Below are 72,089 nucleotides of genomic sequence, written 5' to 3'. Positions count from 1 at the left end.
TCTTGGCATCAATTGCGCCTGACACCGCGGCTCCTGTCAGCCCCTACTGTTCGGAGCAGTCTCGCCCGACTGTCAGAGACGCACTCTGTCAAATATTCACGCACGACCCCGCTACCGAGAGGTCGAAGAGAGCCGCACGGCTCTAGCACCACACCTTTATAGGCCCAAAAAAACTCTCAGTATCAGCTTCTGTGGAAACAAATGTTTCCAGTGGGCTTTTCTGCTCTGTCTCGGGGTCATAATGATACAACCAGCATTCAACGGTTGGCACTACATTTGCAGCACTCCCGCTACTGCTTATTTAGCGGGCTACGTGTAACGGAACACAGCATGCGATTTCATCGAACGCAAAACGTCTATGCGGATATTGAAAATTGCTCTGTGACTCATTTTCACTTATTCCACTGCCTCTTCGATTGTCGTACGCCTGTCCTAGAGGCCAAGGACCTCCTCTTTCGATTTCCGGTTCTTCACAGAGAGGGTCTTCCATGTCGTTCTTCATTATTTGGATTTGTGTGACCACGCTGCACCCGCTAACCGCCTACGCATGTCGCTCGTACGTGATTTGTTGGAGCGCTTATTCTACTCGGCCACATAAACTTGTTTAGCGCACGATAGTCTTCTTAATCAATAGGTACCGCCGTTTCTACTCGTCTCTTCTAATCGTGTGTGTTACGCTGCTTTGGCGCATGGATTTCAGCATGTACTAGGATTGCAGACAAATGCCAGGAAAAACGTATGAGAACAATTTGTTTTCGACTTGATAATGATGACCTTATCTTTATCCCTCGTACACAATGTACTATACATGTGCCTAAGATGCCAAGTCTAAATAAATAATTCCAGATCGTAGTTCATTAAGAAAGTTCGTAGTAGTGGTAATAACAATTTGCCATATGCGGCATTTGTTGTCAGTGCACTTGGATAACATCCAAGTACTATATATACAAAGTACTATACCTAAAAATAATGAAAAAGTGTCCTTATATCTGTATAATGACGCACGCTGGAGTACGTTCACACTAGCGTCCGAGATAGCGTTTATCAGAGTGACATAGCGTAAACGAAGAGGTTACTGTAAAGGACCAATGAATGCGCACGGAGAGGGAGAATTTGTAGTTTGCGAATGGAGCAACTTGTTTGTAGAAACCGCAGCGCCATAATAGCGGGAGCTATAAGCTTCCTAGCCCGTGACAAACACAATCCACACGGCGAAACTTTACAGACGGCCGCACATAAAAAGAAACGCGTGTACGTTCGTGCTCGGACTCCGACGTTAACATATCTGTTTGTTGACCGCTGAGGCCATCTGCCCTGCCCAAGAGGGCAAGAGCGCAGAAAGGTTTCACTAATGGTCAAGTGTCTGAACTTCTGCTTCTTTCGTTGCTCGATTCCAACCGGAGATACAATACTCAATTAAAGCAATGGTCATGCGCTTGCCGACGCGTTGAACAACTCTGAAACTACGATAGCAGTTCCTCGATTGATTCGAAATTAGAATGCCGGAGCAGCTGTACGAATTAATCATTTACCGCATATACCTGCTCGTATTCTATAGAGAAAACAGACCTTCACTTGTGACACAGCTCACAAACCAGTTAGTCTACCAGGCGATCGCTAAGTTTCGAAAAATCACAATGCATAAAGAAAGCCCGTAAAAGAATAGTAATTTATAAGTTAATTATAGATTCAGTTTCATTAGTTGGAATAACAACAGCAGGTACTTCTATCTTTGATCAGCATGGTCAGTTAGGGCCACTAAAGCCTTTTCGACTGGTCATGAATCTAGCGTCGAGGGTGTACACAGTTTACACCCATGACGCAAGATAACTTGAAAATTACCATAGCGGCCGAAACCAGGAGTATGATCAAAGTAATAGTACATCTGGTGCTGTTATTCGATTCCAAGTAATTACCACAATTGTGGTCCGTACACCACTGTGTACAAAATTCTCGACCAGATTTTTATATCTTCCAACCATTATCTGCATTCTTTGTATCAAAATGATACAATATATTCTTTCTGAGAGTAATGTCAGTTAAGAAAAATCAGCATACGAATACATAGCTTTATCATGAAACGTCGATCAATAAAGATATATGTGCAGGTCATTATTGTCTTCAGGCAACGGCTTCATTCCTTTTCCGTTGTTTTCATGAAGTCCCGTTACAGCAAGGTAACTTGAATTGGGTTTTGCACTGATTTCACATAATTCGAATACCTCTCAAAATTCATGAAAACCTGACTGAGGATCTAACTAAAAGAATTAAAACCTCTCAGACCTACAGTTGCGACTTTGCTCCTGTGATGTGATGATAGTGTAGGGGCACCACTGTTTAGGAAAGGGAAAGTTAGTTTTGTGCAATATTCCGTTCACAAGTTACAGCCAGGAGCAGGCCGGATTGCAGTGAGTGACGCATACCAACAGTTGCGAAGTAGAATAGAGGACACAAGGCCGTCAAATTGCTGAAAGAGTTTTTGCAGCAGTTTTGCATGTCGCAAATCAATGGCAGAAGGGGCCTACTGGCCAACCTAGCGTGTTATGAGTACGTAACGCGAAGCAGCACATATGGCAAAACCGAGGCGCACAGCCGCGTCTAAATACATGCAGGTTTCTAACGAGATTCATTGAAGTGTGGCAGCTCCCCTGGATGGCGGGCCATGTCACACCACCAACTACACACAGCAGCAGATGGGACGCCAGCGTTCCAGTAAACAGCGGGTCGCTGTTTCGACCACCTGAGGCTGATGCGGGGTCCGTAGACCAGCATCGGTGGGCCACTCCACGACTCTCTACCATGGGCAGTTGTCCCGGCTTCAGACACATGCGGAGGCATCCCGAGGCGAGGCCCACAGATTCGGACTCTGGATCGCAAGCACTTGCTGTCGCCCCGACCTTAGCCACGCTGGCGAGAAGCACGCATCTGGCCGCCTGCAGTTCACACTGAGTGGCGCTGAGTCAGCAGGGACGCAGACCGCTCAGTCAACTGCCAACATCCTGATGATGTCGCAACTCCGCTGCTGTACAAGGTCGGCACACAGCAGTCTGTGCACGGGTCACTGATGCAGCCATTTTGCACCAAGCCAATTCGCAGACAGCAAAGTGGTGTCCTCAGCACTGTGGGACCCAGTGATATAGATCGAGAGGAACGGGGGCCACTGTAGTTGCAAACAATAAATCACTTGAAAACTTGGATGAGTCTTAATACAGTGCCTTCTACCTCTGCCCACTATATTTGGTGTCAGAATAGCGGCCGTTGTCTGTCCAGTACGATGTTTGAGCCCACTGACCGAATTACATTCACAAAATGTGGTGAGTTTTGAACAGTTTCTTTTGACTATTAGACATTTTCTTGCCCTTTTGTATTTTTGAGTATGGCTCATTTCAGGTCATTTTAGATGTTTTGCGTAGGCATTTTTTTTTTTGGCAGAATAACTGATAGTGTATTTGGGGCAGTAAGAATTTTTTTTCGTGGCTTTTAATTACCTTTGTATTGGATTCAGTATGATGTGGTCGAGTATGATGATACTGAGGTGTAGGGAGTCGGGTTATTTGGGAAACTGTATCTCATCAGGGGTTGTTGCCTAGGGTGCAGGAGATTGATCCAGCTGCCACGAGTTTGATTATTCCGTTTTCTGGCAAGGCACCTGAGGATTTGCGTTCGTTTGAGGATGACTTGTAGATTTCAGCGGTGATGAATGATTGGTCTAATGAGCAGTTGTTACATATAGCCTAGATTAGATTAACGGGTGAAACGAAAAAATATAAGGTGTTCTGAGGCACTAAGGAAGGCAGGACAGTTTAAGCAGTTAAAGGAAAATCTTTTACAAAGGTACAAAAAGTAGAATAGCGCTCGGTAGTTTAGAGAGAGGTTAAGTATAGTGGCAAAGAGACAGGGATAGACGATGGAGAAATTTGCAGACAGGATAAGGCAAATTAATGAGTATACTTACGAGTTGGGTGAGAGCGATGAAACGAATGGTGTTCTGGTGCAGGAGGCCGAGCAAAGGGCAGTTGATATATTTTTGAGAGGGTTACCGGCTTATATTCAACGGAAAGTGCTTGAAGAGACTTATATTCGGCCATTCAGCTGGCAATTCAATGTGAGGAACTAGACTTGGCAACAGGGATACGCGAGAGGCGAATAGTGTTTACAGCAGGTGTGGAATGTTTTAAGTGTGGTTGTATGGGACATGCGCAGAGGCCATGTACCCAGTCACCGAGGAATAAAGGAAGGAGCAGAGATCGGTAGCGGGGAGGATGGAAAAGTGGAGATAGGTAGACTAGCGTCAAACGGCAAGGGGCCCAAGACCCAGCTAACGGAGCTGCCCGTTTAATTTCATTGCTATGAATACATATGGAGAGGTGGAACGTTCAGTGGTAGGATCTATAGGAACTAAAAAGTTTAAGATTTTGTTGGACACAGCGGCGCAAGTGTCAGTGGCGACTAGGAATATAATGGGATGAAGGAAGCTAGACCCACCATGTTATAGGTTTGCGTGGAGCGGGGGATAAGGAGGTCCTGCTTTTGTGGTCGGTGACAGTTGACTTTCGAGTAGAGAAAGTCCGATTTAATGCATGCATGGAGGTAATACCATGGGTAAGCAAGGACTACGACATGATCCAAGGAGTAGATTTTTGTCATCAACATCGTGCCAAAATTGACCTTGGACAACGAACTGTAGAACTTGGTGGAATGTTATTTCAGCTAGGGGAAACTGTTGTCAATGCAGAGCTGTTGCGAGGGGCGTTCAACGTAATGAACAAACCAACTGAACCGCGTACTTTAGCTTTCAAGCTTAATTTTCCTGTGTGTGTGTGTAGTGGCACTGGGAAGTCGCTTTGGGTAAGTGTGAAGTCAGGGTACAGTATGTGTTAGGAGGACCATTGGTGGGTAATGAAGTTTTGGATCCATTGGGTTGTTTTGTGCCATTAGTTCAATATAGGGTTCCAACAGGGAATGAAGCACCTGTTTACCGTAAACCATACAGAATACCGAGGTATTTGCAGGAGATTGTGGAGGATTTTATTGATCAGCAGCTTGCGGGCGGTATTATAGAGCATAGTAATAGTTGCTGGGGAGTGGGCATTGTCGTTGTCCCTAAAAAATCTATGGATCGAACTAAGAAATACAGGTTCTGCTGTGACTACCGATACCTCAATAATAAGACAGTAACGGATGCATACCCCACTCCAAACATATCGGAGACTTTGGATCACTTACGACAGTGCCAGTACTTTTCCATGATGGATTTGACAAGTGGTTATCATCTCCTGAGGTTCGTCCAAAAACTACTTTCTCTACTCCTGGCGGCCATTACCAGTACATTAGTGTGCCATTCGGTTTGAAAAACGCCCCGGCAACCTTTCATAGGTTGGTAGACAGTGTCTTGAGGGGTTTGAAACCACAGCAGTGTCTGGTCTCTTTGGATGGCTTTATACTGTTCTCAAGTATTGTGGAGCAACAAAGTCAGCGGTTAAGGGATGTCTTTATGAGGTTAAGAGCAGCTCGTCTGACTTTGAGCCTGGAGAAGTGTAATTTTGCATTGGAAGAAGTAAAATATTTGGGTCATATTATCAGTAAGGACGGAGTGCGAACAAATCCGAGGTTGGTACAGGCTGTAAGGGACTTTCAGGAAACGAAAACAGTTAAGGAAGTGCAGTCATTCATCGGAATTTTGCAATTTCTATCGAAAATCCGTGAAGGCTTTTGCAGATTTAGCACAACTGATGACGCGATTGTTACGGAAGGGTGTGAAATTTCAGTGGACAGAAGAGTGCCAGAAAGCGTTTGACAAATTGAAAGAAGTGTTAACATCAAGTACAGTTCTTGTGTTTCCAGATTTTGAAAAGGTGTTTATACTAGCATGCGATACATTGAATTAACCATTAGGATGTGTTCATAGTCAGGAAATTGATGAGAAAGAACATCCTGTAGCCTATGCTTCTAGGCATGTGAATGCTGCAAAGAGGAATTACTCAAAATCTGAGAGAGAGATGCTTAGCGTAATCTATGGAAGCAGACATTTTAAATGTTATTTATATGAGAGAAGATTTCGGGTAGTGACAGATCATACTGCATTGAGGTGGTTGTTGTGGTTGAAGGATCTTTGTACTAGACTCGCTAGATTGGCTGTGAGTCTTAGTGAATGCGACTGTGAGGTGGTGCACAAGCCTGGGAAGAAGCGTGGCAATACAGATGCACTAAGTAGGAAGGTGGCAAAAGTAGAAGTCATAGGCTATGACCTAGCAGTATGTCAAAAATTACAGGACGTGGACAACGATTGTTAATTGTTTCAGACACATCCACGAATTAATATGTACGACAGTCTTCTGTGCAGGGAAACGAAGTTAGGGCGAAGGATAGTAGTACCTGCGAAGTTGAGGGATGAGGTTTTAAAGGAAGCACATGATCACCTGTTATCTGGTCATGGAGGGTGCAGAGTGACGAATAGGAGAGTGACGGAGAGGTACAGGTGTAGAGGTAGGAAAGTAGATATGGATCAGTATGTCAAGAATTGTATACTAATTGAGCAGATAGCAGATTTGAGCCGAAACAGATACAGCTACAACGATTGCCAGAAGTGACATGTCCATTATCTATTCTCGGGATCGATATCTTAGGACCTTTCAGGCGAACACTATCGGGGAACAGATTCGTTCTGACAATATTAGACCATTTTCGAGGTATGTGGAGATGGTGGCTATGACAAATCAACAGACAGCAATGGCGGCGCAAGCGCTAGTAAACAACCGGATTTTGAAGTTTGGTATACTGATGACAATAATTACTGACCAAGGACCAACTTCATGTCGGATTTAATGAAGAAACTGCGTAAACTGTTGAACGCAAAGAAGTTGAGGACGAGCGTGTTGCATCCACAGGCCAATGATAGGACAGAAGAGGTACACAGAACAATCAGGAAGATGCTGAGTTTTTATGTGGATTTTCATCACCATCAGTAGGACGAGTATTTGAAGCATATTGTATGTGCATACAATGCAAAAGTCCATATAAATACCGGTTTGTCTCCGTATGAGGTAGTGTACGGGTGAAAAATGCCATCACCACTTGATTTGGTGAGGCTACAGAAAGGAAGGACTGGTGAATCTGTACGTCAATTCTCAAGGACAATTTGGGATGTTTGGAAATGGGTGAAAAAGGCGAATAAAAAGGCTTTGGAAAGGCAAGAAAATGCAGGAAAGCGGAAACGAATTTTTTCGCAGTATAGAGTGGGGCAGTGGGTAATGCTGTCCAGTCCCAATATGCAAAAAGGGAAAATGAAGAAGTTCCTCACGAGGTATCAAGGGCCAAACCAAGTTGTTGAAACCTCATCCCCCATTAATGTTAAGCTTCAGTTGCCAACTAGAAAAATGATAGTACACATTGTGCAGTTACGGTCATTTAATGGTTGACCAGATGTGATTCCGGGCGTGTCACAGGAATGAAAGAGGAAGAAAGAGAGAGCGAAGAGAGGTGCTAGGCACAGAGAAAACTAGGAAGATAGAGTACAGCATGAAGTACCGTATGCTTTGCGATCCAGAAAGTAGTAGAGTTTTTGTAGTTTCTTGTTTTCATGTCATGTATCATAGGGTTTGCATAGAGTAATTAGGCGTAGTATTTTCATATATTATACATATTTTCAAATACAGCCTGCTGCAGACAGCAGTCCTTTTGTAGAGGGAGGAAAGGTGATGGTGATCCCTGTCCTCTGGTCACTGAAAGGTGGAGCATTGGAGATGATTCATCTCTTCATCATCGGGGTGGATGCCTTACAGGTGAAGCACCTAGATTGGGGTGTGCTGTACTCGAGGCAAGAAGATGTGTTGGTGTCACCAGTGTGCGTTAAGATTGGTATGGAACGTATGGGAAATGCGGAATGAATCGAGAAGGCTTGAGGACGTGTTCAAAGAGCTTAGGCAATGTGCAGAGGGCAAGGGAATGCTGAAGGAAGTTGCAGGGAAGTATAAGCAATTACATGAGGCTTATAAGACGTTACAGAAGCAGGTAGGACGGATGGAGGAAGCAGTGCCACGGGTAAGACGGGAACTAGGATAGCTGAACACAAGAGGAAAAATTTTAAAGACAGTTTTGGAACCGCAGACAGAAGTTATATAAAAGAACTGAACAACATGATGGAAGCGGTGAGGCAACTCGCAGAGGAAAGTAGGGCAACGGAAGCTTGGCTGGCAACTCAGATACGGACATTGGAAGTGGAAGTCCTGAATAGCACACGGTTGCTCCGCGCATTAGCAGTGCAGGTATTGGAACAAGCTAAGGTGTCGGGAGACGTAATCATAACCTGGAAACCCTACAGGGGCATCTAGGTGGCAGGGTGGTGTTAACCAGACTTTTGCAAGGAGTAGCTGACAGTGTGTGGGATGTGCAGGGAATAACAATGAATCTGCAAGAAGCACTGCATCACCCATTGCAAGGCTAGATAAGTACCGATTTGTTACCACCGGAACAATATTTACGCTGGTTGTACAAGGCGTAGAAGGAACTGCCGCCAGGGTTACATTTAATAGTGAAGCCCAGCGAGCTAAATTTGCCGTTTTTATACCACGTCGCTACAGTAAGGGTAACAATTGACTGCACACGAGTGTATATTACAGTCCAATTCCCGCTTATGGGGAAGAGTGCTAGGTTTTAGTGTTACACGGTCCAACTGTATCCAGTGAAGTGGGGAGCACTGAGGAAGTGAAAACTAAAGAGGTTTTTCTGATCTCGGCAACTAGAGACCGGTGCACTGAGATGGCAAGGGAGGAATTACAAAGCTGCCGTAGAGGGACTTTGACGTTATGTCCAGCCAGGGTGGTAAGTACAAATCCGGACACAGCATGGTGCAGTTATGTTTTGCCAGGAGGAAAGGGATAGACCGTCCAAGGGAGATAGTGGAGGCAAAATCGAGCTAGCAACGGGTCGGGGTGCATTGGATCTTCTCCACCTATGAGAATTTGATAGTAGTAGCGATTTGAGTGGGAAGTGTTTGTAGAAGCGTAATGTATAGACATCCAGGGCAGCGGAATTTTAATCAATGGAACTACGTGTGACATAATATGACCAACCTTCCACCTGTCAGTGTCAATTTCAAGAGTCACGCAATTGAATGTTACGCAGCCACAGCTATATTGGCCAGAAGCCACTTAAGAGATTTTGCCAAGGCAAAATCTTACCTTGTGGAATCAAACTCTGGAGCCAGATCTGTTGAGATCCATAAACCAGTTCATTTTAGAGCAAGAGGGGCCTATATCAGCCGAACAGCTTGTGCAACATGTCGCTCAGTATGCGGAAAGTCAACGGCGAATAACGATCATTTTGAGCACTTCTGCGCCAAGTGTCATCGCAGTCTTACCTTTGTTAGGTGTTGATTTCATTCTGATCAGGTGCAGAGATAATTCCAAGAGGGAACCAAGGGTAGTCCAAGTCTCAGTGGATTGGATACCAAGGGCACGAGACGAGTAGAAAAGGGGTTGATCGAGCGGTGGTCATCCAGTAAGGAATTTTCAAGTTTTGTTTCATTTCATGGTTTTAAGGGGCACTAGACCACATTTAAGTTTTCTAATAGTAAGGAAATATGCCATAGCTGCCGACCCAGAGAAGTTAAGAGGTAGTTAAGGGTCGACCTGGGGACCGGGTCTTTGCAGAGAGGGAAATAATACAGCAGCACCACCATTTAGGGTAGGGAATGTTAGTTTTGTGCAATATACTGAGCACAAGTTACAGCCAGGTACGGGCCAGATTGCAGTGAGTTACGCACACCAACAGTTGTGAAGTACAATATAGGCCACTAGGCCGTCATATTGTTGAAAGAGTATGCAGAGCGGTTTTGCATGCTGCAAATCATAGGCAGAAGGGGCCCACTGGCCAACCTAGCGTTTTATGAGTACATGACGCGAAGCGGCACATATGGCAAAACGGGGGTGCACAGCCACACACAAATAAGTGTGGATTTCTAACGAGCTTCATTGAAGTGTGGCAGCTCTCCTGGATAGCGGGGCGTGTCACACCACCAGCTACACCCAACAGCAGATAGAGCACCAATGTTCCAGTCCACAGTGGATTGCTCGTTCGACCCTCTGTAGCCAACACAGGGTCCGTAGCCAGCCAGCAGTGGGGCAATCCATGTCTCGCTACTGTGGGCAGTTTTCCTGGCTTCTTACACATACTGGAGGCATCCTGAGGCAAGGGCTGCAGAATTGGACTTCAGATCACGGGCAGTTGTTGTCGCCGCAACGTTAGCCACACTGGCCACCTGTGGCTCACACCGAACAGTGCTGACTCAGCAGGGATGCAGACTGCTGGGTCAACTGCTGGCATCCTGATGATGCCACAACGCTGCTGCTATACAGTGCCGACACAAAGCACTACTTGCACGGGTCGCTGAGTCAGCCATTCTGCGCCAAGCCGTTTCACAGACACTGAAGTGGTGTCCTCAGCACTGTGGGACAAAGTGACGCAGATTGAAAGGAACAGTGGCACTGTAGTAGTAAACAATAAATCACTTGGAAAGCTCAGAGGAGTCTTTATACGGTGCCTTATACCTCTTCCCACTACAACAGTAAAGACTTTACCTAAGAACTCACAAATATGCATAACAGCAAACACCGAAGAAGCTGTCACTATAGGTCAGACTGAATTGTCATTGGTACAAAAGACAATCTTCACAACAACAACTCCTAGGATTCTAGAAAACTAATTATTATGCCGTTTCATGGATACCATCATGCCAACTAGTAGCAGACGGCATGGAACTCCTGATGCACAAATACCTGCAGCCGTTGAAATGGTCCAGAATCTTCGTTCATCTGGTTTGCGCCGCATGAGAAGTGTTGCACAATTAAGTAACACTTCATACTAGCTCAGAAGGCGATATTTTCGATGGGCATCAAATATGTTGCTTCTGTGTTTCATTTATCATGCAAATCAGCATGAGAAGGAAAGAATGACTCTTCTTCATTGACTTGTGATAACCTTTCTCTTTATGGAACCCAAAAGACAATGCCCATCAGACATGTATGACAGGGAAAAATGAACGAAAGAAAATGAGATCTATTCTCCAGCAGCCCATCCCCAAATAAGACAAAAACATTTTGTTATACAGAGTAATTCCAGGATGATATCACAAGTTTTCATGAGTAATGGAGAAGAGTAAATGTATTAATCAGAGTTAAGAAACCTTGATCTGGAAACGACTGGATCGGAAGTTACAAGAGAAAGCCGTTCTGATACTCTCACAGTGGTATACATGTACCGGTACTGTTGTTGCTAAGACTGTACAATAGGCAACCCCGATGAGCAGATAGGGTACTGTATACTGACATGAGCAATCCTAGTGAACTATGTCTTTATTATAGAAGACTCCCAGTCTGTGTTTACAAGCCGGCTTGAGTGGCCTAGCTGTTCTAGGCGCTACAGTCTGGAACCGCGAGACCGCTACGGTCGCAGGTTCGAATCCTGCCTCGGGCATGGATGTGTGTGATGTCCTTAGGTTAGTTAGGTTTAAGTAATTCTAAGTTCTAGGGGACTGATGACCTCTGCAGTTAAGTCTCATGGTGCTCAGAGCCATTTGAACCATTTGTGTTTACAAATTGAAGTAGTAATGTTGATCACCTCTAACAAAATGGAATTGTACCTAGTGTCGGAATGCGAAGACAAGAAATAAATGAAAAGAGCATATGGAATCACTGGCCGGAAGATCCTATCCGGTAAAGTTCGGCCGCCAAGTGGCTTATTTCAGTCGACGCCACATTGGGCGACTTGCACGCCTGTGAGGAAGATGAAATTATGATGAAGAGAGCACAACACCCAGTCCCAGAGCGGAAAAAATCTCCAACCTCTCCGGGAATCGAAACCGGGCCTGCTTGCATGTGAGGTGAGCACGCTACCACCCAGCTAAGCAAGCGGACAGGTGAAGACATGATTTTCGCTTATGGGAAAGAAAATTAAAACAGCATAGAAGTGGAAATGTTGTACAGATCCAATACCAACGCTGAAGACTCCTGAATCGTACCATGTTCCCGAGAATGTTCGAACGATTAAGTGGAACAGGGGCAGTTGGTACCACAGTACAACGACCAATGAGGATGACGAACTACACACTCCCGACTTGTAAGATGCAATGCTTTTTCCATTGGATTAGGCACCGCTAATCAGCACTCGCTCAGTTCAACATGTTTCGCAGAGAACCGTGTGGTGTAATGCAGCTACACCCCTACCTTTCATAGAAAGTGCTTATTTTGATTCCTGCCGACTTCAGACTTCGTCATGCGGTTAACCAACGATTTTGGCAGTGCCTCCTCAATTGACAGCGTATGTACTTTCTATGGATGAAGTATGTTTAATCAAAACCAGAATTATAGGTAGTAGAATATTCATGTTTTAGCTGATGAGAATATCTACGCTACAGTTGTGAAAAGCCACCGACACAGATTATCAGTCAACGTGTGGAGAGGGAACATCAATGATTACGTACCAGGCCCGTTTCTTCTTCTTTCCCGATTAAATGCACCTATGTACACAGTGTTTAGCAGAGACGTACTAACCAGCTTTCTGGAACATATCCCACCAGTTATTCGTCATTGGATGTTCCAAAATGATGGAACCCCACGTAACTTTGGACTGTGGGGGGATTCGTGAACATCCAACACCAAAAGCAGACATTCATTGGAAACTAGATAGGTAGAGGAGGTCCTACTTCGAGGCCAGCACGTTGATCTGATCTCACACCACTTGATCTCTTCATGCGGTGCCATCTGGAAACTCTTGAGTAAGAGTCGCCTGCCGAGACTGAAGAGGATCTCTTGGCAAGAGTGCCCGCTGTCTGTGACACTGCTCAAACGACTCCTGAGATATTAGATCGGGTACGGCAGAACTTTATGCAACGATTCAATCCCTGCGTTGACGCTTGGGGACGCCGTTTTCAGCAACAACTGTAAATGTAGCTGTAACAGGGGAATTTATCTGTAGATACTCGGGAAATTCAGCGGAAGTTCCTTACATCGTGATCAAGGTTCAAAATCAAACTAAGGGGCATTCAATTTGAGCGCTGCTGAAGGCTGAGGCGGAACTTGGTGCATTTCCGCTTACATCTTCCCACATAGTCGTTACCTGAAATGATACGTTTACCATTCCCTCATCATCCCTGAAAGTTTGTAAAGTCGTCACGGAATCGCCCTGTATACGTAAAGCTTTCAACTTGGGTATTTTCTTTCTTTGCAGTAAGAGGTTTACTAAGAAATTCCATCTTATTTTTCATGAATGAATCTGTTCCTTCCGTGTGAATACGAAAGCCTTGCGAAACTGACGAGGGCTCTTCATACAATTTCCGTCTCATTTCATTAACTATTTTATCTCATATTTCTTTTTGTGCTAATCACTTTTTAAAAAATCTCACGAGGTACCTGCTATCCATGGTGTTTAGAAAAAAGTCCTCACATATTGTAACACGAGTTAGCGTTGGTCAAAAGTAGAAGAAAATTTGCTATAATTATATGGCGGTAAACCAAACGAATGTTGAGAAGTATTCGGTGGTAGAGACACTTCTACTGTTGCAGTATCTGCGCGATTAATTATCAGTGTTTTTGGCGAACGTTAGCTTTGTGCAAAGACCACCTCTGTGGTTCATGCACGACCCGTCACCCCATTTACAGGTTGTATGACAGTACATCACCGCAACATTTCATGGCGCTTTGGACTGGTCGAGGAAGTCCAGTATTACGGACGTCGATTTGTACTAGGATGCTGGAACATATGTTGTATTCGAACATTATCAATTACCTTGAAGAAAACGACCTATTGACACACGGTCAGCAGGAATGCAGAAACTGTGACTGTTGTGAAACGCAAGTAGTACTTTAGTTTCACCACAGAATTAGAGATATTGACAGGAGATCTCAAAATGATTCTACAGTTCTAGATTTCCAAAACACTTTTCATACAGTTCGTCACAAGCGGCTTTTCTCCGTACTGCGAACCTATAGAGTATCGTCACAATAGTACGACTGGATTCGAGATTCCCTGTCAGAAAGGCCTTAATTCTTAGTAACTGAAGAAAGTCATCGAGTAAAAGGGAAATGAGATCTAGCGATACCCAAGGAAATGTTACAGGGCCCTTTGCTGTTTCTTTGTAAACAGGATAGGAGACAATCCCAGCAGCAATCTTAGATGAAATGCAGATATGTAATTTTCCGCCTCTTAAATTCATCAAAGTCATTATAGTAAAGTGGCAATTATATCAAAACGTTAGAAACAGTCAAAATCTAAATGCAGCGGCCCATTACAAACAGTATTGTAAGATGCTTAAAAATGTTATTAGGAAGGCAAAAAGTATGTGATATGCAGATAGAATAGCTAAGTCTCTGGATAAAATTAAAACCATATGGTCAGTCGTAATGGAAGTTGCTGATCTGCAGAGACAGGTCGAGGATATAGAATCAGTGCGTAGTGGGAATGTCCGTGTTGCTGATAAGTCGCATATATGTACAGTATTTAATAATCACTTTCTGAATATAGCAGGTGAACTAAATAGAAACCTAGTCCCAACAGGGAATCATATAGCGCTCTTAGAAAAAAGTGTTCCGAGACTGTTACCTGAAATGCTACTCCATGATACTGACAAGAGGGAGACTGAGTTAATAATTAAATCACTAAAGACAAAGAACTCTCATGGATATGACGGGGTATCTAGCAGAATGCTGAAGTATTGTTCTATGTATGTTAGCCCAGTTCTCAGCCATATCTGTAACTTTTCCTTTAGGAGTGGTCGGATTCCTGACTGATTAAAGTACTCGTTAGTGAAGCCACTTTATAAAAAGGGAGACATTGATAATGTTGACAATTTTAGACCTATTTCTATGCCGTCGGTGTTTGCTAAAGTTATCGTGAAGGTTGTATATACAAGGTTACTGTAGCATTTAAATTCACATAATTTGCTGTCAAATGTTCAGTTTGGTTTTAGAAATGGTTTAACAACTGAAAATGCTATATTCTCTTTTCTCTGTGAGGTTTTGGACGGATTAAATAAAAGGTTGCGAACGCTAGGTGTTTTCTTTGATTTAACGAAGGCTTTTGACTGTGTTGACCACAAAATATTACTGCAGAAGTTGGACCATTATGGAGTAAGGGGAGTAGCTTACAATTGGTTCGCCTCTTACTTTAAGAACTGAAAGCAGAGGGTAATTCTCCGCAAAATTGAGAGTGGTAGTGATGTTCAGTCCCAATGGGGCACTGTTAAGTGGGGCGTTCCCCAAGGGTCGGTGCTGCGGTCTCTGCTGTTTCTTATTTATATAAATGATATGCCTTCTAGTATTGCAGGTGATTCAAATATATTTCTGTTTGCTGATGACACCAGCTTGATAGTGAAGGATCTTGTGTGTAATATTGAAACAGTAACAAATAATGTAGTTCATGAAATAAGTTCGTGGCTTGTGGGAAATAATTTGATGCTATCACAGTAAGACTCAGTTTTTACAGTTTCTAACTCACAATTCAACAAGAATCGATATTTTGATCAGACAGAATAGGCATATTATAAGCGAAACGGAACAGTTCAAGTTCCTAGGCGTTCGGATAGATAGTAAGCTGTTGTGGAAAACCCATGTCCAGGATCTTGTTCAGAAGCTAAATGCTGCTTTATTTACCATTAGAACAGTATCTGAAATAAGTGACACTTCAACACGAAAAGTAGTGTACTTCGCATATTTTCATACGCTTATGTCGTATGGTATTATTTTTTGGGGTAATTCTTCTGATTCAAAAATGGTATTTTTGGCTCAAAAACGGGCTGTTCGAGCTATATGAGGGTGTAAGTTCGAGAACCTCTTGTCGACCCCTATTCAAAAATCTGGGAATTCTGACATTACCCTCACAGTATATATTTTCTTTAATGTCGTTTGTTGTTAGCAATATTAGCCTATTCCCAAGAGTTAACAGCTTTCACTCAGTTAATACTAGGCAAAAATCCAATCTGCATGTAGAATGAACTTCCTTGACTCTTGTGCAGAAAGGAGTGCAGTATTCTGCTGCATCCATTTTCAATAAGCTACCACAAGAACTCAAAAGTCTTAACAGTAGCCCAAACACTTTTAAGTCTAAACTGAAGAGTTTCCTCATGGCTCACTCCTTCTATTCTGTCGAGGAGCTCCTGGAAGAGCTAAAAAATTAGGCAAATTCCAGTGTTACATTGTTGATTTTCTCCATTTAAACTTACGACTTGTCACCTGAATACGTTTATTTTATATTTCATTTTATCTGTTTCTAATATCGTGTTATAATTTCATGTATTGACTCGTGCCATGACCATGGAGACTTCTCCTTAATTTGGTCCCACGGAACAAAAAAAAAGCCAGTTGCAAAAAGATTTAAACAAAGAACTGTACGGCGCAATAAGTGGCGAATTACTCTAAATAACGAAAAGTGTGAGGTTATCCACATTAGTACTAACAAAAATCCGTTAAACTTAAAACAAATCATACAAAATCCAAGGGTTGTCGTTTCAATAAGTACCTAGGAATAACAATTCGAATAACTGAAACGGAATCAACCACTGAAACAATGTGGTGGGAGGGCGAAACAAAGACTTCGTTTAATTGGCGCAACACTTAGAAGATGAACAAATACATTAAACAGTCTGCCTACACTACCCTTGTCCGTCCTCTTGACAGGGTACTGATTTGCAGTATGGAATCCCCACCGGATAGGAGTGACGGTAGACAACGAAAAATTGCGAAGATGGGTAGTTCATATTCTTTTATCGCGCAATAGAGGAGAGAGTATCAAGGGTATGAGTTGGAGTTGTGGTAGCAATCTTTAAAAGAAGGGTGTTTTTCGTTTCGCCGGGATATTTCCACGTCTGCAACGGTCTCCTCCGCAAGTTGATCTATATAGGGAGAATGGTCATCGCAATAAAATAAGAGAAATCGCAGCTCGTATTAAAATATCTAAGCGTTCGTTTCTCCCATGCGCTATTTCAGATTGGAACTGTGCAGAATTAGAGTGAAAGGGTTCGGTGAACCCTCTGCCAGCCATGTAAGTGTGAACTGCAGAGTAGTCATGTAGTTGTAGATATCAGGGCCTCCCCGTTCACCGATTAAGAATTGCGTTGGGTTTCTGACTACGGGGATCTTTAAAGTTATTGCCGTATGCTGAAACACCTGACAGTGCGCAGACGTTAAAACCATATGTGATTAACGCAAGTGATGCAATTCGGAGAACTTTGTTTCAAAGAGTGCGTGATTCACAATGAATAGAGCGTGTAGAACGTGTAATGCTACTTACAAGGGAACCTCCCCATCGCACCCCTCTCACATTTAGTTATAAGTTGGCACAGTGGATAGGCCTTGAAAAACTAATCACAGATCAATCGAGAAAACAGGAAAAAGTTGTGTGGAACTATGAAAAACATAAGCAAAATAAACTTTTCACTCGAGGGAAGACTTGACCCAAGGACCTCTCGTTCCGCAGCTGCTCACGCTAACCACGGGACCACAGCGCTCCTGAGCTCACATTATCCTTGATGTTGCCTATCTTGCACATGGACTACTCAGTTTGTATATTTTGCTTATTTTTTCATAGTTTCACACAACTTCTTCCTGTTTTCTCGATTGATCTATGTTCAGTTTTTCAAGGCCTATCCTCTGTGCCAACTTATAACTAAATCTGAGGGGGTAGCGATGGGGAGGCTCCCTTGTTAGTAACCACATGCTGCACTATATGTACGTCATACACATGAGAATAAGAAGACGGTTGGGCCGTCTCTTTGGTGTGACGTCACGTGTGCTGCACTGCTGTTGAAATAGCTCGTTCATATTTTATAAATTTTACATTTCATTTACTTATTTTAAAGTTTATTTGTTTTAATATTTGCCGTAAAAGTAACTTATTTGTGGATTTTCATTAATCTCAGTTTTTCTTCCTGTGTTATTAACTCGAGTGGTCTACTATTTGTGAGTCTGCTTTCGTCGTTCGTTTACATTTTGCGGCGTGCACTGGAGTTGTAGCGGATATAAGCTAAGTACTGACAAACTTATTTGTGCTCTGTAATACAGTTATTAAATTTAATAGATTTCAGTGGTGTTGCGTGCCGTTTGTGGCGAAATAACGACTTAATAAACTTTTGTAATCGTTCGCTCGCTGTGTTTTATTGTTTTCAGTGTGTTGAAGTCGTTAGTAAATTTCGTGCTTTAGTTTTCAGCTGACGTTTATTATTCTGTCTAGTGAAATATTTCAGTAAAATTTTAATTTAGTGTTTAAACTTCGCTTAGTGTTAGAGTGGTCGTTTTAATTTTTTGGTTTTAGCTAATAATTTTGTGAGGTTTTGCTGGTATTGGTATCGGCTGTGTTGTCGTATTAATAAAAGTAGCTGCTTTCTTCGTAGGCAGAGGATTTCGAGACCATTATTGTTAGTTCTTAAATAGTTCTATTGGTGCAACTAGCTTTGGTAACGTAGACGTATAGTTTTTTTGAGTAACTATAAAATTTTTACCATGAGTGAAAAGTGTAGGCTCTGTCGTAGGTTTGTGAGTAGTGGATTACGGTGTGGGATTTGTTCAAAGTATTTTCATTGGGGGGAATGCAGTGGGGAAGCCAGTGGTAATTTTAGGGAGATCCTCTCCTGGGAATGTAGAGTCTGTAGTAGAAACAAGTTAATAGAGGAGCAGGAGCGCCAGATCTGTGCCCTTCAGGTGCAGTTACAATGCGCAAAAGAGGAACTAGATAGGTTGAGGAGGGTGAAGGCTGGTGAGGAATCGGAACTGGCGGTTGGCAAGGAGGTTGCTAGGAAGAGGAGGTATTCAGACAGTCTTACTTTGCATAAATGCAATAGATACGACCAGCTGTTAGAGTGGAGAGGAGCCTCGTGTAGCCGTAGATGAAGGTAACTTGCAGCAGTCCTCAGCAATTAGGAGGCCTAGGTTAGTTGCAAATTCTAGCAGAAAGAAGGTTCTGCTGCTAGGTAGTTCCCACGGTGGAGATGTGGGCCAGCAGTTGCAGGAAGTGTTGGGGAGTGAGTACCTGGTCACCAGCATTGTGAAGCCTAGTGCAGGATTGGCTCAGGTGACTGAAAGCATAGGGGAGTTATGTAAGAATTTTACGAAAGAGGATCAGGTAGTGATAGTGTGTGAAGCAGGGAACAGTCTCGATAGGGACGGAGATTATGATGTCAGTGGTGACTTGGTTAAGATAGCTACTCAAACTGGTGGCACTAACGTGCATTTCGTGCAACTGCTTCAGCGTCATGATCGGCCCCACCATAATGCGGCTGTTAGGCGCGTTAATGTGGGGCTGGGGAGGGCACTGATGGCGGAGGGCATGGATCACATCTCAGTGGTGCCAGTTTGGTCTATCAGTAGATGGGGTTTCACTAGGCATGGCCTGCACCTCAATAGGTATGGGAACGGGAGGCTGGCTATGCTTATAGGTGACAGTGTAGTGGGTGGTGGTGGTGGTGGTGGTGGTATCACTCATGGAAAAATTCCTGTAGTAGTTGGTGTTAGAGCTGCATCTTCTTTAGACTGAAGTCAGCTCATAGGTATACCCGCTTAAAGGAAGTGCCTCTGACTAAGGGCTCACCTCCAGAGGATGTAATGTTTACAAATAGAGAAGGAATTAGCATATTTCATCAAAATATAAGAGGTATTAGAGATTAAAATAGTGAACTGCTAATAGATGTCAACTCTGAAATTATTGCTATATCAGAGCACCACTTAAATAATTTGATAATTCAGAGGCTTCCTTTACCTGGCTACAGATTAGCTGGCTGTTTCTCAAGGAGTTCCTTGCGGGGTGGGGGAGTGGCTCTGTACGTAAAAAACAGTATTTTATTTGAGTACGTAGACGTATCACCACACCACACTGAAGTGATATTTGAAAGTTGTGCAGCATTAGTTGAATATAGTGAAACTAAACTTCTAATTGCTGTTGTTTATAGGTCTCCTAACTCCGACTTCAGAGCATTTTTGCTTAAGCTAGAGAGGGTTCTTGTTTCACTTTGTAGGAAGTACCAGAAAGTAGTTATATGTGGTGACATCAATATTAATTTTGTACGTGATTGTGCAAGGAAAAGGATGTTGGTAGATCTCCTAAATTCATATGATCTGATGCAAATTGTGTTTTTTCCCCTGCACCCTTGCAGGGGAATAGTGGCACAGTCATAGACAATATTTTTATCCATTCTTCATTACTAGATGGGCATTCTGTTAGTAAAAGGGTCAATGGCCTTTCAGACCATGATGCACAAATTTTAACATTAATAGGTTTTTGTACTCAAACTAACGTCGTATTTAATTACAAACTACGTAGGAAAGTTAATCCAAGAGCAATAGAGAGTTTTTCAAAACTTGTCAAGGAACCAGAGTGGCAAGATGTTTATAGTGCCGATAATATAGATGATAAATACAGTGCTTTCCATAGCACATTTCTCATGCTCTTTGAGATTTGCTTTCCATTAGAACATTCTAAACGGGGTACTAGCAGTAATGGACAGCCCGGTTGGCTGACTAGTGGGATAAGGATATCATGTAGAACAAAGCGGAAATTATATCAAAATGCTAGAAGTAGTCACAATCAAGCTACGGTGGCCCATTACAAACAGTATTGTAAGGTGCTTAAAAATGTTATTAGCAAGGCAAAAAGTATGTGGTATGCAAATAGAATAGCCAATTCACAGGATAAAATTAAAGCCATATGGTCAGTTGTGAAGGAAGTGTCTGGTCAGCAGCACAAGGTTGATGATATAGTCAGTTCGCAGTAATAATATTTCTGTTACTGATAAATCAGATATATGTACAGTATTTAACAACCATTTTCTGAGCATTGCTGGTGAATTAAATAAAAATTTAGTTTCTACAGGAAGTTATATAAATTTCTTAGCAAATGTCTTTCCAACATTGATGTCAGAAATACTCCTCTGTGATACAGACAAGAAGGAGATTGAGTCAATAATTAAATCACTGAAGACTAAGGACTCTCATGGTTATGATGGAGTGTCTAGTAGAATATTAAAGTACTGGGCTGCACATGTTATCCCTGTATTTAGCCATATTTGTAATTTTTCCTTTAGGAATGGTAAGTTTCCTAAGCGATTAAAGTACTCAGTAGTAAGGCCGGTTTATAAAAAGGGAGAAAGGGATAATGTAGATAATTTTAGACCTATTTCTATGCCATCAGTGTTTGCAAAAGTTATCGAAAAGGCTGTGTATGTAAGGTTAATTGATAATTTTATATCACACGATTTGCTATCAAATGTACAAATCGGCTTTAGAAGTCGCTTGACAACTGAAAATGCTATATTCTCTTTTCTCTGTGCGGTACTGGATGGGCTAAACAAAAAGTTTCGAAAGCTTGGCGTATTTTTTGATTTAACTAAGGCATTTGACTGTGTTCTCACAATATTGCTCCAGAAGTTGGATCATTACGGAATAAGGGGAGTAGCTCACAATTGGTTCACCTCTTACTTTAGCAACAGGCAGCAAAAGGTCATTATTCACAATGTTGATAACGGCTGTGATGTGGGATCTGAGTGGGGTACTGTCAAGTGGGGGGTGCCCCAGGGATTAGCGTTGGGGCCGCTCCTGTTGCTTATTTATATAAATGATATGCCGTCTAGTATTATGGGTGACTCTAAAATATTTGTTTGCTGATGACATTAGCTTGGTAGTAAAGGATGTTGTGTGCAACATTGACTCGGTTTCAAGTAGTGCAGTACATGACCTCAGTTCATGGCTTGTAGAAAATAAACTAACATTAAATCAGAGTAAGACTCAGTTTTTACAGTTTCTAACACACAATTCAACAAAACCCGACCTTTTAATCTCATAGAACGGGCATAAGATTAGTGAAACTGAACAGTTCAGATTCCTAGGTGTTCAGATAGATAGTAAGCTGGATCTTGTTCAATGACTCAATATTGCCATTTTCACTATTCGAACGGTATCGAAAGTGAGTTATACTTCGACACGTAAATTAGTCTACTTTGCTTATTTTCATTCACTTACGTCGTATGGTATTATGTTTTGGAGTAACTCTTCCCATTCTAGGAGGATATTTTTGGCTCAGAAACGGGCGGTTCGGGCAATAAGTGGTGTGAGTTCACGAACATCTTGTCGACCTCTGTTCACGAGTCTGGGTATTTTGACATTGGCCTCTCAATATGTATATTCCTTATTGTCGTTTCTTGTTACCAATATTAGTTAATTTCCAACAATAACCAGCTTTCACTCGGTTAATACTCGGCAGAAATCAAGCCTCCATTTGGATCGGACTTCCTTAACTCTTGTGCAAAAAGGTGTGCAGTGTACTGCTGCATCCATTTTCAATAAGCTGCCATTCGAATTCAAAAATCTTAGCAGTAATCCACGCGCTTTCAAATCGAAACTGAAGAGTTTCCTCATGGGTCACTCCTTCTATTTTGTCGAGGAGTTCCGTGAAAAATTAAGCTGATTCTCATTGTAATGCTGATAGCGTTTGCTTAAACTTATTGACTGATTTTCTTTCAGGTTCAGGAACATTTATTTTTATCTGTTATTACTTTTATGTTGTAAGTTCATGTACTGACACGTTCCATGACCTTGGAGATTTTCTCCTCAATTTGGTCCTACGGAACTTGACATGTAAATAAATAAATAAATAAATGTCCTGCTTTCCGATCACATCATTACCGAAATTTTTTTCGTAGTTTTGACCAGTACCAAATCCTGTAGCAATATGTGAATTTTATAGGAAACACACCGTGCGTTTCTTCCATTAATAGAATTAGCTACGGTTTTCGCCCTCTGGTATTTAACATTAATAAGTTTTTGTACTCAAACTAACGTCGTATTTAATTACAAACTACGTATGTCAAGATGCTGAGTCTATTTTAAGTTTACTTCAGCTAACGTTTTTTCTTATCTCTTGGGTTTGCATTGGCTAACGTAAAGCTGAATGGCACACGTTGGTAACGTCAGTCGCTCTCGAGATGTTTACAGATGTTATCGATATTTTTAAAGGGACAACGGACAATTTCTTACAGAAACTATACCTCGGTGCTCTAGTTCTGGCACTGAATTTGTTTTCCGTATTAAACAATAACTGATTATGTGGTGGGAAGGCGAAACAAAGACTGCGTTTACTTGGCGGAACACTTAGAAGATGCAACAAATACATTAAAACGTCTGCCTACTCTGCCCTTGTCCGTCCTACTGACAAAGTACTGCTTTGCGGTATGGAATCCAAAACGGACAGGACTGACGGAAGATGTAGTGGGACGCGAAATTGAAGCATCACCCATCCATCAGTGTCAGCCCAGTTTGCAGGTGAATATAAGTTTAATTTAGTTTTGTTTATGAATTTTTTGTAATATTTGTAATGGTGGTGAATTGTCTAAAGTTTGTATTTATTTTTTATGTTTCACGTACGGAGAGGGCGGCGCAACGAATGGAGACAGCATCTTCGCTGCCGGGACCAGAGAGAAAATTGCTGGCCACTATACGTCGCGGGTCGACAGCCAAAGAGCAACAGAAGATCCTGAAACCGAGTTGTGGGGTCGTGCTTCTAAAAATCGAAAAAGTAGGAATTTGTAATGTTTTGTACAACAATGACGTCATAGAAAGTTTAATCTTGTTGTAAATGTTCAGTTCTATCCTGTCAAGGCTCAGGTTCACGGCTGTATGTAGGAAGATAATATACTAGTGGATGCTACTAAAGTTTAAATACGTCTTCCGAGAATTTATTTATGAAGAATTATGTTACGTGATTTATTTGACAAGATTATTACTTTTTGACAACGTTCATCACGAGTTTGACTCTTGAAAGTTTATTCAATGTGGTTCTAATATCTATTAAAGCAGATAACTTGCATTAATATAATTTCTGAGGAGAAACAAACGACATCTAAATTGAAAAAGTTTGCGCAAACCAATTGGACTGAGTGACTTAATTCTGCGCATACGGCTCCAATGATGATGATGTTTTACAGTTTCGTTTAAGAACCATTCTGAGACAATTTAAAAAGAATTTAAATAATTTTGAAGTGTGTTGTAACTGACGTAGGTGACGAAGTCTGCACATGGTCATATGTCAAAGGAAAATCATTTCTACAAAACTTACGTCGTTACACTACAAAGACAACGAAAAAGTGCGAAGAAGAATAGTTCATTTTCTATTATTGAAAAATAGAGGAGAGAGTATCATGGATATGATGCGGGAGTTGTGGTAGCAAGATATGTAGTAGTTGTGAAGAGAAATTTGGCCAAATGGTTTAGTAAGTAGGCTACAGAGATGTAAGGCGCAGACAAATAGAAACCAGACAGACAAAATGTGTAAAGCATTTATTACTGGAGAAGTAATTATCATAATTATTAATACGTTTATTCCACTGTGAAAGAAGACGCTCAATTGATTTACAGAAAAATGTTTGCGGCTGCCTACGGAACTACGATTGTACCCTAGAGTGCACCTTTCGTCTGAAGCAAATCGACGACAGCCAATGTCTTTCTTCAGGGATACAAAAATATGGAACCCGCATGGGGAGAGATAGAGACTATAAAGTCGATGTGTAAGAGCTTTACAGCGAAACATCTGCATTACAGTCCACCCACATATTGCAAAGAGCATTCCGACTATGATGCAGGTCCGTCTTGATCCCACAGACTTTTACTTCACTAGTACCGGTTTTGGCTGCTGCCACCTTCGGATGTGTTACAAACAAAAATAGGGTGTAACCAACGAACTTCAGTTTTCTGACGCTAAATCTATGAAAGGCCTGGTCCTACATAAGAAAGATAAAAAGCGTTTACATGATTAACAGCCACGTATACCTGCCATACATAACATAAAACATTTTTATGTAGTATCAATGTCAAACAGAAAATGTAGGCACATAGTATGTTCAGGTGATGATCAGAACGCGTCTGATATTTATACACTCCTGGAAATGGAAAAAAAGAACACATTGACACCGGTGTGTCAGACCCTCCATACTTGCTCCGGACACTGCGAGAGGGCTGTACAAGCAATGATCACACGCACGGCACAGCAGACACACCAGGAACCGCGGTGTTGGCCGTCGAATGACGCTAGCTGCGCAGCATTTGTGCACCGCCGCCGTCAGTGTCAGCCAGTTTGCCGTGGCATACGGAGCTCCATCGCAGTCTTTAACACTGGTAGCATGCCGCGACAGCGTGGACGTGAACCGTATGTGCAGTTGAAGGACTTTGAGCGAGGCCGTATAGTGAGCATGCGGGAAGCCGGGTGGACGTACCGCCGAATTGCTCAACACGTGAGGCGTGAGGTCTCCACAGTACATCGATGTTGTCGCCAGTGGTCGGCGGAAGGTGCACGTGCCCGTCGACCTGGGACCGGACCGCAGCGACGCACGGATGCACGCCAAGACCGTAGGATCCTACGCAGTGCCGTAGGGGACCGCACCGCCACTTCCCAGCAAATTAGCGACACTGTGGCCCCTGGGGTATCGGCGAGGACCATTCGCAACCGTCTCCATGAAGCTGGGCTACGGTCCCGCACACCGTTAGGCCGTCTTCCGCTCACGCCCCAACATCGTGCAGCCCGCCTCCAGTGGTGTCGCGACAGGCGTGAATGGAGGGACGAATGGAGACGTGTCGTCTTCAGCGATGAGAGTCGCTTCTGCCTTGGTGCCAATGATGGTCGTATGCGTGTTTGGCGCCGTGCAGGTGAGCGCCACAATCAGGACTGCATACGACCGAGGCACACAGGGCCAACACCCGGCATCATGGTGTGGGGAGCGATCTCCTACACTGGCCGTACACCACTGGTGATCGTCGAGGGGACACTGAATAGTGCACGGTACATCCAAACCGTCGTCGAACCCATCGTTCTACCATTCCTAGACCGGCAAGGGAACTTGCTGTTCCAACAGGACAATGCACGTCCGCATGTATCCCGTGCCACCCAACGTGCTCTAGAAGGTGTAAGTCAACTACCCTGGCCAGCAAGATCTCCGGATCTGTCCCCCATTGAGCATGTTTGGGACTGGATGAAGCGTCGTCTCACGCGGTCTGCACGTCCAGCACGAACGCTGGTCCAACTGAGGCGCCAGGTGGAAATGGCATGGCAAGCCGTTCCACAGGACTACATCCAGCATCTCTACGATCGTCTCCATGGGAGAATAGCAGCCTGAATTGCTGCGAAAGGTGGATATACACTGTACTAGTGCCGACATTGTGTATGCTCTGTTGCTTGTGTCTATGTGCCTGTGGTTCTGTCAGTGTGATCATGTGATGTATCTGACCCCAGGAATGTGTCAATAAAGTTTCCCCTTCCTGGGACAATGAATTCACAGTGTTCTTATTTCAATTTCCAGGAGTGTACAAATAAACTGCGGCCAGCACAGGGCACTATAGCTAGGCTACATGATTAAACGGAATCGAAAATGTAAAGGTTAAAATGAAGTGCGCGGGTCATTAATTAAAATTACTTCACATAGCAAAACGAGCGTGTGACAATAAAACATGTATCGACGTACTGCACGTGGAATTAGATCCATACTTAAAATCCACATAAAAAGTGTAAAATACTAATAACGTGAAGTTTCTAGCCTGGCAAAGTAAAACATGCAATTATGTAAAAGCCAGTATAAAAAGTTGAAGAACAAAATTGTATCTATAAAACGAAATCTTACAGCATGAGAAAACTATTACCGTTACCATAACTGTAAGGTAATTAATGAAACAGTGACTGTTGTTATGAAATTAAAAATATCGATAGTCGATAATACATCCAGAGGCCGGCCGCTGTGGCAGAGCGGTTCTAGACGCTTCAGTCTGGAACCGCGGGACCGCTACGGTCGCAGGTTCGAATCCTACCTCGGGCATGGATGTGTGTGATGTCCTTAGGTTAGTTAGGTTTAAGTAGTTCTAAGTTCTAAGGGACTGATGAACTCAAATGTTAAGTCCCATAGTGCTCAGAGCCATTTGAACGATACATCCGGATTGTGGTCTCAATAGCGGCACGCCGTGGCTTCTTCTTATGATGTACTTGTTTTCCTGCGCCGGAACTTGGGGAAGAAGGGCCAGTCTCCTCGTTGCAGGCGGCCGGCGCCAACGACCGCCCGCCAAGTCGCAGGGGCGTTCGAAGCTGCTCGAACCAGTGGATTTCTGAATATATTGAAATAAACGTTCACGTTAACCCCATTCTGTTCATTCAGCAGTAATTCCGGTTGCCATTTCTGTGTACATAGACCTCCATTTCCAGCAGTACGTTCAGAAGCTGCTATTCTGGCATCTTATGCAACGCTTCCATATTATTTTCTCTGTTTCCACACGGCTATTGACATGATTTGTGAAATCGCGTCAACCTAAGGACAAATGTGGTGTGAGGCAGCGATGACGGATGGTTTGCTCGGTAATGGGTATCGTGAGAAAGACGACCTGAATTGTGGTACTTATCCGCGATTGGCTGCAGTGTTCGGAAGTTGCGCCTCAAAATGATGCGCTAAATAAACTTTTGTTATTAAAATTAGAAAAATTAAACTGCAGTTACTTGTCTTTCATAGGAAATAATCTCTCAATAGCAGGCTGTCATTCCATTATTTCAAAAGCGTTTATTACCGACAGAATAACAAACAACTACTAGACGTAAAGGCAGACCAATAACTTCCGATATTTCGGATCGTGTCTGACTTGTATGGCGGGCTAAGTGGTTCTTCTGTAAGATGAGAGTTGGTTCGGCAGTCTACCATAGTCAGTATTGGTTAAGAACTTAATTGGTAATCTCTGGTTATTTGGACATGTAAATGAGAACAATTTGATGGTAACTTCGAAGTTCACTGTTTCTGTTATTTTTTAGTAACGTATAGAGAACGACCATTATATGTGATTCATAAAGTGGAATATAATTGTCTAGTTTCTTGTATTCTGGCAGTAAAAAGCGAGCGACATCCCGTATAAAAAAATACTGAAAATTTAAGTACTTATACATCAGTTCCTTGCTACAGTTTATTACGAGCATCAAGATAAGCTAGTTACGAAATACATGCTACAATACTGGCCATAAAAATTGATACACCAAGAAGAAATGCAGATGATAATCGGGTATTTATTGGACGCATATATTATACTAGAACTGACATGTGATTACATTTTCACGCAGTTTGGGTGCATAGATCCTGAGAAATCAGTACCCAGAACAACCACCTCTGGCAGTAATAACGGTATTGATACAACTGGTCATTGAGTCAAAAAGAGCTTGTATGACGTGTACAGGTACAGCTGCCCATGCAGCTTCAACATGAAGCCACAGTTCATCAAGAGTAGTGACTGGCTTATTGTGACAAGCCAGTTACTCGGCCACCATTGACCAGACGTTTTCAATTGGTGAGAAATCTGGAGAATGTGCTGGCCAGGGCAGCAGTCGAACATTTTCTCTATCCACAAAGGCCCATACAGACCCTGCAATATGCGGTCGTGCATTATCCTGCTGAAATGTAGGGTTTCGCAGGGATCGAATGAAGGGTAGAGCCACGGGTCGTAACACATTTGAAATGTAACGTCCACCGTTCAAACTGCCGTCAATGCGAAAAAGAGGTGACCGAGACGTGTAACCAATGGCACCCCATACCATCACGCCGGGTGATATACCAGTATGGCGATGACGAATGCAGGTTCCAATGTGCGATCACCGCGATGTCGCCAAACACGGATGCGACCATCATGATTTTATGAACAAAACCTGTATTCATCCGAAAAAATGACGTTTTGCCATTCGTGCACCCAGGTGCGTCGTTGAGTACATCATCGCAGGTGCTCCTGTCTGTGGTGCAGCGTCAGGGGTAACCGCAGCCAAGGTCTCGGAGCTGATAGTCCATGCTGCTGCAAACGTAGTCGAACTGTTCGTGCAGATGGTTTTTGTCTTGCAAACGTCCCCATCTGTTGACTCAGGGATCGAGACGTGGCTGCACGATCCGTTATAGCCATGCGGATAAGATGCCTGTCATCTCGACTGCTAGTGATACGAGGCCGTTGGGATCCAGTATGGCGTTCCGTATTACCCTCCTGAACCCACCGATTCCATATTCTGCTAACAGTCATTGGATCTCGACCAACGCGAGCAGCAATGTCGCGATACTATAAACCGCAATCGCGATAGGCTACAATCCGACCTTTATCAAAGTCTCGTCCTTACACGAGGCATCACAACAACGTTTCACCAGGCAACGCCGGTCAACTGCTGTTTGTGGATGAGAAATCGGTTGGAAACTTTCCTGGTGTCAGCACGTTGTAGGTGTCGCCACCGGCGCCAACTTTGTGTGAATGCTCTGAAAAGCTGTCACAGGATCTTCTTCCTGTCGGTTAAATATCGCGTCTGTGGCACGTCATGTTCGTGATGTAGCAGTTTTAATGGCCAGTAGTGTACAATTACTGACATTAGTAATGTAAGGCAAGAACAAAGCGAAGGTATCAGAGAAAGTCATGATAATCGTGAGGTGCAGTTGTGTAATGACCATGAAATGCTTAGTCGTATTATTTCAAATGCAGAATCCTCTTGCAAAGGCAACACAAGTGCATATCAGTGTAAATTGAGAGAAACAGAGAAAAAAGGTCTTCCTGAAATGCAAGACAAAATAGAAACTGAAATTAAACAAAAAGTTGATGTAGGCAGCATTTATAACAACGAAATGATGACGCTTTTGGTCTGTTATGATATTCTCTAGCAGCAGCTGTAATAAAATGAATTTCTCAAATCCCGTATCAACTTCACGGATATGTTATGGCCTGAGACTGTTTTATAGCAGTACAGCTCTTCCTATCTCACTATGAATGGCGCCAGCGTGTAGTTCTTCTCCTTAAGAAGACTGTGTCCTCTGCCTGGAGGATGACAACGATAAACAAACATTTATGTCTCAAAGTGTTTTAAGATTAGGAAAGCAAGACGAGGACTATTATATATAACACAGATGAAGCAAAGCTTAAAAATAATCTGAAGGGTGTAGAGAAAGAGGACGAAGCTAAACCAGGTAAGTGGATATGAAAATGAACTACAGAAGAAATTGTGGTAGCAAAAATAATGGAAATAACTAAAGGATGTCTTGAGGTGATGTACAGATTGTGTCAAAATAGACACGTGATCTGATAAAAATTCTCTATAACACGAATGCTGCCTACCTCTGATGTTTACCGCTTTCACAAGGGACAGCAATGTCATCAGCGTCTATAGTTAATGCTTCTATAGTCAATGTTGTCCTTTAACGCTGACTTTTAATAGCACTTCTACACTTATCATTTATGCTGTGACGTACACTTGACTACTATAATGCGTTCACTATGCAGTTTATGGTAAGCTATCCACTTCCTGTTTTCTTATTGATTGTTAACATACTCCTGCATTACCTCTATTTGATTTCGTATTTATAACTCTCCGTTCGCCTGACCAGAAGTCCTGTGCCTCCTGCCACTAAGCGTCACTAATTCCCACTATACGTAACTTCAGACGATCCATTTTTCGTCATTTTTTCTGTTTTCCGTCGTCTCTTAGATTCTTGAAAATTCGAGGAGGTATATTCCGTCTATGCGACTAATTGAAGGCAGCTTTTTAGTTGCCATAAGCGTTTCTTCCCTTTTATTTGTGAAGCATCTTCAGTGGCGTGTAATACATGTTTCTTTTTTAAACATACAATTAATGTATTATGTGGTGGTTACAATGTGTTACTTTGTTACATTATGTCATGTATTCTTCTTTTTTGGGTTTGAATCAACCCAACAAACCTTGACAAAATGTAACATAATAACGTAATACATTTTTATAGGTGTAAAGCTACAAGAGGTTTTTCAATTTTTGAATTTTCTAGCCTACCTGCCAGATTAAAGGATCTAACATTCATGCTCCGATCTCTAGAATGCCAGTTATGTTTCTCCTGATGACAACATCCTCCTGAGTAATCTCTGCCCGGAGCTCCGAATGGGGAACTATTTTACCACTGGAATATTTTACCCAATACCACTCCATTAACACTCAGCTATACAGTAGAGCTGCAAGCCCTTAGGGAAAATTACTGCAGTATTTTCCCCTTGCTTTCAGCTGTTCGCAGTATTAGCACAGTAAGACCGTTTTTTGTTGACGTTAAAAGGCCAAATCAGTCAATCATCTAGGCTATTACCGCTGAAATTAGTGAAAAGGCTGCTGCCCTACTTTTGGATTTGATGGTGGATGGAGACTCTGCTTCGACTCTGCTACGACCACGGTCCTCCGACTTACCGTCAAGGCACATTGGTGAGAGTATACAGCAGCACTGCTCAGTAGATGGCGATTAATGTTTAGACAGGAAGCCCATTGCTGCCACAGCTATTACAAACCTGATTCATTCTTCAGTATCGTTTGATGTGTTAGTCAATCGACCACTGGAGATTCTAACTTAAACGTTGGTTTGTATTGGATTAATGATTTAATATGCAGCTAGGGTGCGGTGTCTACTTATTAGCTGTCATCAGCAGTTAACTTTGTTTTTTCATACAATGTTGATGCCAAAATTGTTTAATGTAATATATAACCAGTTTATGTTTCATTTGCATTTGTATTTGCAGGAGCACATAGTTCCCTTCAGTTCAATATTTTAATTTGTTGACCGAATGGATAATAATATAGCAGGATTATTGGAAGTTCTCAATTAGGGCATTACAAGACAGCCATTCCGTTGCATAATTTATAGTTGACAAGGAAACATTTTAAAAAGTGACATCACTGAATCACAATAGCATTGGTTCTACTAGCGAGCTGATCGTTCAGCAGTTGCTAAGGTTAGAAACCATTTCTTATTCACATTTAGAATAATGCATGCTAGGAACAAAAAATGTTCAAATGTGTGTGAAATCTTATGGGACTTAACTCCTAAGGTCATCAGTCTCTAAGTTTACATACTACTTATTCTAAATTATGCTAAGGACAAACACACGCACACCCATGCCGACGGAGGGCTCGAACCTCCGCCGGGACCACCCGCACAGTCCATGACTGCAGCGCCCCAGACCGCTCGGCTAATCCCGCGCGGCATGCTAGGAACATACCCTAATTTTCGCTTATTTTTGTTATCCTCATGGTTAATCAGAAGATGCTTAATGAAGTCGAAACACTTGTTAATAATGGAATAAACTGCATCAGAGACTGTTTTTAATTCAAGGAGTGGAGGATATTACAAAAGAGATGTGTTTCCTTAAGTACACATAATGTAATGTAAGATGTTCTTCTGTGACTTAAAAATGTAGAGTAATTAGCATTCACACATACAGAATACTCTTTGCAGTTTTCTTCGAAAACTGCATACCATAAATAAATTTCCTGAGTACAGAACTAAAACGGGAATTAAAAACACAGTAATTTGCTGTAAAAATCCATGCCACATCTCGAGCACGCCGTGTATTAAAAATACTATATTACATTAAAAACAACTGTTTTGTGTACCTAACAGTCATGTTTAAATTACTGTAACGAGATAATATCATTCTCACTATTTGCATTATTCTTCTTTGGAGGTATCAGACTCAAACACATTGATTTAATAATAAAATTTATATACGTATTGCGCCTTTATTCTGACTTCGCATGTTTAATAGTAAAAAGCATTGTAAACTGTGTAGAAAACAAAAATTTGAAACAAGTATTTGAGTGTATATTGAAAACATTGCAAGTATTATTTCTAACATTAAAGTGTAGATATTTATGAAGTAAGCTGATAGAAAAGCGGCTGTCAAAAATTAAAGACTACACCTTCAAACGTATTTTATTCTAATGTCATTCTACTCACTTTTAACTACCTTATCAGCTTTTGCATTCACAAAAGACTTATAGAGCTTGTGGTAATGTGTTAACAAGTATCCAAACAAATTTACTTGAAAAAGATTGAATATGCTACATCTTTCGAGAAATTTAAAGCGCTTATGTCTTAAACAAAGCGTTTATTAGAACTTCTTTAATCTTCTTAAGTATCAGACGAGCTTAAAATAATAGTTCTTGAATGTTGTTTTCCATAACTATCGAGGAGAGTACCACTGGATCTTCATTCTCCTCTCGTCAACCGCTCTCGTCTAAAAACTATCTGTGACCAGTAACCATAAGACACCCATGATTTTAGTGCAATTATGTCTTTCTAAATCTCAGTGCTTAAGGATCCGAGTCTTTGTTCAATTACTTTTGTTCATTGTCATTGTTCTGAGGCAAATGACATTCTACGCCTGATTGATTTTAATGCACAAATAATACTTGGCCGAAATGACTATAATTGCTTTTGTTTCCTATTCTTGCAATAAATATACATTTTAAAAGAGTGTTTAACATATATTTTCCATATTCCCGACACGGTAACTACAAACTGTTAAGATTTTGCTCGATTCCGTATTCACAGAAATCCGTTTGCGCTTGTAGTATATTCCCCAATGAATGACATGTAACAGACAACTTTTCAGCCACAGTCATCGTTTCTCTCTGCTTCGTATTCTAGATAATCCAAATGCTCAGCAAACATGCAAATGGCATTCCTGATTTATATTCATCAGGTTATTCCGCTTACATTACTATCATGAGCTGCTTCCGAAACCGGCATCGATGACGGAATAAATCCTCGCTATTTGAGTGGTTCGTTTTTCTGGTTCAGATGCAGAACCGTTATGAGGACATTTCTAAATGCTGCAGTCCTTTGACCGTTTTTTCACTCGTTGTAGATGTAACATATCGCTCTGTGATGATGCATAATGATGAGACGTTATATTCCGATATCACCGACGACTTCTGTAAACAAAGTTCTGTGTGCCATGTAGGTTTTAACTGTTATTCTGTCCTCTAAGACAACGGTCGCGACGTGTACACTGTCAACAAAGAAACAGGAGCTAATTTTCTTGGATGTGCTTGGCGAAAGAAACAGTTACGTTCGTTTCGGTTCTCCTTACGTCGAAACAGTTGATTGCTGCCTACTTTAAGGCTCATGCGAATACATCACTGTTTTGCATCCTTTGGTAAAAGTAAACACCTCTGATTTTCGGTGCGAGGCCTGATTTATGTTATTTTATCACAATGGCTGTTTATCCCTCTGTTGATGGGAGCCAATAAAATATTTTGTCATTCGGGGAGTGAGTTGATGATTCAAATTTCATGAGAAGATTTCGCCGCAGTAAAAAACGCCATTGTTTTAAGGACTGCTGTCTGAACTCTTTTACAATACTCGTGGCAAACTCGTCCCTATCTCGAGGTAATACAAATACAATAAAAACTCGAAGGTTTTAGTTGGATAATGTTTTTACGGTTGTCATAAATGCCTAACTCAACAACACGGCATTTAACAGCTTCATTCAAATTTCGGTAATCAAAAATCTGATTTATAATAAACATTTGCAGAACGTAGTCTTGGTAGTGGTTCCGTCAACGATGAACGTCGTGAAGGTAGCCTAATTTGCTTGTTTTTCTCTAAAACACAGTGCTGTGCGAAACGAGACTGGAGAGCATCGGTTGTTGATGAGTTAACAGTGAGAAGCTACACTGCCAGAACAAAAAGTGCACCATTCTTATGGACGTGGTCGTTTTACTGACGAGTCATGTGAAAGATGGGATAAGAAATTCGTACCATGTGAAACACACGAGTCGTTGTACGGATTTCCCAAACTGTTCCATCACTACAGAGTGTACACTTCCCCCCTGTGGCAACGCAGGAGCGCATTTTTCATGAGAGTATCATTAAGTACCCGACTGGCAAACTGCAGAGAACGTTCCCAAGCATATTTGCTCAAGCATATTTGCTCATTTTGTCGCTGTTTCGCTGTAGTTCTTGCAGACTCAGGAAATCGAGCTGGAGTTGAAGTTCCAGCTTCATTAACACCCGAGCATATCCAACTGACGAGAGCTTTTGTGATCTATCTCGCCTGAAGAGTTGGTGTACACCACAAAAAGCGTTTTGCACCGAGTCAGGCGTATGCTGATGTCCATTGTCCTGCTGTATAAGCGCATCTGAAGAAGCGCATCATCTTCCTGCTGATGAACTATCAATAGCGTGGGGATAACGAACTCTACAATTTAGTGGTCACTGTATACCACAGAAATGAGACATGTGACCTCAAGATGTAACTATTAACTCCCGCCCCCTTCCGCACACAAATCTCAACTATGAGGCCTGGGGTGGGACATGTGTGTAGTGGGCGAATGCGATGCGGAATAGTTCGCTCACCAGACCTATCTGGTACATGTGTACGTCCATTACTCGCTTACAGACAGCAACTACTCTTATCTCTCAAGAAATAAGATTGCTTCTATTCTCCAGTCGACTCTTTCACGACATCAGAGCAACCGTGGCTCTTGGTGTCGTGGTGTCAGCCTGGTCAGATTCACACGTGTTCTTCGTCCTGCTGCAAGCTAGCAGACAGTTGCCATGGTCCTTGGTAGCACAACTGGTGCATCATATGTACCGATTTCTTCCCCAGATGACTTTCGGACAGCCGCGGATACCCACATCGTGCGTCGATCTTGACGAGTTCCTGTCCCACCCGGACGCCCAGAACTTAATCTCTGGGGATCTTCCACAGACGGCTGCTGAAAACAGCGATACACGACCGATACACGCAATCAACATGTGTACCAATCAGTCAGTGCGTTCATCCAGCGTCTCGCATGCACACAACGAGAGGCCTTTCAAATGACAGAGGTTATTTAACAGGAGAATTTACTCCTCTGCGGGGCATGCATGCACCATTGAATGGAAATGCTGCGAAATGCTATTCACCTCTGTACTCCGCCCGGTTCCTGCCGGCAGAGTCAACACCGAAGGGCCCACAGACGGGACTCCAGAGCGCCTTATGATGGCAAACGAACCACTAAGACAGCTTACCCTCAGTATGCACACATTTTACCCTGGTGCCACTAAGTACACTTCTTGAGGATTTGGAATTTTTTTGTTTTCGGCAATGTTGTTTCGTTGGACTTCTAGGAATATGCAGTAAATTCGACATTGAATAACATTTAACTGTGAAAAATATCTGTTCTGTGTGGATTGCGCACACTTTGATCGAAACTCAGAAATATTCTCGAGTCATACGGGATAAGTAAATGATCCATAGTTCGAACGTGCGTATGTAAAATCCGTACAGAACGTTAAGCCTCGCAGTAACAAGGATCTCTTAGTAGACGAAGCCAATGGCGTTGCTGCCGCGCGGAATTAGCCGAACGGTCAGCGTGCTGCAGTCATGGACTGTGCGGCTTGGTCCCGGCGGAGGTTCGAGTCCTCCCTCGGGCATGGGTGTGTGTGTTACTCCTTAGGATAATTTAGGTTAAGTTGTGTGTAAGCTTAGGGACTGATGACCTTAGCAGTTAAGTCCCATAAGATTTCACGCACACACAAATGGCGTTGCTGCAGTGGTAACACTAATTCCAGACAGATCATAGAAGTTAAGCACTGTCGAACTTGGTTAACACTGAGATGGATGACCATTCGGGACAGCTGAGCGGTGTTAGCAAACGGGTTGTTCTCAGTCCTTTTGGGACGAGTTGAGGAGTTGGTAGATTGAGAGCAGCGGCTGCGGTTACCAAAACTGACAACGTTCGAGAGAGATGACATGCCCCTCAGTATCCCCCTCCAATGACTCCTATGGGCCGAGAATGACATGGCGGTCGGTCGGTGCCGCTGCGCCTTCAGTACCTGTTCGGACAGAGATAGTAAATCAAGGGCTCCAATTCTGCTAACTTGCAAAACAAGTCATGCATGAAAATGAAAGCTAAGGTTACATAAGATACCGATAGCACCCTAAAGGAAATCTAATGGGATAAACCGTAAATAGTTTGAGAAAGAAATTTCTGAGAACGTGGAGTACAGCCTCATACGGAAGGGAGAACTGGATTTCAGGAAAATTAAAAAGAAACGAATCGACGTGTGTGAAATGTGGTGTTACAGAAGCTGAAAACTATGTAGAGTGATTAGAAGCTGGTAGCTCTCCCAGAATCGTCCAGGTAACAAGAAAAAAGCGGAAAACCCCGATTAAGCGAAAGGAGAGGATGGTAGGGCATGGAACCGAAAATATAGTCTTGGCTGCACAAGACAGGTTTATTTAATCTTCACATGTGACGCGTTTCGCCAATTCTAGGCATCATCAGACGTTCCACAAAACTTCTTGCTAATCGTAACTGAGGTGTCGAAAGTAATTAAGAGTCCCATAGAATTGGAAGGTGACAGCCAGATAGTCGCTGTCAACGTTCTATTACATCACCCACAAAACTCTTTCTACTCGCAGCGGAGGCGTCAGACATGATGAAGAGATTCTAAGATTTAGGAGGTAACACCAGAAAGACCACTTTCAGTGCTTCATTAGATCACCCATGACGAAATCTCCCCATGAACACAAAAATTTTCATTTACGATTGCTGCACCAGTGCCACCGCAGTAGTCATCTACATCTACATCTACATCTATACTCGGCAAGCCACCTGACGGTGTGTGGCGGAAGGTACCCTGAGTACCTCTATCGGTTCTCCCTTCTATTCCAGTCTCGTATTGTTCGCGGAAAGAAGGATTGTCGGTATGCTTCTATGTGGGCTCTAATCTCTCGGATTTTATCCTCAGGGTCTCTTCGCGAGATATACGTAGGAGGGAGCAATATACTGCTCGACTTCTCGGTGAAGGTATGTTCTCGAAAATTTATCAAAAGCCCGTACCGAGCTACTTAGCGTCTCTCCTACAGAGTCTTCCATTGGAGTTTATCTATCATCTCCGTAACGCTTTCGCAATTACTAAATGATCCTGTAACGAAGCGCGCTGCTCTCCGTTGGATCTGCTCTATCTCTTTTGTCAACCCTACCTAGTACGGATCCCACACTGATGAGCAGTATTCAAGCAGTGGGCGAACAAGCGTACTGTAACCTACTTTCTTTGTTTTCGGATTGCATTTCCTTAGGATTCTTCCAATGAATCTCAGTCTGGCATCTGCTTTACCGACGATCAACTTTATATCATCATTCCATTTCAGATCACTCCTAATGCGTACTCCCAGATAATTTATGGAATTAACTGCTTCCAGTTGCTGACCTGATATATTGTAGCTAAATGATAAGGGATCTATCTTCCTATGTATTCACAGCACATTACACTTGTCTACATTGAGATTGAATTGCCATTCCCTGCACGATGCGTCAATTCGCTGCAGATCCTCCTGCATTTCAGTACAATTTTCCATTGTTACAACCTCTCGATACACGACAGCATCATCCGCAAAAAGCCTCAGTGAGCTTCCGATGTCATCCACAAGGTCATTTATGTACATTGTGAATAGCAACGGTCCTATGACACTCCCCTGCGGCACACCTAAAATCACTCTTACTTCGGAGGACTTCTCTCCATTGAGAATGACATGCTGCGTTCAGTTATCTAGGAACTCTTCAATCCAATCACACAATTGGTGGAGGTATTTTAATGATAGGATACGTGTTAAAACATCAGCAAGTAAGTTTCATAGCATTAGAGAGAACTGGCATGGGACTGCAGGGACGGGATTTAATGAGACATAATCCAGGGGTTCGCTGGCACTGTAGAGAAAGTCACAGCAGGCGACAGTTCATCAGTCTCTAGACTGATAACCCAAAAACCTGAGGCCTCTCTGCCTGACACGACAGCAAAGAGACAGATCGCCTTAAACTTTCTTATTCAAGTTCCTTCTCTCGTAGTGTGGTTTCATTAAGATGCCCCCGTGACAGGTGTGTTGTCGCCTGAAGGAGACACAGCACCGACGGCGTATGCCAGCCACAGGAGCTTCTGGCGTGGAGAAATGGTGCACATTATGGAAGCTCCATTAATCCAATTTTTCCCACAAATTACCATTTCAGGGACAGCTAACGGCGTCGCATAATTACTCAAACAGAAATTGAGAAAAAGGGAAGGACAGGTGTTACGACACGCTTCGTTATTGAGAAAAGTGGAGTGTATTAAGAAGCCTCGAGACCGGCTACCGGGGAGCAGATGGGGGAGAAGGAAATTACGCCCATCAATTGCGCCAGACTTCCAGATAAGAGCTCATTTATTTTGACCTGTCGAAAAATTTGCTAGCTCCGAAGGCACCAACAAAAGGTCGAAGAAGAACTGAAAGCACATTCAGTGTCGCACTAAGGGCAACGTTGTTATAGTTACAAATAGAATTAATTGTAATTCATTTCTGCTCCTACCGTTCGGTATGCTGTTTTGATCTGTCTAATTTCAGAGTGAGAAACAATGGATAAGATAATTTAACAAACGTCAAGAATCTTTCATATTATGTGTTGCCATATAACAAGCATGCAATAGAGAATATTACAGGTTTGTAGTTACCAAATTATGTTTCAGCTCTTGATGTCATGTATTCAGTGAGTTTTTCTGTTTCACATAACTCTGTACGTTAAGTATGCTGGTAGTTGTATAGCCTGTTTACCATTCAGTCTACCGGCACACACAAGTAGGAGCGTTATCAAGGAGGGAAGAAAAGTCCCACTGAAGGTAGCACATAAAGTCCCGAGAAGTTGTCGCGTAATAGTAAAACTATAAAACGGTACCTCACATGAAGCGTAATTTCTGTGCAGTTTTTATTAGCTACCAGAAGAAGAACTACAACATCGAAAATACGAGACCTGTTCAAAAAATTTGGGAATATTTGTAATTTTGCGCCACTGGTGTGTTGGAGCGAAGTGTGGTTGGCATCATTTGAACACATATGTGTTTAATATGTAACTGTTGTATGTCTGTTAATGTTTGGTGCTGTTTTGAGTGGGAGGTTGTGTCGAACAGTTTGCCAATTTCGAGACGGTAGAGCTAGAGGACCTACGCGTCTGTATTAAAATTTGGTGAAACTCAACAAAACCTTTACAGAGACACACCAAATGATGGACGCTTACGGTGATGTTGAGACCAAGATTCAGTCTTCACAATTGGTCGGGAAAGGTTCTCAAGGTAAAACAAAAGCTCATCTGGTAGGTCAAATCTCAAAGCCAAGCTGATAATTTTCTTCGACTTTGAAGGATCAGTTCATCCTGAAATCGAGCCACATTGACAAACTATTAATCGATGGTACTATCGAGATGTTTTGCGACGCCTCTGAGAAAATGTAAGAAGTAATCGTCTCATGTATTAGGATAACGCACCGGCACATTGATCCCTGTTGGTGCGTGACTACTGCACAAAAAATGGAATCGCTGTGCTACCTCTTCCTCCGTACTTTCCACACCTGGTCCCTGCAGATGTATTTTTCTACTTCCAAAATTAATACCCGCTTAAAGGACAAACATTTGCAACGATGGACGAGATAAAAGAAAACCCACAGACGGCGCTTCGCGCGAACGAGCAAGAGGCGTACCAAAACAAAGACTATAAGCCTAGAAACGTTTTGTGGACTAAGTTTCGGAATTTTGTGAACAGACCTCGAGTCATGACTAATGAAGATACGTATGCGATACAGGGAAAGAACCTAGATGAAATGTTTAGAATAAAAAACAAGAGAACAGTGATCTGACAAAAAGGGTCTGAAGCAGTAATGCCGCCTACCACTAATGTTCATCGAGTATATCAATGCACAAACAACGAAAAGTTCAGAAGTGCTATTAAAATTCAGCTTTAAAGGACAGCATTGACAACAGTCGCTCATCACAGTGCAGGCCTTTGTGAAAGCGGTGAAGAATTACAGCTCAGTGAAGTATTCTGAGCAGAGACAATGGATCGAAACAAAAAAAGAAAGGCTTAGATGACGAGAAAAAGCAGTAATTAGATTAAACACAAACATAGATGTAAGTTGGGGATAATGCAGGAGGCGAGGGAATTGTTACTTCGGAAAAAATAGCGCATGACGGACGGTACTGGAACCTACGAGTAAGTAGCGCGCTAACACGACGAAAGCAGCAGTTTGAACTGAAAGAAATCTTCTTGTGTCAGACGCAGTTCTTAGTGTTTGAGAATCTGTGTCTCGAACGTAATACTGGGTGGATGTGAATCCTGGACTGTGGGAAACACGGAAATGATGACGACTTCGGCCTGCCATGATACTGCTCAGCGGCAGCTGTAATAAAATTAAGTTCTCATCTACCAGATCAACTGTACGAATATATTGCTTCTAAAACGTAGCTCTCCCTACCGCACTATGAGGTGCTTCAATGTATAATTTTTCCCTTTAAGAGGATAGTGTCCTTCACCTATAGGATAATTGCACATCACGCACTTCGGCGCGGAATACATGAAATTGTGCCACGGAAAGTCCAGATGAAATACAATGTGCAGCATCACCAGCGTACAATTGATTTACAGCGTGTATCAGTGCTCAAGATCATCAGCTTGAGTACTTTACATTCCAGTCGTCATAATGAACTCTTTAGCCTTACCGAAGTTCAATTTCGACTGTGTGTATATTTAAGTGGTTTTAATGTTTTAACTCACATTTACTGCACTGAAGATGGCCATATAATGATTGAAATTATTTGCTCTGAACATAATTTGTGAGTGTCTGCAGTATCCTTTGCTGCTTGAGAAGTTTGTGAGATCCCTTGTGTTGACTACGTGACAGTAGCTTGCGGGAGATGTTCTCTTTTTACGATTAGGTAAAGTTCCGCAGATGTTACGTCTTTCAAATCTTTTCCATCGGTATACACAAATTTATTATTAAAAGCGGTCCGTAGTCGTAATTTCCAGCTGTAAACATAAAAAATTAAGTTGAATGTCACAGAACTCGTCACACTGTCCAGTGTAAGTTGATGAAATCGGAATTCCAACGTACGTACTCGTAAACTAAAGGCAAACACATTTCACGGCTTCAGCCTAGGGTCTTTTGCGAGTGGACGAGAATCGATCTGCGATAGTGTGACATGTGACCAACAAATCGCAAATCCCTTCAGTCGTTACTGAAGGTAGATGAATCCTGATGATTCTGTTGTTTCTTTATTCAGGCAGCTCCTCATTTGGTTTCTTAAGGACTTTGTGGACCCAGTAACAGAGTTCTACCTTACAAATAATCTGAGGAGCTACCGGGAACCGAACACGGACAATGGTAACCATTCGACTAAGGAGCGATTTTGGATGTACTCGCTCTCGATGTATTTGAGAAATCCTGTCTTACCTAGCCCTTGCTACGTATTTTACAATCAGCCATTAAAAAGTAGTATTATTGGTGCGTAAGTAAGCAAGCAAGTTCCGTATCAAAAGAATACTTCCTTGATGCTGAATACATAGCAGTGTGCCGGCCGGAGTTGTCGAGCGGTTCTAGGCGCTACAGTTTGGAACAGCGCGACCGCTACGGTCACAGGTTCGAATCCTGCCTCGGGCATGGATGTGGGTGATGTCCTTAGGTTAGTTAGGTTTTAGTAGTTTTAAGATCTAGGGGACTAATGACCTCAGAAGTCAAGTCCCATAGTGCTCTGAACCATTTGAACCATAGCAGTGTCTGACTTTTGTAACGTTTCCAAATCTCTTTTCGGTTACTGATTCTGTTCTGTATTATTGCTGCATACTACACTGAAGAGCCAAAGAAACTGGTATAGGCATGCATATTCCAATACAGATATATGTAAACAGGCAGAATACGCAACTACAGTCGGCAACGCCTGTATAAGACAAGTGTCTGGCGCAGTTGTTAGATCGGTTACTCCTGCTAGAATGGCATGTTATCACGTTTTAAGTGAGATTGAACGTGGTGTTATAGTCGGTGCACGAGCGACCGAATACAACATCTCCGAGATAGCGATGAAGTGAGGATTTTCCCGTACGACCATTTCACGGGTGTACCGTGAATATCAGGAATCCGGCAAAACATCAAATCTCCGACATCGCTGTGCCCGAAAAACATCCTGCACTATCGGGACCAACGACGTTTGAAGAGAATCGCTGCGCTGAGTGGCCGCGAAGTTTGAGGCGCCATATCACGGACTGGTCGGGCCTTCCTGCCGGAGGTTCGAGTCCTTCCTCGGGCGTGGGTGTGTGTGTTGTTCTTAGCATAAGTTAGTGTAAGTAGTCTGTAAGTCTAGGGACCGATGACCTCAGCAGTTTGGTCCCTTAGTAACTCACACACCTTATAATATTTGAAAAGAATCGTTCAAGGTGACGCAAGTGCAACGCTTCCGCAAATTGCTGCAGATTTCAGTGCTGCGCCATCAACAAGTGTCAGCATGCGAACCATTCACCATTGGACTACAGATGACTGGAAAGATGTTGCCCGTCCGGGCGAGACTCGTTTCAAATTCTATCGAGCGGATGGACGAATCCATGGACCCTGTATATCAGTAGGGGACTTTTCAAGCTAGTGGGGGCTCTGTAAGGTGTGGGGCGCGTGCAGTTGCAGTGATATGGGATCCCTAATGCGTCTAGATACGACTTCACTGGTGACACGTAAACAATCATCCTGTCTGATCAGCTACATCCACGCATGTCCACTGCGCATTCCGACGACGTTGGGCGGTTCCACCAAGACAGTGCGATACCTAATACTGTTGCGATACCTAATACTGCTACAGAACGGCTACATGGAGACTCTTCTGAGTTTAAATACTTCCGATGGTAACCGAATTCACCAGACATAAATATAATTGAGCGTATCTGAGAGGCCTTGCAACTTGTTGTTAAAAAGAGATCTCAACTCCCTCGTACTCTTAGGGATTTATGTACAGCCCTGCGGGATTAATGGCGTCAGTTCCTTGCAGCAGTACTTCAGACATCAGTCGAGTCCATGCTACGCCCTGTTGCGGCACTTCTGCGTGCTCGCGGGGACTCTACACTATATTATGCAGGTGTACAAATTTCTTTCGCTCTTCAGTGTATTTCATACGTTGATCTAGATAGTGAAAGTAGCGAAAAGTAAATCGTCCAGATCTGCAATTCCACACTGGTGCTCTAGATAGTAAGGGGAATTTCTGACTCTCATTCAATACAAGTGTGCTGCTGATGACTCTCTTGAAAACAAACTATTTGCATGAGGTTTTTATGACTGGATTGCAAATTAATGGGCATCCTTGCTTGTTCGTGATAAAAATCAGTAGTTAAGCCATCGCTGACCGCTGATGGAACTAACACATTAACTTTGTAAAAGGCTGATCTAACCTAGCATGCCCATTCTTCAGTGCCTTACTTCCACTGGTCCACCATATCACCAAAAATTCTAATACTGCTTCAATATCCTCATTTAATGATATAGTTCTATAAAAATAATATTTGAGTCGGCACAGTAATTCAATGATCGGAGTACTGAAACTGCTTTATTTTTCTTTCTCTCGCAGGTACATCTTCCAAAATACAAATACATTAATATTTGAGGACAGTTAACGCGTGCACTTGTGCTTAATGACGTAATGTATTGTTGTTAACGGTGCAAAGATAGAAACAGAAATACAAATAAATGCGGTCCATTGTGAGGCATATGTAGTTCAAAAACAGTTATTAGTACAGCTACCTCAAATTGTTATATTTTTAAGTTTAGATAATTTTCTTTAGCTAAACGTATTTGCCTAGATACATAGATTACTAGTTTCCACCAGTTAAATGACCGTCCTCAGTTCTGAAAGTACGCTGAAGGATAAAGGCTACCATTCATAATGCAAGGTATTAGCGTTACACACAGAGTGAGGTATGCAACTGTAGCTAACATTTACCCAAGAAACAAGTGAGAGCTGACAAGGGGATTATATGTGTTCAGGATTTGACAGGGAATTTATGTACCTCCAACGGAGCATTCCCCTCATGTTAATTTATTTTCGATGCTTAATGACTAATTATGATGATGTTTCGAATAATGTATACATTCGCAATGTTTTCATTCCTAGCTCGTAAACATTTCTGTCTTTGTGGTACATTAATTAGGGTTATAACAGAAAACAACCAAACATTTGAAAGTTAGTACCACTTACATAGCAGGCTATGTGACCAGGACTATAGAGCTATATATCACATACTTAATTAGTACAACTTTTCGAATTACGGCTTCTGTAGCTTGGAGATAGGGCCCTCAGCAATTCTACAGCTTTATTATTGAGCAATAGTATCATACAGGCAACATGCTACACATCATACGATTCGCTAACAAGACAACAAGCTATACATTGAACAAGGTTGGGCACGCTTCACACAAAACTTACCCAAATATGATCTTTCTAGCTTCAAAATAAGTGTAACCAATGTTCTATATCTTTACTACAATCAGGAAATTAGAACCGTATTTTAAATTGATATTGTATAGGCTTTCTATGTTCTTTAGGGAACAGACGTATGAGACCTTCCCATTACAGCGTTTTGACGTTTTTAGAATTACATAGTAGTTTGTACATCATGAACGCTTGTAACATATGGAATCACAGTGTTGAACCCATATCGGCCTCCACATCTTATGTTTCAGCAGTCTTTCATGTGACTGATATTACATTCTACAGTCAACATTCTACTGGCATAATGTTCCAAGGCCGTCACAATGAAAACATAAACATCGGTCTATGCGCAATGTACTACTTGGCTGTAGCTGCTCGTTTTGTGAAAACAAGCCATAATCCTGTCCTTTGTAAACTGACAAGCTGTCATTACGGTAATTATGAAACGTTATATTTGTTATGCTTTGACAGCTCTAGCTTTTACAGTAGTGCATGTGTATGGAACGTCTTAGAATTCTGCACTCTCCGCACATTGATCACTTATGCTGGTAGTATGTAAGCTAATATTTATATTTCTCGTCACTTACTCATTTGTAAAAGACTGTATTTACTTACGGTATTTGTAATTTTATACGTACCTCTTTTGTTACTTTCATACACCATAAATTGGAGCTACATTGCTCCTATAGGGTTACTTTTGCTGGAGAGGAAATCTTCAACTAAAATCAAAAAATTTCAACTATAAATCATAGATGGGACTACAGTCTTCCTTCCAGTACTTTCTGGTTCTGCCATTTTGTGTTTGGTTGTTGAGTGGAAACCACTGAGTTGAAGTGTTACTTATTAAACTCAAATTTGCGTTTGCAAAATTGTCTCTACAGAGCAGAATTACAGTACAGAAACTTTAATTATACAACCATTTTTAGTAGAATGTAATGCCGTATTTAAATTTACTTCGCCTGATAATGCGGTTGTGTTTGTTTTTCTCTTATTCAAAAATAAAGAAGTGGGGTAACGTTTTCAACAATTGTGGGGCTACTTTGCACCACTCACAAAATGGAACAAAGTAATCCCACTCATTTATACTAAATGTGATTTAGTTTTATTTCTGTATTATTTTTCATAGATATGGTTCGTGATTATAAAAAAAAAAAAAAAACAGGTTCACGCCGATACATCGATTATGCTATTTTTCTTGACTTCCGGAAGGCGTTCGATACAGTTCCGCACTGTCGCCTGATAAACAAAGTAAGAGCCTACGGAATATCAGACCAGCTGTGTGGCTGGATTGAAGAGTTTTTAGCAAACAGAACACAGCATGTTGTTATCAATGGAAAGACGTCTACAGACGTTAAAGTAACCTCTGGCGTGCCACAGGGGAGTGTTATGGGACCATTGCTTTTCACAATATATATAAATGACTTAGTAGATAGTGTCGGAAGTTCCATGCGGCTTTTCGCGGATGATGCTGTAGTATACAGAGAAGTTGCTGCATTAGAAAATTGTAGCGAAATACAGGAAGATCTGCAGCGGATAGGCACTTGGTGCAGGGAGTGGCAACTGACCCTTAACATAGACAAATGTAATGTATTGCTAATACATAGAAAGAAGGATCCTTTATTGTATGATTATATGATAGCGGAACAAACACTGGTAGCAGTTACTTCTGTAAAATATCTGGGAGTATGCGTACGGAACGATTTGAAGTGGAATGATCATATAAAACTAGTTGTTGGTAAGGCGGGTACCAGGTTGAGATTCATTGGGAGAGTGCTTAGAGAATGTAGTCCATCAACAAAGGAGGTGGCTTACAAAACACTCGTTCGACCTATACTTGAGTATTGCTCATCAGTGTGGGATCCGTACCAGGTCGGGTTGACGGAGGAGATAGAGAAGATCCAAAGAAGAGCGGCGCGTTTCGTCACTGGGTTATTTGGTAACCGTGATAGCGTTACGGAGATGTTTAATAAACTCAAGTGGCAGACTCTGCAAGAGAGGCGCTCTGCATCGCGGTGTAGCTTGCTCGCCAGGTTTCGAGAGGGTGCGTTTCTGGATGAGGTATCGAATATATTGCTTCCCCCTACTTATACCTCCCGAGGAGATCACGAATGTAAAATTAGAGAGATTAGAGCGCGCACGGAGGCTTTCAGACAGTCGTTCTTCCCGCGAACCATACGCGACTGGAACAGGAAAGGGAGGTAATGACAGTGGCACGTAAAGTGCCCTCCGCCACACACCGTTGGGTGGCTTGCGGAGTATCAATGTAGATGTAGATGTAGTAGATTAACACCAACAGTAGGAACAAAGCCTGGATATTATCTCAAATGGTGCATTTACCTACAGAAAGGCTGCAGATCCCTTCAGAATCCCAATACGTACGATTTTAAACAAACTTAAACAAAAATACCACAATACCACAAGAATGAAGCCTGTGTTTAATGGAGATGAGGAAAATATGTTTGCATCATATACAGAAATGATGAGTGATCATGGCCTCCCCAAAAATTCTGGTGATCTGCGTTACGTAAAATCTTGTCTGGATCGATTGGGGCATAAAGTGAAAGCATTTTCCAACAATACACTGGGAAATATTGAACAAAATGTTTCCATCAGCTACATCCGCAAGTGGCTAAAACATTTGCCGTCAACATCAAATGATGAAACCATATTGCGTAAATTCATTGAAAATCTGTCCGATGTAACGAGAGATGTAATACCATCACACAACTGCAAACTAGATGCGACACAGCTCACAGACGTTCTTGATAAAAGCAGAGATATCTGCCGCCGAGGTCCAAAATGGATTTGTTACTTTTATAAATCTAGTTGCTCCATTATGATGGAGGTACAATCACTCTAATTCAGAATGGTTTGAAGCAGTGACATACAGTTGCTGGTTTGAGACCATACTGCTGCTCAAGCTGAAGAAATTGGAAGGAGAAAAGGTTGTGATTGCTGGCAATCTCTCTACACACTTGAAGATCCAAGTTTTCCGGACGTGTAGAGAAAATGATATTCATTTGGAGTGTCTTCCACCAAACGTGACTCATCTCACTTACTCTCGCATGGTGGCAGGTACTGTGTGACTGGAAGCAAACACTTTAAGGAATGAAGTGTGCTTTTCTTCCCAACCACCGATTTTCTGCTCTGGTAAAAATGACACTTGATATGATGAAGCCAGATATAGAAACTAACCTTCAAAGTGGCTTTATGAAGTGTGGGATATTTCCCTATAATGTTGAGCCATTGCTTGAACACATCCAACCCAGATAGATGCAACAAGATAATCTGAACAATTCATTTCTGCTCATTTTTCAAAGAAAGGGAACTCCCAACATTTTGTGGGTAAAGGTCACACGAGCAGAAGAAAGATTCCAGTGTCACCCTGAAAAAGAGTCTCTCATGCAACTACTACAAGTAGTAGAATGATAGAGAATGTGGGTGTTGCATTCAAACCACTTCACAAATACCTAGAGGCCAACCAGGAAAACGTAAAACAAAACAAATTTGGCTTTCTAAGAAAAGTGGAGATCACTATACACATGACTTTTCTACGAAGAATCCTGGGAATCTTACATGAAGATATGTGTTCTGGAAGTAGAGCACGAAGAAGAAGACGAAAACTTACAGAACTCTCAGAGACCACAAATTGAATCACTAGAGAGAGAAGTCGGTGCTTTTATGAACTTTCATTGTAAGGAACATCTGTATTCAGGTGTTAATCTAAGCTTTAATGAGACTGCGGCAACAATATGAGCTATGATTAAGTCAAAAAATCATGGAAATGTCCTTCAAAACCAGATGAATTCTTTTATGACTGGAAAGATATTGTACGAGGCATAGATCCACCAAACACGGTTAATAAAAGGGGCTATTTCCAAATTTCTGAACCTAGTGGTGTTGTGTGACAATGCTGAATTGTGTGGTAATTAGCTTACGTTACATACATTATATGAACATATTGTATTTTAGGTGAGTATCGTATATCCAAGAAAGTCTAATATTTACTTTTTATAAGAATAATTTTGCAACTTTGAAAAATAAATACTGTATCTGTATGTGGATTATTCCCTGGTTAATTATTGTTGAAACTGAACTTTGCTATCAGTCTAACGTTGCTCCACACAATTTTTCCATTGGAATTAAGCTGATTTAGAAAGTAGAGCAAAGTAACCAGACCATATGGGAAAATTTGCCCCAGTTTCCAAAACGCTGTAACTCATAGCAAAATGAAAATCCCAACACCTATTCATTCAGATATTATTCCTTTGGGCCTTAGGTAACTGCCTGGAAATTATCAAATCTATTTGTTAACTTTAACTTAGGTATTTCCAAGCATCGGTACAAAGTGTTTAAATATTGGAGCAAAGTAGCCCCACTTTATGGTAGGGTCAAATTGGGTTAAATGAATCATTTCAACCTAATGGGCCAAAAGTGGTACTAATTATCCCATAACACATGTTAAATTGTTTTGGAGAATAGGTCATAGTTAGAAGTTTTGTATGGTACAGGAACATCGCTTCAAAAGCTACTCTTCTTCATTGTATATAACAAAATATAGAATGTTGAAACACCAAGAAAATTTAAAATTAGTGCTGATATTTGAACCGTAAATGAGGCTACATGAATTCTTGTCATCTCCCATATAATTATATAAAATCTGGATGATTACACTTCAGTTACAGTTCTTAAATGTTCCAGTATTCCTTACACATATTTCCCACACAGGAGTTGTTTAGGACCAGCAGCCTCCACACAAATTTCGTGAAACCGCACCTTGTACTTATCACATCTGATCCATTCCCATATCTTCACAGATCTAGGGCCGTGATATTTGATGCTGCAGAAACCATGAGGTGCGTTTTCTTTTTCAGACTCAGCTTCCGGTGATGATGAATCACCTTCTTCACTTCAAAGTTTCTCTTAAACATCGAGTGCATTTCTTCAACTCTTGATCTTCTTCCTTTGAGGTTTTAATGCAATTATCTCTTCCCTCTCGTACGACTGACTTTATCTTTGAAGACAGAGGGTAAGCTGAAGTTTCCTCTCTTCTGTGGTACCGCTAGTTTTCATTGGAGTTGGCAAAACAGAAGAAAATGATGAAGACAATGCTGATGAGTTCTGACTTTCCAGATGTCTTGGAGGATTAGAAGAAGGGCCTGAGTTTACTTCGGATTCTGTGGCAACAGAACGGGATACGTCATTCAGCAATGTAGACGAATGAAGGGATTCTGTTTGATGGTATTTTTTGGGACTGATGGAGAAAAGTCCTGTACACTCAAACTCCTTCAAAGCATTTTCTACATTAGCTCCACGCCTCCAGGCACGTCGAAAGTTTTACCAAATTCATATTTTGTAATGGAGGCTAACAGATTATTTTGTATAAATGAATTTGCTTCTTGATGGTAATGGGCCTTTAATGGCTTCGACACAGTTCTCTTCAGCGGCTATAGTATGTGCTGACAGACACAATATCTCAATGTAATTCTTCACAAAATATTCCAGGCATAGAGAAAGGTGTGAATCTGACCGTCCAAAAGTAAGAGATATCTGCCTTGTGAACGGTGCTTGTTGAACTGTTGGAGACCACTCAAAAACAAATCTTCGTTTACATAGACCGAATCTGACATAGATGCATGAGTACCTGTAGGGGATCCCAGATTGTATTCTTCCCACATTCTTTTGCTTTGGGAGATGGTGAACGCTGGTATATATATATATATATATATATATATATATATATATATATATATATATATATATATATATATATATCAAAAAACGTTTTGCATCACCCCGGTTCCCAGAACTCCTGAAGACAAACGTTGACTGTGGATACTGTATCACAGACACAGCCCCTTTGAATGTTCAGAGATGTCACTAAGCCCACCCAAACAACCATAGATTAGCAGCGCCTATTAGACGAAGGGTGGCGCCTATTAAACGAAGGGTGTCCGACAGGTGATCAGTTTCAGTCATGGCACCAGGAAGGAGGTACACGGCTCGTGTTGTCTGTAGTTCAACCATGCGGTTCGGTCGCATCCTCATTGTTACTTTGTGCCTGTGCCAGGAAGGGCTCTCCAAGAGGGAAGTGTCCAGGCGTCTCGGAGTGAAACAAAGCGATGTTCTTCAGACATGCAGGAGATACAGAGAGACAGGAACTGCCGATGACATACCTCGCCCAGGCCGTCCAAGGGCTACTGTGGCAGTGGATGACCGATACCTAGGGATTATGGCTGGGAGGAACCCTGACAGCAACGCCACCATGTTCAACAATGCCTTTTGTGCAGCCATAGGACGGCATGTTACGACTCCTGCTGTACGCAGTAGGCTGCATGATAGGCAACTTCACTCCCGTCTTCCTTGGCGAGGTCCATCTTTCCAACCACGACACCATGCAGCTCAATACAGGTGGGACCAACAATATGCAGAATGGACGGCTCAGGATTGGCGTCACCTTCTCTTCACCATTGAGTGTCGCATATGCCTTCAATCAAACAATCGTCGGAGGCGTGTTTGGGGACAACTCGGTCTGACTGAACGCCTTAGGCACACTGTCCAGCGAGTGCAGCAAGGTGGAGGTTTCCTGATGCTATGGGGTGGCATTATGTGGGGTCGACGTACGTCGCTGGTGGTAATGGAAGGCCTCGTAGCAGCTGTACGATACGTGCATGCTATCCTCCGACCGATAGTGCAACCACATCGTCAGCGTATTGGGCAGGCGTTCGTCTTCGTGGACGGTCATTAGCGCCCCCATCGTGCACATCTTGTGAATGACTTCCCTCAGGATAACGAAATAGCTCGTCTAGAGTGGCCACCATGTTCTCCAGACATGGACCCTATGGAATATGCCTGGGATAGATAGAAAAGGGCTGTTTATGGGCGACGTGACCCACCAACCACTTTGAGGGATCTACTCCGAATCGCCGTTGAAATGTGGGACAGTCTGGACCAACAGTGCATTGATGAATTTGTGGATAATATGCCACGACGAATGCATGCATCAGTGGCATCAGTGCAAGAGGACGTGCTACTGGGTATTAGAGGTAGCAATCTGGACCACCACCTCTGAAGGTCTCGCTGTATGATGGTACAACATGCAATGTGTGGTTTTCATGAGGAGTAAAAAGGGCGGAAATGATGTTTATGTTGATCTCTATTACAATTTTCTGTACAGGTTCCGGAACTCTTGAATCCGAGGTGATGCAAAACTTTTTTCGGTGTGTATCTGTCCCAGTGGCATTACAGGCAACAGTGACTGTCACATCCCTACCCCCCCCCCCCCCCCCTCCTCGCTCTCTCTCTCTCTCTCTCTCTCTCAATGCAACAGTTTCTCTTTTTGTTTTCCTCCCCACAACGTTTTCAGACCTATTGTTGATGTGACCCCTGCTTTTGTCCACATTATATAAGTTCGAAACATCGAAGAAAATTTTAATTGCTTCCTTTTTTAATCACATGGTCCTTAGAAGGGCCTCAGGACTCCTTCATGAAATGTCTTCCATATGTCGTTTCATGAAAGAAAGGGACCAATCCTTACAAGCTATTTTCATATCTCTTCCCCATGGAACCACAAAGTCATTGATTTGGCATACTGGTACGCTGCTCTTCTAATACTGAGGGAAGTAACGGTTAGATAAACTCTTCAATCTTGCGATGAAATCTGATTCTTGTTCTGCTGAAAACACAGCTGGAAGGCCCATTTTTCTTCTTCTCTGAGTGATCACTTCATACATTTCTTTCACTTCCATTCCTTGAAGGAAACGAGTTTCTCCAACCGGTCTATAGAGAGTTATAAATGGCACATTATACAGCCCAACGGCAGCGCTCATACTTACATGCTCTTATAAAACACTGATTATAGCGCCGTAAACTTTCCCCGTGTAATAATTGGTTTCGTTCGTGTCGGGTCTCCAGCAGGAGCATACCGTCATCTGGATACTGGCCGCTATCTTCAGGTGAGTAGGTCGTCACACTATCTCGCCGGAACTGAAATCAAACACGGCGCAGTGGCTCTTTTATACATGGACCCTGGGTCCATAGCGCGTGTGGGAACATAACTGCCATATAGCGATAGGCAGAATAGCGTATCGATGGTGAAAGCTCACGGAAACGAAAAATCGATATCAAACACTATTGACCGTTTTTGATAACCGAAGCAAGGGCCGTTGTTTCTTAATGTTAAACAGAACAGGATTCCAACTTTTACTTAATGGATACCCCTTATCTCTGTTCATAATATCGTCAGATAGCCGGATTTCAACGGCTTCTTTCACTACATAGTCCTAATAACGCAACGCAGGGGCAACCACATGTGTCTCATCATACAAAATTTTGTGTCCTATGTTCCGCTACTAAAGATTTTTCTGGCTGAAATAAACGTCGCGTGGTCGCACCCGACCCAACGTATGAGAGATCTCTTGCCTAACCTAGAGATTTAGTGACGAATGCTTTGAACAAACTGAAGGAGTGGCTATGGGGAGTCAATTATCACCCGTAGTCGCCAATTGGTTTATGGAAGATTTTGAGAACATGGCACTGAAGGAGGCCAAACTGTTTCTGAAAAAAACATCGACGACATTTTTTTTTTTTTATCAGCATCAAATATTAAGTTCACGATTGAAGTTGAAACGGATGGAACTCTTCCGTTTTTAAATCTCTTGGTCTGCAGGAGTTTATCTTAAGCTCACGCATATGGGCCGATATCTTCATGCATAAAGCTGCCAGCCATCGTACCAACGCCACGGGTCCTATGTACATTGGTAAAATGAGCTTACGCCATCTCAGATGCAGACAGTTTGACACAAGAACTGGATCATCTAAATGCTGTGTTCAAGCAGAAAGGTTATACGGACTATCAGATCCGCCGTGCTTTAGAGATTGGACATTCCCGGGAACCAACAAAAGATACAATCAAATCTGGGGGGTGTTCCTACCTACTGCGGGAAGCATATCTTCAAAAATAGGAATAATTTTAAAGAAATTTGATATTAAAAGTGTATTCCGTTCGCCAGCTAAGACCAGAGCTTTATTGAGTTCGATGAAGGGTGATTTGATTTTGAGAATGCCTTGGTCCAGAAAATCCCCTGCCACTGTGGGGAAGCTTTTATCAGACAAACGATTCGCGCCGTCCAAGATCGTTGGGTGGATCATTGTCGCCACACGCTTTTATTTCAGCTAGAAAAATCCGCTTTGGTGGAACATTGCCTTACTTAAGGACACAAAATGTACGCGATGAGACATAACTGGTTGTCCCCGCGTCGCGTTATTGGGACTATGTAGTGAAAGAAGCCATTGAAATCCAGCTATCTGACAACATTATGAACACAGATAAGGGGTTCCCTGTAAGTAAGAGTTGGAATCCCATTCTGTTTGACATTAAGAAACAACTGTCCTTGCTTCGGTCGTAAAAAACGGTCAATAGTGTTTGATATCGATTCACAGTTTAACCATCGATGTGCTCTTGAGCCTCTCGCTAGAAGGCAGTTGTGTTCGAGCATGCGTGGTGGACCCACGGTCAGTGTGTAAAGGAGCCGCCGCGGCGTGATTTATTTCAGTTACGGCAAGATAGTGCGATGACAGTCTCTCCTGAAAATGGCGGCCAGGTGGACCGCCGAAGTACTGTGTCTAAATGATGATACAACCACCGCTTATAGCGCTTCCCTTCGAGTCATCTGACCATTGTATACGTGAATGGCTTCTTATTCAATGCCCTCTGTGATCAATAGTTATGAGAGCTAATCACCCTGTATGCTATTGCAAGTCACGTGTTCTTCGCCTCATCTCCAAGTAGTGCTGTTCACAACCTTCGTAATGTAACCGTCTGAAAAAAGTGAAAAATCGGAAATTCTATTTATAATTACTAAAATAGTACCTCTTGCTAAAACTGTAACCTAAATTAGAGCTTAACTGAATTATCGTTGTAAGTTATATTAATTAGGCTACGTGAAAACTTCAATAAGGAATAAATAATACATGAAACTTCCTGGCAGATTAAAACTGTGTGACCGACCGAGACTCGAACTCGGGACCTTTGCCTTTCGCGGGCAAGTGCTCTACCATCTGAGCTACCGAAGCACGACTCACGCCCGGTACTCACAGCTTCACTTCTGCCAGTACCTCGTGTCCTACCTTCCAAACTTTACAGAAGCTCTCCTGCGCAGGAGAGCTTCTGTAAAGTTTGGAAGGTAGGAGACGAGGTACTGGCAGAAGTAAAGCTGTGAGTACCGGGCGTGAGTCTTGCTTCGGTAGCTCAGATGGTAGAGCACTTGCCCGCGAAAGGCAAAGGTCCCGAGTTCGAGTCTCGGTCGGTCACACAGTTTTAATCTGCCAGGAAGTTTCATATCAGCGCACACTCCGCTGCAGAGTGAAAATCTCATTCTGAAATAATACATGCTATACTCCGAGTCAGGAAGCCCCACGAAGACTGATTCACATAGCCCCATTGCCTAATTATTTTTAAAATGTAAGTACTTGCTCAAATTTGCAATTGATGTCGCAATTGACTGACCTGATGGATCCTATACAACTGGTAGGGAAAAGATTTATAACTAATATTCATGTCTTTCAACACTAGATCTAATTTCAAACTTACTTAATATCGCACGAAAGATTTTTGTAAGCAGTACTACTTTGTTTCTTCTACTTCCTTACAGCTTCAGTCACCCTGAACATGTCAAAATCTCTCTTATATAATTTCCAGCAAGAGTATGTTGACAATGTGCTGGATGCATAGATGTCGTTCTCCGTAAAACAGAATTAGAATTTGAAAAAGTCTCTTGTATTTCCATTACGTAATTTTAAACACTCTATATAGTGTCTAGCATTTTACGTTAAAATACACTACTGGCCATTAAAATTGCTGCACCACGAAGGTGACGGGCTACAGACGCGAAATTTAACCGACAGGAAGAAAATGCTGTGATATGCAAATGATTAGCTTTTCAGAGCATTCACTCTAGGTTGGTGCCGGTGGCGACACCTACAACGTGCTGACATGAGGAAAGTTTCCAACCGATTTCTCATACACAAACAGCAGTTGACCGGCGTTGCCTGGTGAAACGTTGTTGTGATGCCTCGTGTAAGGAGGAGAAATGCGTACCACCAAGTTTCCGACTTCGATAAACGTCGGATTGTAGCATATCCCAATTGCGGTTTATCGTATCGCGACATTGCTGCTCGCGTTGGTCGAGATCTAATGACTGTTAGCAGAATATGGAATCGGTGGGTTCAGGAGTGTAGTACGGAACGCCGTGCTGGATCCTAACGGCCCCGTATCACTATCAGTCGAGATGACAGGCATCTTATGGTATGGGGTGCCATTGATTACACGTCTCGGTCACCTCTTGTTCGCATTGACGGCATTTTGATCAGTGGATGTTATGTTTCAGATGTGTTACGACCCGTGGCTCTACCCTTCATTCGATCCCGGCGAAACCGTACATTTCAGCAGGATCATGCACGACCGCATGTTGCAGGTCCTGTACGGGCATTTCTGGATAGAGGAAATGTTTGACTGCTGTCCTGGCCAGCACATTCTCCAGATCTCTCACCAACTGAAAACGTCTGGCCAATGGTGGCCGAGCAACTGGCTCGTCCCAATACGCCAGTCACTACTCTTGATGAACTCTGGTATTGTGCTCAAGCTGCGTGGGCAGCTGTACCTGTACACGCCATCCAAGCTCTATTTGACTCAATGCCCAGGCGTATCAAGGCCGTTATTACGGCCATAGGTGGTTGTTCTGGGTACTGATTTCTCAGAATCTATGCACCCAAATTGCGTGAAAATGTAATCACATGTCAGTTCTAGTATAATATATCTGTCCAATGAATACCCGTTTATAATATGCATTTCTTCTTGGAGTAGCAATTTTAATTTCCAGTAGTGTATTGACGTGTAATCCGATATACTGCGACTGGAATTTCGGTCTTCGTTGCCAACACCAACAACAGGCTCTGACTACCTGTGAAGCTTTCTTACTTTTAAGTATTTAACATTGTAATGTACTCTATATCTGTTACTTAAACCACTTCGTGTCTTTTACAGTTTTATGTTATTCTGTAATAGTATTGTATGTTCACTGTATCCCCGCCTAGTGGCAGCATCAATGAATCAAAATTAGGTATACAGAGTATCGGCCGGTCTGAGTATTGCTGTCAGGTAGGTTTTTTCATTCGATAGTGTCAACAGGCAATATGGCTCATTGCGTTGTCTCATCTGTATCTGTTATACTGTGCAATGAAATGCTATATAGCCTATCTAATAGGTATATGCTTCTGAGGTACTTGTTTTTCTAAAAATATATCTGTACATTTTTTTTAGATGAATGTAAATTATTTTCATAAAGTTTGCTCGAATTTATCCTACTGTTCGTAACTGCAAATACGACTGTAACAAAGCACTTTCTTGAGTAGTTGATATAGACACTGCTTTCTATTGTGTGGTATGTAGTGTTACAACTATTGTGAAACCATTAATGTATATTCCTTGTATTATGAGTTTTGGTCTATAAATTTCTGTATATTTTCATATCTGAAAGTGGCCTTGTAACTGGTCGAAACTAGTAATCAGTGTATTCTTCCTTGCAATCTTTTCAAATAAAAAGTTTCTTGAAAGAATACTACATCACAGAGTTTATTAATATTATCGAAAGATTGATTTCTTCGGCTCAGTATGCCGCCAATTGGGCGTATGTGTTTTTGAAATAATCTCCACGACAGATATATAGATTCAAATGCCCACTATGATCAATAGTTGTGAGAGCTAATCACCCTATACGCTATTGTAAGTCACATGTTCTTCACCTCATCTCCAAGTTGTGCTGTTCACAACCTTCGTAATGTAACCGCTGAATAGTCGTTCGCGTATTGCATTCTTACTTGCCTCGTTGCTGTGTGCACGTGTCGCAGGCAGAATTTATGGAAATAATATATGTGAAGACAAGTGTCCCCCGGCTGACACGGAGACAGCTCCCTCGCAGATTTCGCTCAAAACGACATGGCACATGCACAGACACGCGTGCTCGAGCTGAGAGCTGGGGCAGTCCAGCAGTTCATTTCGAAAAGACGGTTAAGTTGCCTGTCGCCTGCCGAGCTACACAATTTATGTATGTGACGTTTTACGTAGTACTGACCGCATTCTTCCCACAGCGTAGCTCCAGAAAAATGTTCTCATAATCAGGCACATGTGAGTATGCCACTAAAATGCAAGCAAAAACCTCATTAAAACGTGTGCTTGAGAGGATTCCTGGAACTACGAGCTACTAGGGAATAAATAAATTATGAGAAAACATAGCTGTAAATGAATACACTGAGTTGGAAAAAAGTCATGGGATAGCGACATGTACATACACATATGGCGGTAGTATCGCGCGCACAAGGTATAAAAGGGTAAGGAGTTGACGGAGCTGTCATTTGTATGCAGGTGGCCGGTCAGAGTAGCCGTACGGTTCTAGGCGCTACAGTATCGAACCAAGCGACCGCTACGGTCCCAGGTTCGAATCCTGCCTCGGGCATGGATGTGTGTGATGTCCTTAGGTTAGTTAGGTTTAAGTAGTTCTAAGTTCTAGGCGACCGATGACCTCAGAAGTTCAGTCGCATAGTGCTCGGAGCCATTTTTGTGGGCAGGTGACTCATGTGAAAAGGCTTCAGGTGCGTTTATGACTGCACGACGGGACTTTGAAAGCTGAATTGTGGTCGGAGAGAGACGTATGGGACATTTCATCTATGAAATCGTAAGGAAATTCAATAGTCTACGATCCACAATGTCAAGAAAGTGCCGATAATACCACAGTTCACCACGGAAGAGGCAGTGGCCGGCGGCTTTCAGTTAACGATAGAAATCAGCGGCGTTTGCTTAGAGCTGTCAGTGCTAACAGACAAGCAACACTGCTTGGAATAAGAGCAGAAATCAATGGTTGATGTACGACGAACGTATCCCTTACGACAGCGTCGCGAAATTCAGCGTTAATGGGCAATGGCAGCAGACGACCGAAGCTAGTTCCTTGCTAGCAGCGCGACATATCCTGCAGCGTCCCTCCTCGGCTCCGGTTTGCCTATAGACGATTGGAAAACAGTGGCCTGGTCAGATGAGTTCTGATTTCAGTTGTTAAGAGCTGCTGGTATGGTTAGAGTGTGGCGTAGACCCCCACGAAGCTATGGACGCAAGTAGTCAACAAGGCACGTGGTGGCTACGTAATAGTGCGGCTGTGTTTGCATGAAATTGACTGGGTGCTGTGATATTCGCTATTTTTGGCTTCATTAAAACAGCAAATAGGTAATACTTTCCGCCAGATGGCTAATATTTGGTTATAAAGAATGATTAATGTATAATATGGCGTCGCATAGCGACGGTGGAATTTCCTAAATAATGTAATTCGTCGTCTTTGGGCGGCAATATAAACAGAAAAATATCGATAGATATGCGATCCTTCACTATTTTGTTCGCTGGAGAAGAAATGAAGCCTTGAGCGCTAAACACTTGTACTGTTTTTCTTACGGAAGACGGACGCAGATTTGTGGCGGTCTGATCTAATTTTTTACTAAATAAATAAAAACGTGTTCCGTCTAAGTTTGAGTGGAGTGTGAAAAAAAGAACTGTTATAACTTATCCTGACGACGCACGAGCGACTCAACAGGACAATGGCTATATAAAAGGGTGCTCAATGGACATGAAACGGACATAAAAATCTACCGTCATTGTACTACTAAGCTTAAGGTGCGATATATGTTTTAGTTATAATAAATATTTGTTCTGGAAATATTGGATGACTTAGCAGTGCTCATTCCTATCATCTCCTCAGTATTATTTTCATTTTAATTAAGCATTTTGCTAAGATTACAGACACCAAGATCAGCAGTCCAATGTGCGTGTTATATTGACAAAAAGAAAAATGTTTCATCGTCTTCTTGCCTCAGCTTTAATATTGAATTTCGCTTTTGTGTGATGTTACAGTTGTTTTTGCGCCCTTAAGAACTTTCTGGTCCCTTAGGAAATTGTTTTGTCATAAGAATAACTTCACGACCGGGTATGATCGTATCTACGATCATGAAGTAATTAGAAAGATGATAATGCAATTTCTTAATCGATAGCACGCTAGCTGTGACTGCTTCAAGCCACGCGAAACTACAAATAAAGACTATTCACATTTCATAATGCAATATTTTATGACAATGGTCAATCCTTGATTCTTACGCCAATTGTGATTGATAAAACAGTAAGCGAAATCTGAAATTCGAACTTTTCCATTCAATAACAACATCACTTTTATTTTGTTACATCACAGTACTCTGCATTTTCGGCTATTTGAAGACTATTTGGAGCCATTCACGGACGTCAAGTTCCAAAACAATGATGGAATTTCTATGGGTGACAATGCCCCATGTCACCGCGCCACAGTTGTTCTCTATTGCTTTGAATGATTCAAGCGAATGCTTTTCCATCTAAATCGCCCGACATCAGTCGCATCGAACGTATGTGGGACATAATCGAGACGTCAGTTCGTGCACAAGATCTAGCACAGACAAGACTTCCGCAATTATGGACGGTTAGTAGAAGACGCCTGGCCCAGTATTTCTCCAGGGGACTTCATGCCACTTACTGAGTCCATGACACATCGACCTGCTGCACTGCGCTTGGCAAAAAGGAGGACCGACACGATATTAGGAGATCGCGTCAGTGATTTCGCAGGGGGCCCATTTTCAGGAAAGCCACGGAAAAACGATAATATCTTTCCTTATTTAGTTGATATAGACACACGTATTATATTTTACTTAGTGTGCTACATTTCATTATTTACGTCTTTCTACTGTTGTGCAGTGCTGGATTAAGCCACAATGGGGCAAGCAGCAGCTGCTAAGAAGAGTCCTTCCGTTTCCTTGAAGCCTCAAGGTCCAGGCAATAAAATAAAATAGCACTTTACAGCAACAAAAACCTACTTTCGATTTAGTGTCGGCAAATTTAGAGGTAACACTAATCATCAGAGTATCTCGAAATTCCTGTCCGATGTGTTTCCTTGCCAAGTGACTTGGAGGGTGGGGGTGGATAACGGTCCCAAATGGAACAAAAACTTAACAATTTCACACCCACTATGTGATGAACAGCAATGCAACGTTTACTGAAGGGTGGAGCAGTATCAATCGGAATGGATTAAATAGAACAGTCCTCTTTATCGACCACGAATTGGAACTTATACGATAAATCGACAAACGTGTATTGTATGACAGCACTCCCTTGTAGGAATACTGGTAAGTACGTTAGTGCTGTCCGTCTCCCTTGCCGAATCTCCAGCACGACCGATCCACATATAAGAGACGCACGTTCGGCTCCCGGTACTGAGTGACATTTTTCCTTGGTCGGAGGTCTGGATCTGGGTGTACTCAGTTGCGTGATGCCTGATTTAGAGATAGCGGCACTGAGGACTGAAATAAACAGGAAGTGCAGGGAAGCTAAGGGAAAATGGCTGCATGAAAAATATGAAGAAATCGAAAAAGAACGTAGACAACTGTCCCGAATGTGCTGTGCTGACTCCATGTCGCTCCGTATTGCGTCTGATAATGGATGGTGGAGATGACATGGTGGTCGATCGCCCATCGCGTGGTCCTCGGGGCATGATGATACAGTTTAGTTTTTACTCTACAGCCACTCGCAGCTTTCCCCCTCATCCTCCCTGTGTCTCGGGCTGAAACTCTGGTTTCACTTCATTTTTCAGACTAAGATGAGGAAGGCGACACTCGTATTACTTGTAGGAATGGGCAGAGTGAGGATAGGAGAAGGTATTCGTTGGCGCCAGTCATATATTCGCTCTCTCCCTCTCTCTTTCTCTCTCTCTCTAACTTCTTCACCCCTTCGTCGTTTTAATTCGTGTCTGCAACGTTCCTATTGGTCAGACAACAGTAGTCGGCTGGGTATGTTCCTGGAAGAAATGTTCCACAATACAACAGGTACTTTCGGTTGAGCACATCAAAATTTATTGCCTATTTTTATGCAACTAAAATTGTGGTCCTTATATGGAGCAGATATTTTGAATTAACTGTGGACCAGAGACCACGCCGAGGTGGGGTAACTTCGTGCCTCAAAGATGTATGCAGCCGTTCAGTAGGTGTAGCCACATCCGACAGGCGTCTGCGGAGGTGCCATATAAACATTCGTTTTCTGTAAAGGGGCCTCATCAGTTCAGTAGCTCCAGTGCAAACAGTACGGACAACTGACTGACTGGCTGTTGCGACATAAACTATTGTAGACATGCTATGTTAATACTGCAAACAGATTAAAGGGAGAGGTAAACTAAGGCTTTTATATTTATCGAGGACTCAGTGCTCTACTTTATGGCGTCACGGATTGCGGAGGTGAAATGTTCCGTCGTTTGGAAGATATAAAGGAAATTGTTCGGATAGTTCAGGGAGACTAAAATTTGTGACTGTGTGAGACGGAAATCTTCTGCACTCTAATCCAAAAGTTGGCTCATGTTTAAGGCATTACTCAGGAGGCATCAATACACAAAGAAGTGGAATACGGAAGTACTGAGGAAACATGACATACCCTTGAGGTTCTCTAAGGCTACAGATACAGCAATAAGGAACAGCTCAGTAGCCAGTACACTTGAAGAGCCGCTGACCTCTCTAAGATGGCCATCAAAGAAGTTGGAAAGATAAACGTAGGTACAAGGAATGTAACTGCGAAGGAACATTGGGTAACAAAAGAAATACTTCAGTTGGTCGACGAATGGAGGAAGAATAAAAATGTTACGGGGTTATCAAGATTACAGAAATACAAGTCGCTGTAGACTGAAATAAATAGGAAGTTCAGGGAACCTAAGACGAAATGGCTGCATGGAATATGCGAAAAAATAAAAAAAAAATGATTGTCGGAAGTACAGACCCCGCATACAGGAAAGTCAAAGCCCTCTTCTGTGACATTAAAAGTAAGACTGGTAACATTAAGAGTGCAACGGGAATTCCACTCTTAGATGCAGAGGAGACGGCGGATAAGTGGAATGAATACACTGAAAGCCTCTATGAGGGAGAAGATTTGTCTGATGTGATAGAAGAAGAGACAGAAGTCGATTTAGAAGAGATAGGGGACCCAGTATTAGAATCATAATTCAAGAGAGTTTTGGAGGGCGTAAGATCAAATTAGGCAGAATGGATAGATAACATCCCGCGAAAACTTCTAAAATCATTGCGGGAAGTGGCAACAAAACGATTATTCACGTTTGTGTGTAAAATGTGTGGATCTGCAGACATACCATCTGACCTTTGGAAAAATATCATCCACACAATTCCAAAGACATCTACAGCTGACAAGTGCGAGAATTATCGCACAGTCGTCTTAGCAGCTCATGCGTCCAAGTTGCGCCGCGCGGGATTAGCCGAGCGGTCTCAAGCGCTGCAGTCATGGACTGTGTGGCTGGTCCCGGCGGAGGTTCGAGTCCTCCCTCGGGCATAGGTGTGTGTGTTTGTCCTTAGGATCATTTAGGTTAAGTAGTGTGTAACCTTAGGGATTGATGACCTTAGCAGTTAAGTCCCATAAGATTTCACACACATTTGAACATTTTGAACATCCAAGTTGCCGATAAGAATAATATACAGAGGAATGGAAAAGGAAACTGAGGATATGTTAGATGACAGTCAGTTTGGCTTTAGGTAAGATAATGGCACCAGAGAGGCAATTCTGACGTTGTGGTAATTAATGAAAGAAAGACTAAAGGAAAATCAAGACGCGTTTTTGGGGCTTGCCGCTCTGGAAAAAAATATTACACAATGTAAAATGGTGCAAGGTGTTCGAAATGCTGAGAAAATATAGGGGTCTGCTAGAGATAATTAATACACAATATGTACAAGGATCAAGAGTTAATAACAAAAGTGGACGATCAACACCGTAGTGCTCAGAATAAAAAGGATGTAAGAAAGGGATGTAGTCTTTTGTCCCTATTGTTCAATCTGTACATCGAAGACGGAATGATGCAAATACAAGGAAGGTTAAGAAGTGGGATTAAAATGCAACATGAAAGGATACGATTCGCTGATGTCATTGCTATCCAGAAGAATTACATGAACTGCTGAATGGAATGAACAGTCTAATGAGTACAGGTGATGCATTGAGAGTAAATTGAAAAAAGACCAAAGTAATGAGAAGTAGCAGAAATGAGAACAGCGAGAAACTTAACATCTTGATTGATGGTCACGAAGTAGATAAAGTTGAGGAATTCTTTTACCTAGGCAGCAAAATAACCGATGACAGACGGAGCAAGGAGTGCTTCAAAAGCCAACTAGCACTGGCAAAAGGGCATTCTTGGCCATGGGAAACCAACAAGTATCAGACATAGGTGTTAATTTGAGGAAGATATCTCTGTGAACGTACATTTGAAGCATAGCATTGTACGGTTGTGAAACATGGACTGTGGGGAAAAGGGAACAGAAAAGAATCAAAGCGTCTGAGATGTGGTGCTACAGACAAATGTTGAAAATTGATAAGGTAAGGAATGAGGTGGTTCTGCGCAGAATCGGAGAGCAAAGGAACATGTGGGAAACATTGACATGGAGAAGGGACTGGTTGCAGGTTGATAGGACATCTGTTAAGACGTCATGGAATGACATCCATGGTACTAAAGGCATCTTTAGAAGGCAAAAACTGTAGAAGAACACAAACATTGGAATATATACAGCAAATAATTGAAGACGTAGGGTCAGGAGAATTCGGTGCCTGCCGCATCAAACCAGTCAGAATGCTGATGACTAAGTGGAAGAAAAGCACAGTATTTTTTCAGTGATAGAGGATAAATGTGACGTTTATTTAATGTAATTTATACCTCCCTGATATTTTTAATATAAATATGAATGAACTGAAAGCAGTCTGTAAATATGTTCTTATTGTACACATTGTATTGAAACATCCTGACAGATTAAAACTGTGTGGCGGACCGAGACTCGAACTCGGAACCTTTGCCTTTCGCGGGCAAGTGCTCTACCATCTGAGCTACCCAAGCACGACTCACGGCCCGTCCTCACAGCTTTACCTCTGGCAGTACGTCGCCTCCTAGTTCTGCAAGGTTCACAGGAGAGCTTCTGTGAAGTTTGGAAAGTAGGAAGCTAGATACTGGCGGAAGTATAGCTGTGAGGACGGGACGTGAGTCATGGGTGTTTGGACTAGACTGCAGAGTGTCACTGGGAAGCTCTTACACATCCTCCACACAATCTCTATCTCTTTGCTTTGAGTCACTATGCAGTGAAGGCTGCAGATGTTATTTTAAGCAAAAGGACAAGGCGCAGTTAAATGGTTCAAATGGCTCTGAGCACTATGGGACTTAACATCTATGGTCATCAGTCCCCTAGAACTTAGAACTACTTAAACTTAACTAACCTAAGGACATCACACAACACCCAGTCATCACGAGGCAGAGAAAATCCCTGACCCCGCCGGGAATCGAACCCGGGAACCCGGGCGTGGGAAGCGAGAACGCTACCGCACGACCACGAGCTGCGGACAAGGCGCAGTTAAAATCCCTGTATAATGCAAGAGACATTGTAGTCAATTGGAGAACATGGAAAATACAGTGTGTTCCAGGAAGAATGGTCAATATTCAGGGATCTGACAGGACTCATTATTCGAAACAAAAAATTCACATCAACATCAGCTCTAAAGCACATACCTTAAGAGCTATGAGGAATTCTTGATATTTAATGCTGTGAAACAAATCTCTTCTACTACAAACACGTTGCTTTCGATATTTTGGGAAGTGCTAGGACCAAAAAGGAAAGTCCAATAAACATGTGCTCTGCCGGCCGCGGTGGCCGAGCGGTTCTAGGCCCGAAGTCCGGAACGGAGCGACTGCTACGGTCGCAGGTTCAAATCCTGCCTCGAGCATGGATGTGTGTAATGTCCTTAGGTTAGTTAGTTAGTTCTAGGGGACTGATGACCTCTGATGTTAAGTCCCATAATGCTCATAGCCATTTGAACCATCTGAACCAAACACGTGCTCTAAAATGCGTAGCTTAAAAGTTAAGAGCATTTGTTCATTAGAAGAGTTGTGTTTCAAAGTAGCGAAGATGAACAAGTGCTCTTAAGGTACGCATTTTAGAGCCCGCATTTACTGTATAACACAGCAACTGAAACAGGCACAACGGATTACATACATCTGCATCTACAATATACCCAGAAAGCCACTTCATGTTACATGGCCTAGGGTACCTTGTACCAACAGTGCTCGTTACCGTTCCTGTTCTGTTCGTAAATAGTGAGGGAAAAGTGCCTGTCTATATGTCTCCGTACGCGACCCAATTCCACTTGTCCTATAATCGCAGCCCTCTCGAAATTTACGCTGGTGGCAGGAGAATAGTTCTGCAGTCCGTTTGAAATGCCGGTTCTCTAAATCTTCTCAGAACTGTTTTGCAAAAATAATTTCGTTTCCCTCCAAGGACTCCCATACGAGTTCACGAGACATCTCCATAATAGTCCCGTGTTGATCGAATCTACCGATAAGAAATCTAACAGCATGCCTCTGAAGTGCTTCGATATCTTCCTTTCATCCGACCTGATGGGCATCTCAACCACTCGAACAGTACTCAAGGATTCGTTGCACTAGTATTCTATACGCGGTCTCCCTTACAATCGAGCTACACTTTTATAAAACTCTCCCAATATCCAGAAGTTTACAGTTCACTTCTCTTACTTCCGATCACAACCGATCGTTCCATTTCACATCGCTCTGCATCGTTACGCCTAAATATTAGAAGTTCTATAGGCGTTGCGGGAGGTACAACATGGCGGCTGTTACCCCACTTTCCACCCAGAGTTAGGACAGTTATGTGTCATTTGGCGGGTCCGTTCTTTTACAGTTCGTATATTCAGGAGTAATTGCCTTTTTTCTGGTCGCTCAGATACTTACACCGACCGAGAGTCTCAGTAAATGTGGGCTGTATTAGGGGTCAGAGCCGTAGAGTGTTTTCTCTAACATCAAATTGGGATTCCCTCCGGACCTGGCGACTTATTTGTTTTCAATTCTTTCATTTTCTTCTCTACGCCACAGATGCGAGGAGTTGCGAGCTGCAGTCCGAGTACCTGAATATGTTGCATTGCCTGTGGACAGCAGCTTGTGGCGAATTTAATTTCGTCCACGGATGACTTGGAAACTACAGTGAGTATCTGAATTACAGCGTTTAGATTTTTGGGACGGAATTTGTGAAAACCCGTGTGTTCTGCCATTCCGGTTATCGAGACACATTGCGCTGTAATATTGTGCGGTCCCAACATGTGTGGGCGCATTGCTTTTGCTCTGTTCTTGTAATAAACAAGTGTGTTCATTCTTCTTAAATTTTTATAAAGTTATGCCTCACATTTAATAGAGAGTTTACTTGTCAGTGCACAGGCAGTAGGCTGACTTATGGATGCTGTCCGTATGTAATCTTTTTAAAACTGTTTACATTGAACGTAAAATTGTTGAGGCCCGCGGCACTGGCAGAAGTACTGCTCATGTTTATCGTTGCTAGGCTTTCGACGTGTTCTGTACCACTTATGCCTTAACTAGTATATACGTACATTTTAATTCTTGTGACCTATCATGGTGGTGACCTTTTGTGATTGCTCCTTGATTTCTTCTTATTTTTTTGTTTTACTCTTTGAAGGTTAAATAAATGATGCGGTTTGTCTGTTTTAAATTCGGGATTAGTTCTGTGTTCTTGTCGAAGTAGTATATAAATGCTTAAAGACGTTGGTTTATTTCAAGCATCGTCTTACCCATTACGTGTGTCGTCATTACATGGAACTAACCTATGCGCCATCGCTTCGCAATTGCTAAATACGGAATTGGATGTACGTCCTAATCTCCGCCTCTTCCTCCCCCCTCTCTCAGTCCATATCCTTCTCCGCCTCTCATTTTCCATCTCCTCGTCCTTTCTCTGTCCATCACCTCCTTCTCCCTCTCACTGTCGTTCTCCTCTTCCAACCTTCCCGCCCCCCCCCCCCCCCCCTGTCTCTCTGACCTTGTTTTTTTGGAGTTCCAAAGGGAACGTTGATTGGAAACTGAAGTCGCTTAGAATGTGTTGGTAAATCGATTGGGACCTTTGGTATACCGGGGTAAGAGAGCGACCTCTTCTGCTGCTACATCTGACGGGATATTAGCTTCAGCGACAGCATTTCACATTGTTTTTTTTTTTTTTTGTGAACGGTTAGGATTACAAAGTTCAGATCCCTTAGTCGTATTATAATCATAAGCCAATAAGCCATAAATAGTTTCTTGTTTTCTGTTAAAACCACCTGAGAGGAAATAATCAAAATATTATATTGTTGTGTACACAAATCTTGTTTAAAATTATATGTAAGGGGAAAGAATATATACAACAGAAAATTTTGTCTACTAGATTAAATATACTGATACCGTAGTCAAAGCTGACAGCGAGAAAGAAAACTAAACCACACATTTACACAGCACAGCACAGCATTTTTTTCTCGCAATCAGTTTTAACGGAAAACCTGCACAGTGCGATTTTAAAAAATATGCGTCCTATGACCTCCTGAATGTGTATTAGAGTTTGTGCAAACATTTGAAGTAAATCGATAAAGGAATTTTCGAGATTTTTGGCAACAATATTTCTCTTTTATATAACATTCATATTTCTTTACGTACTACACGATTATGTAATAAAAATGGGTGTTCGTATTTAAAAAAACGCAGTTGATATCCGTTAGACCTATGGCAGCGCCATCTAGCGGGCCAACCATAGCGCCATCTGGTTTCCCCCTTAAAGCTAGACGAGTTTCTTTCTTTGTAGTTTTTTCGTTTGATGTTGTCTTCTTGAGATATTAGGCCCGGTCACTATCGATGGACCACCCTGTATACACGTGAAATTACAAACATGTTATTCCTAAACCTACATAATAATTGATAGTTGTACTGCCCCTTCAAGTGTACTAGCTCATAGCTATTATGAATTATCACAATTTTTGTAAGTAACTGTAAATTCTAATAAGATATCACTAAGCAGAATCATTAAGCTGAATACTTTAAATTTTCTCTTTGTGACTATACTTTGATGAAACTCTGACTATCCTCATGGCTCACTGGATAGTTACGAAATTTTCTGCTTAGCAGAATTTATTAGATTTAATTGAGGAAGGTAATTACTCTTCAGGTCAATAAAATAGGATACTCGGAAACATCCAACCACTTGAAATAGAACGCTGGCTACGTAAACGAATGGACAAAATACAGGTGCTCAACATAAAGTTTAGTGAATAAGGAACCGCATAAGTGGCCCATGCAGTTATATAGTACTCAAATGTTTCTTTGAAAAGAAGGTGGTGGCTATTCAAAATAGGCGGAAAATATATCCATGGCTTTTTCTTTATAACAAGCTCTCTTCGTAGCGTGGAATTTTCGTAGAGCAAAGGTAATCTATATACGCTATGAACAGTAGGGCAAGTTGCTTCTACGTCCGGGGCTATAAATAACGAATTAAACCTTTACGTAGATGTTATATCAAAGAGCTTGTAGGTACGGAAATCACGTTAAGCCGAAATAGACAAAGAAATTAGATAATAAAACATAAGTAAATAAGATAAACATAAGTAATACCGATAATAAACAACATTTGCGCTACGGTGCCAAGATGGTTACTTCACGCTTCCCCAAACAGGGCACCGAGATGCGCAAGAGTATTGATACAGTAGAAAGACAGAGTCATTGCAGTTTTGATAGCCCGTTTGCTTCACATCTGTGGCTTACGTGACCAGAAACAGTGCAGTAGCAAAAGAAGCTGGCGTCAGTCCAGCATAAATGACCCTCACTTTTCATGAAGGTATTGCAGGTAGGAGGCATCTTCGTCACTCCAAAAGTCTACTATTCTGTGTAAATCTACACTGCTCAGCCAGTCACCCACTTCGGACTCTGGGGCTCTTAGTGATGGCACGACTGCTGGTGTCACGTCCATTGCTTTGGACTTAGAGTTATCCAACCGGCGGGCCATCTGGAAGACACAATTTAGCTGGTGCCGCCTTTCATCCTGGTGCTGTCTGGTTCACATACAGGGCCTTCCGGCAGCTCTCCTGTCATCGCTTATGTGGGAAAACGTTTGTTGACTGCCTGTGCTGTGAGCACAGGCCCTATTACATGCAATCCACCACCAGGGTGGTAGTACTGCGACATTCTGACATCAGTCTTTAAGGGGAAATCAATGAAAACGAAATAAAAGGAAAAAATAAGTAATCGCTATATTTATAGGTAAATTTATTCCTCCTTGTGACAAGCCGGTCAGTGCCACATGCAAAAACGTTTGCAGTTGCCTGACAAACTGCCATTTTACCCAGGCTCGCATCTCTTCATCTGAAGCAGTTCGACGGCCCCAAATGTCTTCCTTCAGGACTCCAAAATATGTAAATCGTGTGAGGCCAGATAGGGACAGGATTGATGCCTAATTACTTTTGAAATAATAAACAGTTTACTTACATTTTTTCATCTGTCTCTTTTTAGTGTGACAATCCCTTTAACGGGTTGTTATAATTAAAATGCATACATGCACAGTGATCCGGTGTTGGCTGTAATTATCATATGGTAGCGAAACTTGGTAGATATTCCAAACCGATTTACGCTGCAAAAAGAAATTGCTTGAGTTTTATCCACAAGGTGTTACTCTGCTGCTTTGAACGCAAAAGACACTTAGAGACTGTCTCCATGTGTAATGGGTTAGGAGCAGGACGTGGACAGAAACTGTTAAACAAGAGAGAAAGAAACAATATTGATTTTATTGCTAACCGCCACTTACACAGTTTTCTCAATATGAGCAGCGGAGACGGCGACGAGATGCTGCATCCTTAAAACGACGTGATCAACAGTTGCTGGCACCAGTTCGTGTGGAATCTGAGCAGCGTGATCCTGTATACCGTTCTGCAGATCAGGTAGAAGCCGAACTCGTCCTGGGTAACAGCGTTCTTTCAGATATCCCCAGAGCCAGAAGTGACGTGGATTCACATAAAGTGGTCTTGCAGGCCATGCATCTGGAGAAACTGTCGAGATAATACGTCCACGGCATGTTGCACTAAGCAAAACTTTCACTGGACGAGGGACATGAAGTGTTGCCCCATCTTGCATGAAAACAACGCTTTCCACATAGCTGCGCTCTCCCAAACCAGGAATCGCTTGCTGTACTAGGAGGTTGTAAGTTGGCTGCTTATCTGTTGGCAGGGCTGTGTTGACTTTTGCATTGGATCTCTGACTGCACTTTCTTTGTAAGAAACTCTGTGGCAGGTCGGACTCGTTGTTGGAAGTTAATCGCCAGTAGTGTTGGGCAGTTGGAAGTTAGTCGCCAGCAGTGATCGAAGTACTGTTGGGCAGTTGGAGGAGAACAGCCGTCAGTGATGGATGTTAAATGTGAGAAGTTAGCATTGATGGAGGGTAGAGGTCTGAAGTGTTAGCGTAGGCTAACGATCTGGAAATATCTATCTTGGAGATTGCAAATTATTATTTGTACTGGATGTCAATGACGATTTATATTCGTGTTTGAACTTGATGTCACATTAGTAAGGTACAAAACACAATATTTGGTTTGCAACAAAATCTTTCCTTTGCTAACGACATGCCTATTAGTAGTTAGTGGCTTCAGTAGTTAGAATCTTTTATTTAGCTGGCAGTATTGACGCTCGCTATATTGCAGTAGATCGCGTAATGTAGATTTTTGTGAGGTAAGTGGTTTATGAAATTTATACGTTATTGTTAATATTTCTTTTTAGTCAGGCCATTCTTTTGAATTAATTATTTGAAGTCAGGTTGTAATTTTTTTTAGCAGTCAGATTGCGGTGCTCTAGAATATTGTGAGTCAGTGTTGACACGATAAGAAAGAGTAAAGAGAACTTAGGCTCAGTACGTTCAATTTTACTCAGCTGTTTCCAAATCAAATAACGTAGAACTTTCACCTTCTCAGTCATTCTGCAATTTAAGTACAGACACACTCATTTGAATAAAGAAGTTTCAAGGTTATAACACACAGACGTCCCGATACACCTAGAAGAACCCCTGGGGTATATTCTCTTCAAAGAAGAATCGACCGGGAGGAAA

The sequence above is a fragment of the Schistocerca piceifrons genome, chromosome 1, assembly GCF_021461385.2.
Source record: "Schistocerca piceifrons isolate TAMUIC-IGC-003096 chromosome 1, iqSchPice1.1, whole genome shotgun sequence".
Taxonomy (NCBI): Eukaryota; Metazoa; Arthropoda; class Insecta; order Orthoptera; family Acrididae; genus Schistocerca; species Schistocerca piceifrons.
The sequence above is the reverse complement of the archived record's forward strand: the minus strand, read 5'-3'. Positions refer to the sequence as shown.